Source organism: Miscanthus floridulus, chromosome 16 (assembly GCF_019320115.1).
Source record: "Miscanthus floridulus cultivar M001 chromosome 16, ASM1932011v1, whole genome shotgun sequence".
Lineage (NCBI taxonomy): Eukaryota > Viridiplantae > Streptophyta > Magnoliopsida > Poales > Poaceae > Miscanthus > Miscanthus floridulus.
This window is the reverse complement of record NC_089595.1, coordinates 94,483,314-94,555,402: the sequence shown is the minus strand read 5'-3', so window position 1 is coordinate 94,555,402 and position 72,089 is coordinate 94,483,314. Positions and strand designations below refer to the sequence as shown.

At 49.5% G+C, this 72,089-nt stretch overlaps 1 protein-coding gene and 3 pseudogenes across 1 annotated transcript; 2 read left to right on the top strand and 2 right to left on the bottom strand.

The window, feature by feature from the left end:
- The first annotated feature begins 13,448 nt into the window (after positions 1-13,448).
- LOC136511043 (uncharacterized) lies at positions 13,449-15,573 on the top strand (annotated as a pseudogene).
- A 4,995-nt stretch (positions 15,574-20,568) lies between these two features.
- LOC136511042 (tetraspanin-8-like) lies at positions 20,569-23,935 on the top strand (annotated as a pseudogene).
- Positions 23,936-27,818: 3,883 nt separating this feature from the next.
- On the bottom strand, positions 27,819-29,926 carry LOC136511961 (protein FAR1-RELATED SEQUENCE 5-like; annotated as a pseudogene).
- Positions 29,927-35,491: 5,565 nt separating this feature from the next.
- LOC136512025 (U-box domain-containing protein 16-like) lies at positions 35,492-37,989 on the bottom strand. Its single transcript, XM_066506034.1, has one exon. It carries the CDS (start codon positions 37,794-37,796, stop codon positions 35,751-35,753), a length of 2,046 nt encoding a protein of 681 aa, XP_066362131.1. The 5' UTR covers positions 37,797-37,989; the 3' UTR covers positions 35,492-35,750.
- Between the last annotated feature and the right edge of the window lie 34,100 nt (positions 37,990-72,089).

The window sequence follows — 72,089 nt, the reverse complement described above, 5'->3', positions numbered from 1 at the left end:
TCTCTCATGACCAAAGACCACACCACCGCACACGGCACGGAGCCAAAGGACAACCCTGCCAAATCGTTTCATGCTTCCAGACTACCTAGCTTGTCATGACCACCCACAACCAGTGCTATATATGGTTCTGCTCTGCTCCACGCAGGGCAAGCAATTGCTAAGCTCTCTAGTGTCTCTCATCTTGCATTGCCTCCGCACATCGATCACCGTAGGAGGCACTTCATTCAATTCCGAGGTAGTTAGCCTACAAGAATTCCTTCATCCTCCTTCTCTATTATTTTCTGGACCCGCGGTCTCATCTAGTATTTCTAGACCCACAGTCATGTGCAAGTCATCAAGTCCAATAGCATGAATATCCTTCTCCAATAATATCATTTTCTTCATCTCTAGAGCTCATTTGAATTTATTTATTGATTGTGAAATAAATTTTGTTAGATTCCTAAATTCATGATCTATCTGTTAGTGTAATTAGTTCATATAGTTCAGTGATACCTTTAGGGTTACTTTATTATGTTGAAATGCTTATTATGGTTATTTAGAGAATGAATTTTTATGATGCATGGTAGCTAGTGCACCTTGTTTTATTATTTATATAGTAAATTAATATTAACAATAAGGATGCCTTTAGTTGCTAAGATAAAACATGAAATGTTTCATACTTGTTTAGTGGGAAAAATAGGTAACTTTGCGTATTAGTCATTAGAGTTAGCTTAGTAGCTTGGTAGATGTATTCTTATTTTAAGAGTTGCGGTTGCCTATATATTAATTATTGCATCATCATCACTGCATGCATATAGAGGACGAGCCACTGGAGATCGTGACCTTTGGCGAGCAGGAGTATGATGAAGTCGTCGAAGAGTACGAGGAGATCCTCGTACAGGAGGACGTTCCGGAGCCACCCGTCACTGACTTTGCTGACACCGCGCCTGCCCAAGGCAAGCCTCGGTGCATAACCCCTATTTTTAAATGATCACTAAATATATTTATATGATATGCATTTACGTTACAGGCATTTTATGGAAGCTACATGCATAAATATATCCACCATGAGTCCTACTAGTACAGGTCGAGTACCTGTTATGCTCAGGATGTCGGTAGCGTGAGTAACCTGTCGTTACTCGCAAATAGGTGATTAAACTATGATATCATGATGAAATAATGGAAAATAAAATGGTGACCGGACAGGGATGTGGATTTGGTACTGGTGGGTGTGAGGGGTTGTGTCCTGCGGCCAACAGGGCATAGCCCGGTTACACTTTTTCCCTGTCTGTATCAATTAAGGACCGGTCGTTGCATATGACTCTAGGCAAGTCACAGATTATTGTCCTGAGCACATACTTGGGTATGGGCGTAGGGAAGGCTTGCTGCTCTCTTGTCACGGATCTAGCTCTTTCTGGACCGACTGATGGGAAGAGGAGGTGGTGGAGGTCCTTGCACCGCACTGAGTCCGGGACTCAGAGGCGGGGGCTTGGAGTCCAAGTTTGGACAGGGACCTAGATACCCGGGATAGGAGAGTGGTGGGTTAGTCCTGCTTGTGCCTAGGGTACAAGCGGGGCATGTGTCTTCGGGGCACCCAGCTGGGCACATTGATTCGTGAATCGCCGGGTTATCCGGTACGTCTTGTTTGCGGTTTAGCACCGTAGTAAGAACTGGAAGTGGAAAAAGAGAAGGAACAGTATCGATTGCTCAACTCTTGCTTGAAAGTAGAACATGTGCTTATATAGATTGACTAGATGAAAACTTAATATGGCTGATGATAATAATGTATCAATAAGGACTCACTATTAGTATTGCTTTTTGCTAAAAGAGAACCAGCAAACCATAAAGCCTAGCATATTCCTTGGAGTCGGGAAAGTATTCCCACTATCGGATAAGTCTTGCGAGTACATTGTGTACTCAGGGTTTATTTACCCCTGTTGCAGGTGACGCTTAAGGAGTTCCTTGTGTGGAGGATCCATCTGGTGGGCTCAGACGGAATCCTCATTATCTTATCGCTAGATGTTATCTTTTATTATTCCGCTGTTTATCATTCCGCACTCTGTATTTGGTATTGTAATAATGTACTTTTCAAGAAACTCTAATGTATGAGATAGACTTGTGTTGTACCTCGTTTTCATTATTAGATCCTTGGGGAAAATGTGGATCTTTCGGGTTCTCCCTTGGGGTGTGCCCGACAGACACCGCTCACTGTAGTTACTTTCGGGGTGCTTAGTGTCTGATGGAAGATGAGCGCCTTCGTAAGTACGCTATTTCGGGTGGTTCTGCCACATTAGTGCTCGTGAATGGAAGCAGAAGATATCCGCTCCTAATGTTAGTTTTGTATCTGATCGTGACAAGAACCTAACTTGGAGAGATATCACTCAGCATTTCACATTACAAGCAGATGATGCTTTGAAGGAGCTAGTGAGGGATTGGACAATGAAGAAGATGGCAACATTGTTCCAGAGTTGGAAGAAGACATTGTATAAAAAGTTTATCTTGAAGAATGAAACGCCAGATTTCAATGCTAAGGCGTTTGTCAAGTTGGAGTCCCATTGGGATGACTTCGTACAATACAAGACATCTCAAGAGAGTGAGGAACATGTGATGAGGAATCAGCAGAATGCCCGATAGAAGCAATACCATCATCGCATGGGATCAGGTGGTTATAGGAGTGCTATTCCCAAGTGGCAGAACCTAGAAGTAGATATTACTGCCAAGGGAATCATACCTGAAACAATAGAGAAGAACTGGCCTCAATGCACGAAGAATTGGTTCTACGCTCATGGGGGAAGCCTAGACCCAGACACTGGGAAGCTAATTTTTGGCCAAAAAATTGAGAGAGCAACATAGAGACTAGCTCGTGCTAGGGAAGAAGCTGATAGTGGTGTTTTCAAGCCCAACAGAGAAAATGATGAATTGACATATGCCCTTGAGAATCCCGAACAAGGTGGTCGAATAAGAGGCTATGGGGCGGTTCCGTGGCTACAAGCATTGCCAGTAGACAATGATACATACAGAAGCCGTCAGAGAAAGAAGGATGAGGAGGCAGACCGAATCCGTGTATTGGAGCAATTTGTTAATGAGTCACGACAAGCATTGCTTGAATCACGTGAACGAGAAAAATCTCTTGAGGCAAGAATGCAGGAGGAGATCAAGAGGCAAGTGCAGCTAGTAATGAGTCAAATGCAATCGCAATCAACGCCGAGAGTCACCATTAGCCCCGTTGGTCAGATGAAAAGCAGTTGTGCTTCCACGGAGCTGCCAGTTATTCAAGGTGACGCTGGGTTGCGCTTCCCTGTTGATGACATTACTGAGACTCTAACAACATGTGAGCTGCACATTCCAGATGGTAATAATGCATCATTCATGGTGGCTGTCGGGGTTGTATCTCTAATAGACCGAACAAAGACACCAAGAATCCATGGGTTAGTTATTCAACCTAGATATGCTAGCGTCTCGATCGATAGAGTGCTCAAAGGTTACAGCAATGTTCCTCTTGACATTGAAGGCGGTGATGGGGAGAAGACACTAGGAGAAGCAGAGAAGACATTTATTCAATGGCGCAAACGCTTCATCATCATTCCTAGGGCGCCACCGCTTCCCCTACCTCACCCTAGGTACGAATAAAAGTGAATGAAATATTATTTTCCATTAATTTTATATTGGCTTCAAAAATAATTGACCCACAACTTGTTTTTGTAGCAGGGTCTCCCCCCAACCTAGCCCAATCATTCATTCCCCATCTCATCACAGCGTCGCGGGGGGCGAGACGACTTCATCCCCACGGCGATCTCCAACTCCTACACCGGCCCCATCGCCTCCACAACGATCTCCAACTCCTACACCGGCCCCACCGCCTCCACAACGATCTCCAACGCCTCCACGCCGGACTCCAACACCGGCCTCATCGCCTCCACGTTGGTCTCCAACACCGCTCCCACCCCCTCCACAGCGACGCACTACAAAGACGTCTAAGGTCACGGCGGCAAAGAAGACCCCAAAAAAAGAGTTATTTCTCAAGACATACTTCCTGAAAAGACTGATGAGCAAATAGCAGCTGAAGAAGACAAAAAAGTGAAAGATTTTTTTATAGATATCCAAAAGTAGAGACAAGCGAAGCTTAAGGAGAAGTCGTACTTTTACATACCACGAGATCAGCTGAGGCAGAAGGTCAAAGCTCACAAGAAAAAGATGCTTGAAGTTCATAAGCCTCCGCCACTATCAGACTATGACCGCTCCCTTGTGAAGTCACATGATGCACATAAGAAAAGGAAAAGAGCATCAGGGAAGGATGTCCCACAGCTCAGACAACAGAAGCAACCAATGCAAAATCTTGTTGTTGCTAATGAATATAGTTCCAACATAGAAGTCTATCGACCAGACAACTCTGGAGAAGTATCGGTTCAAGACCTTAATGCTTTTATTGAACTAACTGGTTTAACCTTGGATCAATTGACGGGCAAAGCTCCAATCCAGAACCTAGAAGTTGATACCTGGAAGACTTATAAATTTGGCAAAAGTCTGTACAACCCTGCGGCTCTAAATGAATTAGGTACGCAAATGTACTTGCTCGACAAGTGGTACATACAGGCATATGGTAAGGGTGAGCAGTGGATCTTTGTCAGATTTAGAGACCATCATTACTTCCATGGCAATGACATCTTACATATTAGTTTAGAAGAATTGCATTAACTATACCACTTGGACGCTCTGGACAAATCAATCATTAGCTCCTTTTGTTTGTAAGTGATTCTTACTTTTATTTAATAAACTCACTTTCATGCGTACGTGTATATAATTATCCTCACATATAACTTATATTTATATACAGATTCCAGATATCAGAGCTCCAAAGAATACAAGACACCAGTGTTGGCTTCATTGATCCTTATATCGTATTCAAAACTGATATTATTGTCAAGGAGCACTAGGTATCTGAAGCATAGATGAATATCATGAAGTTCTTCGTGAAGCAGCACGACAAGACAACAATACTTTTTCCGTACAACTTTGAGTAAGTGTTAATAATAATGTAGTCTACACATTTTATATAATATCAATACAACTTATATGCATGTACGTGTGTGTATAAACCAATGTAGGTTTCACTAGATACTCATTGTCATTGAGTTAAACTCAAGTCGGTTAGTAATCTTGGACTCATTGAGAAAAAAGCGGGCACTATACCAAGATATGATAGACATTATCCAGTGGTAATTTCGATCTCTCGCGTACAACTATTATTGAATAGACTTTGCCATAATTTATTAACGATCGTACATTATTGGTCGCACAGGGTTTAGAAAGAGTTTATTCGGCAACATCGTAAGGATTGCAAGGCACCACTTAATGTAGTTGAAATACCAGTAAGTTGTACTATATATACTTCCCCACGCGTTTAATTACTATATCGTACTTTAATTTACGTGTGAGATGATGAGAATAATCTTCTTCTCGTATAGTGGTGTTTGCGGCAGCAACCAGGTAATAACTTGTGTGGATACTACATTTGTGAATTTATCACTACACACATAAGAAGAACTCCTGAAGATGTCCTCAGAGTACGTATATATTAATTTTTATTTATTTTTAAATGAATATATATATATATATATATATATATATATATATATATATATATATATATATATATATATTAATATATTTCCTTTTATTTCAAATGCAAGACTGAATGGTTGAAACGAAGGGTCATGCAAAAAGACCATCTGAAAGCAGTTCAAGAGTCAATAGCATGATATCTTCTAGAAAAAATGCTAAATCCCAACGACGAATTCTACTTTGATCCTAAGGAACTAATGATGTAAATTAAATGTTTATTGATGTCGTTATTTTCGAGAACAAGATTATAAAAGTGTTGTATATATACATATATCTATAATATATATATAGGAAAAAGTCTACTTAACTCCCCCACCTTTCATACTTGGTCTACTTCACCCCCAACTATAAAACCGTCTGTTTTACCCTCTGAACTTTCTAAAACCGTCTATTTTACCCCCTGGGCGGTTTTCAGCGGCGGTTTTGCTACAGTAACAACGGGACTGCTACAGCAACGGTGGGTTTGCTACAGTGTTGGTGGCTTTGAATTTTCTTTTTTTATATTTGTTTTCGGTGAATTTTTGAAAAATCATAGTAAATCATAGAAAAATCATAAAATGAAAAATCTAATTTTATTGGACTCCATATGAGTAGATCTACACAGTGAATATATAATACGGTATGCTTTAGTACAAATTTTTTTTGTAGCTTTAGATTAATTGGAAAATCCAATTTTGTCTGTAATTAATTAGAATTTATCTATAACTAAGTTATACATAGTCCAATGAGTATGAAATTTTTACTATAGTTCAAGCATACAATAATTAGCGTACCATAAAAATTTCACCACAATTGGACCATAGAAGCTACAGCTATGAATTATTCCAATTAATTACAGACAAAATTAGATTTTCCAATTAATCTAAGGCTACAGTAAAAATTTTGTACTAAAACATACCGTATTATATATTCACTATGTAGATCTACTTATGTGGAGTCCAACAAAATTAGATTTTTTATTGTATGATTTTTCTATGATTTACTGTGATTTTTCAAAGATTCACCGAAAACTAAAAAGGAAATCAAAACACACTACTGTAGCAAAACCGCTGTCAAAACCGCCCCGGGGGTAAAATAGACGGCTTTGAAAAATTCAGGGGGTAAAACAGACGGTTTCATAGTTAGGGGGGTGAAATAGACCATGTATGAAAGGTGGGTGGTTAAGTAGACTTTTTTCAATATATATAGTTTCATACTTTATTCGAATATAATAATGCTCGAGATGAGAATTAGATGTAATTATATGCGTGCGTGTATTTATATTAGTAGCGTAGAATACATACATAAAAACATATTATATATTAAACAAATATGTGTAACTGAACTAAAAACAAATTAAACAAAAAAAAAGAAAAAGAAAATGAACCTTTAGTCCCGGTTGGGGTTACCAATCAGGACTAAAGAGTGCGGCCACGTTTACTCGGCTGGAGGGCCTTTAGTCCCGGTTGGTAACACCAACCGGGATTAAAGGTCCCTCTTTAGTTCGGACTTAATCACCCGGGACTGAAGATTCCACCTTTAATCCCGGAATCGTTGTCCCGGTACGATAACCAGGACTAAAGACCCTACCACCCGGGACTACAGTAGTGGTACGTGCCGCCGTGCGTGAGTGAGTGAGGACGAAGGCTGGACCTGGACGTCAGGCGTCAGGTTTGGTCAAAGGTTTGGCAGCTAGCATTTGCTCCTTTTTTCTAACTCTAATTCTAATGATCTTTTCTTTTTTTAATGACCAAGAGCTCTACACAGGGATAATGGGTGACGAAAACTGATAAACGATGTGATGTCATACTGAACGTGTATTTGTGGTGTGCCCCGTAGGCCGCCGGATGAGGATGAAAATGACGAGGCTGGGACAAAGACGGACGACTTTACTGGACGCTGGCCAACGAACTGTGCGTGACTGCGTGCGTAAGGACTAAGGAAGTTGTAGGCTGTAGTTTTAATGGAAACACGCGTATATGTACATCCCCTACGGCGCCGTGCCTGGAAACTCCATACGTACTGATGCCATCCTCAGCCATTGTTGGTTACACGTGCAGAACAGGACGACTTTGTCTCTGACCAGTTTCGTACTTGCTCGATCCTGAGTCAGGAAACCATAGATGCGTGAAGTTTTTTCGTACAGTTGGCCCCTCTTTTCGTTTCTGCTGCATATATCGCACATATATAACCCTAATTGATGAATCTGCCTATCCGAACTGTTCCACTACCCAACAGCCACCGCTTATATCTATATCGATATTTATATCTATATATCTATAACGGATATATCTCTATCTCACTACCTGGTGATACTAAATCTCGATCTCTACTCATGTCCGTATTCGATATGAATCATCCTCCACACGGAGCTCAACGTTAGTGTTCTACCTGGTTCCGATATAAAGACTGGATCCACGCGTGTCTACGACGAAGTCCTCAGAGTTCACATGTCCGCGTCCAATTACTGAGGTTCAGTAAAAAAAAATCATGGCACCGATGCAACGCACGGACATATATATAGTATTAATAAAAGAGCAAAAAAAAAAAGTCTTCTTGTCCTTTTTACTTCTCAAAGTACCATATAGATAACCCTACTTCGTATAAGTTAGAACAACTCACGTCGAGCCAGATTCTAAGACCTACGAGCTTCTGTTGCAACATTCGAGCACATCAGGAATCAGCCAGCTCGAACGGCTCTCGTTCTCTGCCGAGATTATTGACGTGGCCAATCGATTGAATCCAGAGCAATAGCTGAAGCCCTGTGGGAATGGGATGCTGAAGAAGTGTACTCCGCGTGCATATGCATTGGCATCACGTTTTCCTAGTTGCTCCTCTACCGTACCGATCACGATCAGGGTTTAACTGTGCTGGTCTGATCGGGTACCAGCTGCTGCAGTGCTGCGTCCATTCATCAACTAACCATGCATGCTGAGAGTCCCTGGCGTGTTATGCATGTATCCATCCGCTGTAGTACTACTCTATCTGAACGCACAAAACTCTTATTAGCTATTTGATCGTACTAAGCTGCAGGTAGACGTAGCCATGGCATTTGTTGTGCAAATTCATTTTATCATGCATGTATCGAGAGTATCGACTTAGCTTCGACTTACATGCATGATGCATCGCAATCACTCAACTAATCGTCCGGCCGGAGGAATTGAGTAACATGTTATACGAACATGGGTGATCCTACGCATATCACAACGACAAGCGACACACTATTCCAACATATACTAGTACATCATATAGTACTGCCAGTGGTGAAACTAGAATGAATTTAAGTAGGGTGCACTTAGTTTGTATGTGCAAAGATTTATATCATAGTGGCACATTTATAGTGAAATTTTAGTTAAAATCATTGCTTTTATATTTTTGGGAAGCTGCATTTGCACTCCTAAAATATACAATAATATACTGAAATGCTAGGGTGAGGATGTCCGATCGTCCGGACGCTCTCATTCGTGGGCCGCAATACCAGCCCAACGACCCAATAGTCGTAGCCTCTCGTCCACTCACCCCTAATCGTAGCCTGTTGTCTCCATTCTCCAGAAAAAAAAACCACCGTAGCTCGAGCGAACACGCTCCATTGCGACCGCGCTCCGTCGCGCCGCCACGGCGTTCTGCGCGGTGCCCGGGGGCTCGACGGCCAGCATCTCTAGCGTGCCCGAGCACGACCGCCCCCTTGCTCCCTCTCCATCGCGCCTCCCCAGCTGCCCGCCTTCCTCCCTCTCCACCGCGCCTCCGGCCCGACGCGGCCTTCTCCAGCCCGCGTCTGCCTTCTCCACCGGAGCAGCGACAGCTCGCGCTAGATCCGCCACGGCCTTCTCCACCGAAGTAGCAATGGCTCACGCCAGCACGAGATCAGGAGCGCCACCATCCAGCGACGCACCACCATCCACATCGCCCGTCGCGGAAGGGGAGGCCTACGCCTATGCCTGGGAAGGCTCGTGCTTGCACATGCGCTTGCGCCCTCATCCACCTCGCGCCGTTGGCAGGAAGGGGAGGCCTGCACCATCGCAGTTCCCCACCAGGTAGGCCATGGCCGTCGGTGACCCTGTGTTTCAAATGTTTCATACGGGTGTTGCAAAAGTAGATTGTGATGTTGCATATGTTAAAATGGTTGTACACGTATGTTACATGCTTTTGTTCCCAATGTTTCATCTGTTTTTTTAGACGTATTTGCAAGAGTGTTTATCTGGATGTTGTATATGTTTCCGCACATATGTTCCAACTGTTTTATCTGGATGCTGAGTAATTTTTCAATGGTTTTCAAGTGTTTTTCAGGTGTTTTTGCAATTGTTTTAGAGGCATGTTTCATTTGTCTTCTTTTTGTATATTATAAGTGTCACATCTGAATGTTTCAAAAATAGATCGGGGTATTGCACATGGGAAGCGGGAGGGGGCGCGAGCGGTCCCCCGCGCGCGGTCTGATGGTGCGGGCGACGTTCGGGGCGGCGCGGGCCCGTTGCTGAGGCGCTCGCTCGCAAGTCTTACGCTGCTGGAGGCGCTCGCTTGCTTGCTGTGCGGGCACCGTCCGACGCTAGCGCCCCACATGTCCGGACGCTAGTAAGTCTGAATAATATATCTTCACGCCTGAGTAGTACCAATAATAATGACAGATGTCACAGTAAGGCCATGATAAACCAGACACAAAGAACTGGGGGGAAGAAGAATAGGTCCAGTCCATCACGCGTGCATGCCCTGTTGTATATGTGAATTATCCAGCTATCCAAGCTTGCACCCGCACACTTGCGAGGCCTAACCGCCTAAGGAAAGGGCTGATTAGGCTACACCTCGATGGATGACAAGGACTTCTCTCAGCTTCGGCAATCGGCACCGATCTCTTCCGATGAGTGGCCGGTCCGTTTCCAGGTTTTGGCCACAACAGTTTGTAGCTCTAGCTAGCGCGTAGGTTAGGCAACAACTACTAAAAGATTCTTGACCTGCATGTTCTTCTGCATCACAGTCGTAGGTTGGTGTGTAGCTGATGTGCGTTGGTGCGTGCTTTCGGTATTCGCCGGTGCATGCTAATTAACGAACGCCCAGCTGTGACACTAGCGCTAGAAATGGACCAAACATGCACGTGGACTCCTCGGTGCCGATTCGATTCCGTGAGAGGGCATCGGCAGCGTGCAGACGTCATAATGGAATATAGTGAAATCAGTCTGTGATTGTATTGATATCAGGTCATCGCTGATACCGCGGCCTGCTAAAATGGCAATATGTATATTCGTTTAACATTACAGTTTACTTTAGATTTATTCTGAATAAAACCTAACTAACTTAAAATATATTGCATGAAAAAAATAACTAATGAAATAAATTTGATGTTTTAGATGTTTGTGCGTATTTCTATAAATTTGGTGAAAGTTAAAAACTGTCGACTTATGATAGATCAATAAAATTATAATTTAGAATGGAGGGAGTATATTGTTGTTGCTTTTTTTTTTTTTTTTTTGCTAGGATGGTTGTTGCCTCGTTGGTTACCCTATATTCGTTTTTTCCTCATTTGAGACCGCTAGTTTAACTACTTTTTGTTAGGCCGGCCTCTAAGCTCAAGTTTATAGGCAAACCATGGAAGCTAGGGAGTACTAGAAAATTCGCGTGCACTGCGTAGTGAGACCAGCAGTATTGCACTCTGTAAGTTTGCTCTAATTCACTCTGCTGGGTACCAGAGTTCCACCGTGCCTTTTTTTTTTAAAGATTTGCACCGTGCTTTCGCAAGGTCAGATAGTTTTCTTTGCGAGAGGACCCAAGCCCATAAAATACGACAGGTCGAAAGAATTGGGCCAAAAGTTCACCAGCTAAATTGGTGTTATGGGCTCAGGGTCATGGGTGGTTTGGGTTTCCAAGTCCCTGTCTACACGGGCCTCAAGCACAGTTTTCTAAAAAGGGCCAAAAGTTCACCCTGCTTTGCGCATCTCTTCTCTGACCAGGCCGTTGTTTAGTTTCCACCCCCAAATTTTACAACCTGGACATATGCATAGTATATTAAATATAGACTAAAAAATAACTAATTGCACAGTATGTGACTAATTTACGAGACGAATCTTTTAAGCTTAATTAGTTCATAATTTGACAATAAAGTGCTAAATAACACATGTGCTGATGACGGATTAATTAGGTTTAATAAATTCGTCTTGTGGTTTACTGACAGATTCTGTAATTTATTTTTTTATTAGTATCCGAACACCTTACGCAACACTCCACATACGATGTGACGTACCAAAACTTTACGGATTTAAACAGGCCAAGTACCTTTTGGGTTACGTTAATACAGTCTGCAGTTGGCTGTATACGTCTTTACAGGCTTACAGCCTACCTCCTCTGCCATGACAACCACGTACGGATCCTGCCAAAGCCAGCGTCGATGGAGACGGCCGGTAGCCCAGCACGATGCTTAGGATTGAGAATGCCAGCACGACAGCACTGGGCACTCTGAACGAGCGAATGGAATTGTCCAGGAACCTTGCTTGCTTCTGTAGCGCTTATAAACACCAAACGACTCTTCGGTCATAGACTGCTGCACGATTCCGTGATGCAACACGTTAGTGGCCGTTTATTAATTTCTTGTGAAGTCACAACGTTTGGAGCATGTTGTATTGCTGTAGCTGTTTTGGAGTGGTTCTTAATCAGTCTGTTCGTATATGAGGTGAAGTGCTCATGTTTACATAAGAGAAGCGGGCAAGGAGATGATGTGGCTTCATGAGTCCTATTTAGATATAGTAGAGAGTAGATTGGTTCTGTTCGTTTATTTTATGATGATCCGTACTTTTTGGCTTTTTTATATCATAACAATGTTTTTCTCTCACAATAAATCAGCCGGAATAGTGTTTTAGCTTGTTTTTTCAGTGAAACGAACGGGATATGTTCACAAGTGTTCTGCTGTCCAGCCAACTTGTAGTTGCTTTTGTCCTGGATGTTGTACTCTTTAAAGTTTAAACTGTGTTTGTTGCAAGGGCTATAGTTGTAGCGCTAGGCTAGTTGCTTAAATCAAGTAGGTTAGTCCTCTGTTTTCTCCCTTCTGTTTTTGGTTATCAGACTGTTTGTCTTTCCGTTATTACAGTAATGGAAATGGAGAATTCAAAGAAAAAAAAGATAGGTACAAGTGAGAACATGGAAAGCATGGGGATGGTTGAGGTGATAATGGATTTTGGCTTGTAAATCTATGTCTCCGACAATATTTTGTGTTCATAAGATAGTATAAACACGGCATCTTCTGCAGTGTTCAGGGTGAGTTACAATTGAAAATGCATTTTCCTGTTACATATTGCTGAAGATGATGATGTTACCCGTGCAACGCAAGATGATTGAGAGCTCTTTCTATGAGGAGTAGATTTGGTATGTGTATCAACCGCAATGTGTGTAGATGGACCGGAAGACAAAAAGATCCATGTAAATAGAACTTATGGTGATTTTTTTTCTCTCGGTAATTTTATAGGCCCCAATAATATATTTTCCAGTGTTATGAAATGATTTTTGAAATTTGACAACCATGTCTATTTAGTGCTTGAATTGCCAAAATTTGTTCTAACTCCATTTATGTCTAGTGCCGTGCTTGAGCCGCGGCCTCAGCCCGTAGTGCCGGCACGAGCTCGGCCCGTTTATTTGGTGTCTCGTTAAGAGCCTATAAAATAGAAACCCTAGGTAATAAGGATAGCTCTCCATCTCAGCCATCCCATCTCCTTTCTTCCCATTCCCATTCACCCAGCAACCACCGTCCAGGAAAGCACACAGGCTCACACGGCGGCCTCTTCGCGCAGCGGCCAGCCCCGGATGCAAGCGCAACTGCAATGGCAACCTGCCGCACCACCGTCTCCACCTCTTCTCCCCAAGCACCGGCACCAGCACATCCTACTCACACCATGGGCGCCATATCGGCTTTGCCGGAGAACCTCCTCCGCGAGGTCTTCTCCCGCGTGGGCAGCGTCATGTCCCTCTTCATGTTGGCCGTGACATGCCGCGGGTGGCTCCGCCGCTTCACCAACCCGGCCTTCCTCCGCGAGATGCTGTGCCCGAGCCAGCTCCAGGAGGGCGACCACCGCGCGCGCCTCCTCGGCATCATCCTGCAGGACACTGGATTCGATCGCATGGACAGGGCGATGGTGCAGGCGCAGATGGCGCAGCGCGCGTCGGCCTTCGCGCCCACCTTCCTGCCGACGCCAGGGTCGCCGCTCAGCCCCGCTGGCCCGCTCGCCTCCTTGGTCGCCGACGACGACGGCACCTTCAACTACGGCGAGCCCCTAGCGGCGCGCCGCGGCATCGTCCTGATGCACCTCGTCCCTCGCACGGCTGCGGAGATGGACTGGCACCTGTTTGGCATCTGCAACCCGATCACCGGCGGCGACCGCCACGTTCTCCCACCTCTGGAGTGGAGCTCTGCTGATTATTGCCGCGTGCGCGGCTACGCCATCGTCACAGCCGCCGACAGCGACCTCGACGGGACAACGTCAGCAGAGGGGCGCTTCACCTTCTCGCAGCTGCTCGTCATTACCAAATCTGATAGGGATCATCATTATCTCCACTCCTACTCCGCCGCCACGCGTAGCTGGAGCGCGCACACCAGGTGTCTGGACGCTGACCGCCACTCCCTGGTGGGCGAGAGATCCGCCGTCGTTCACCAGAGCGCGGCGCACTGGCTGTGCATCGACGATCATGGCCATGTACGGCGCGGGAACGCAGCCACATGTGAAAATCGCCTGTACAAGCTCAACGTGGAGGTGGCCACGGGAGACATCTCCTTGACAAAGCTCCCCGTCCGTGGTGGAGGCAAACCGCTCCTCTGCGTCACCAAAGACGGCAAGCTTGCGGTCGCTTCCGTGTATCATGCACACGTGACTGTATGGACTCAGCCAGCCGGAGCCGAAGATGGAGGCGCCGCGGCGGCGGCGGCGTGGCCCCGCACTTCCTTTAGGATACCACCAGCGGTGCCTGACCCAGACGTACCCTGGCAGTCCAAGGAGTAGTGGTGTAACTTCGGCCGGGGATCCATTCTCGTGCTCTACAGGAGCGGCGGCGTCTTCATCCTCGATCTCCACAAGGAGGTGATGGAAAAGGCAGGAAAGGTCATGGACTGTTCCCCGTCACCTTGGGTTGGGGTCATGATAAACGGAAGCTCAAGAGGGTGGCGTACATCGCGTATGAGATGGACTTGGTGGAGTTCTTCACGCACCAGCTTGGTGGCCTAGAACGAGATGGACTTGGACCGGAGTAGTAATCTAGCTCTAAGATTGAATTTCTCAAGATAAACCTTGGATTTATGAAGACGAGCTTGTTGGTTTTAATTTGTTCTAGTGCCGGTGTCGTGAACATGAATGTAAATTATGGGGGCTTTTGCAGATGCCTACTGTTTTGTTTTACTCTGGCACTTTGAGATGTGTTTTCATACGGTTGAGCTAATATGGTTTCTGAACTTTTAATTCACACGCATTTAGACGGCCACTCCCCTAATGATGATGTGTTTAAAGTTGTTTAATGACTTGTAGGTATGTAACCAAGATGGTCAACCATGCCGGTATGGGCTGCAGGGATGTTAATGAAGTTGCCGTGTGATTGGTTAAAGATTTTGAGTGCAATTTACCTGAAAACATATGCTCTATTGGTGAATGTCGGCTCCAGGAGCAAAACATAAGGATTGAGAAAGGGAGGGAAAGACACATCCCTGTATGTCTATGTTCCAACATTTAATTTAAATCTGTGCAGTTCAGGCTATTACTAACAGCAAAGGATTTTGCTGCCACATCTATAGCCCGGATAACTGATTCTCGAGTTTGCTTGCAGGTCTTGGTTCTACGGTCAGATTTCTGCAATGTTGCTTCTTCAAAGTTCAAACAATCTAAACATTCATGGTTCTTTTCTCTTTATTTACAGGTCAGATTAAGTTGTTTTCCCAACGTGAGTAGTTATATAAGAAAGGGCAACAATAGCGGGGAAAGTAAGCAACAGGTCATACCAAAGGCAATGTCAACTGCTTATGATCCTAAGCTCTGAGAAGAGAAGACATGGGAAACTTCTTATTTTTCACATCAAGATATATATTCAAACTATTTTCATTCCTTCAGAGCTCTAGTTTTCTACTTGGTAGTTGTTACACCAGATTTATTGTTGGGGCTTAGGGATCGGAGGAAGTAGGAGTGGGATGCGAGAGGCCGGGGCTTGAACCCCCGACGACGAACTGGCGGCGCCGTGCTCGGCGCCTGGCCTGAAGCTGGACGACAACGGGAGATCGTGAACAGTAACGCCCGAGGGCCCAAGGTGAGATAAACTCAATCTCAGACTATCCTTATTGATCCATAGAGTTTGATACATATAGGACTCAACTTAACCAACTACCCCTATCTTTTAGGACTCTGTAATCTAATCTCAACTAACCCAACTCTAATGACTCTCAATCCAAACTAACCCAAACTCTGAATAACAGCTTGGCACACGGTTGAGCCTAGCCATCCTAGCCACTACGGCGTGTATAGACTTTGCCGAACATAACATCACTCCCCCCTCGGCAAACAGCTTGTCCTAGCTAAAAGGTTAGGAATTCGGCGTGGAAATCCTCGAGCGGCTCCCACGTTGCATCCGCTGGTGGAAGACCGGCCCACTTGATGAACACATGCCAGACCCCGCGACGCAGCTGTGCACGCAAGGCTTGATCCGGTTGGAGCAGGCGACGTCCCTGGTGAAGCGGAGGCAGAGCTGGCGGTGTAGACGGTGGCGGACCTCGGAACGGCTTCAATACCCCGGCGTGGAATACGTCGTGAATCCTGGCTCCGGCTGGCAGCGACAAGCGGTACGCCACCTCGCCGATGCGTTCGACGATCTGGTATGGCCCGACGAAACAGGGGCTGAGCTTGCCGCGACGCCCAGGCAGCAGTGACTGTGTAGGACGATGAAGAATGCGGAGCCAAACCCAGTCACCCACCCAAAACTCCAAAGCACGATGAGTGCGATCATAGTGGCGCTTGGCATACTCCTGAGCCTAGAGCAGCCTGGCGCGCACATCAGCTAGGAAGTCGTCTCGGTTCTGCAGGAGGGCGTCAATAGCATCTGTGCGGGAGGACCCTGCAGTATAAGGCAGCAAGGTCGGTAGTGGTCGACCATACACCACCACGAACGGCGACGTGCGGAGGGCTGAATGATAGGACGTATTGTAGCAATACTCCGCCCAAGGAAGCCACTCAAGCCAAGCGCGCGGTCGGTCCCCTGTGATGCACCGAAGGTACATAGCTATAGTCTTGTTCACCGCCTCCGACTGACCGTTCGTCTGCGGATGAAATGTTGTACTGAGTCTGAGCGTGACACCGGCAAGCTTGAAGAGATCTCGCCAAATGTGGCCTGTGAATACTGGGTCCCGGTCACTGACAATTGAATTGGGGAACCCATGGAGATGAACGATGCCCTCAAAGAACGCCTTGGCCACTGACATAGCTGTATACGGGTGGCTGAGGGATATAAAATGAGCATGCTTGGAAAATCTATCCACCACAGTCAGGATGACACTCTTTCCATGCACCCGCGGAAGCCCCTCAATGAAGTCCAGAGCTATGTCTGCCCACACCTGCGAAGGTACCTCCAGGGGTTGCAAGAGGCCGGCTGGTCTGAGGGATTCCACCTTGTTCTGCTGGCATATGGCGCAAGAGCGGACAAAATCACGTACCAGCCCGCTGTCATGCTCGATGAAGAACTCAGATCGGAGGCGCTGCAAAGTCTTCTGGAATCCCTCATGGCCTGCTGAATGAGCAAGGTCCAGCACCTGGGGCACAAGCGCCGACTCAGCTGGAATGAAGACCCTGTTGCCGTAAAGTATAAGCCCGTCGACCACGCGCCACGGCGCGCCGCGCTGAGCGACACCCATGTCCCGGAGGGCGCGCAAGTCCGGGTTCTCCTGCACCTCTCTTCGAAGGTCATCAAATAACTCAAACGACGGACCAGAAATAGCATGAGCAGCTGCTGCTTCGTCGTCGTGACGGCGGAAGAGAGCATCCGCCACCGTGTTCAAGGTACCCGGCCGAAACTCCACTGTGAAATCATATCCGAAGAGCTTTGTTACCCAGTGATGTTGCGGCGGTGTCGACAAGCGCTGGTCCAGCAGAAACTTGAGTGCGTAATGGTCGGTACGCACCACAAAACTGCGCCCCCACAAGTATGGCCGCCAGTGTCGCACGGCCTGCACGAGGCCGATAAGCTCACGCTCATATGCCGCCAATTTCATGTGGCGTTGCGCAAAGGGCCTGCTGAAGAAGGCAATCGCACCGATGCCTTGGTGAAGAACAGCGCCGAATCCCAACCCCGACGCATCATAGTCCACTGTAAAGGGCCGGTCAAAAGCCGGCAGCTGCAGCACCGGTGCTGTAGACAGTGCCCGTTTGAGGGCGTCAAACGCCAAAGTGGCCTCATCCGACCATCTGAACGCGTCGCGCCGCAGAAGCCAGGTCAAGGGCACCGCGATGGCGCCGTAGTCCTTGATAAACCGGCGGTAATAGCCGGCCAACCCGAGGAAGCCGCGTAGGCCACGCGCCGATCGCGGTTGCGGCCATGTCTTGACGGCGTCCACCTTGCTGACGTCCATGGCCACACCTTCACCCGAGATCACATGCTCGAGGTACGCCACTGAGGACTCGGCGAACGAGCACTTGCTGTGCTTGAGCCGCAGGTGGTTTGCCCGGAGTGCTAAGAGGACCGCCTTGCCATGATGGGCTGTAGATCAAGATGTCATCGAAGAAAACCAAGACAAACTTACGCAGGTAGGGCTAGAGCACGGCGTTCATTAGGCTCCGGAACGTTGCCGGTGCATTGGTGAGGCCAAATGGCATGACCAGAAACTCAAAGTGGCCATGGTGTGTTCGGAACGCCGTCTTCTCGATGTCCTCTTGATGCATCTAGACCTGGTGGTAACCGGAACGAAGATCCAGCTTTGTAAAGAACCATGCGCCGCCAAGTTCGTCGAGCAGCTCCTCCACAACTGGGATGGGAAATTTGTCCTTAACCGTGCGCTCGTTCAGAGCCCGGTAGTCAACACAGAAGCGCCATGATGCATCCGGCTTCTGGACCAACAGCACTGGAGCCAAGAACGCCGAAGTGGACGGCCGGATAAGCCCCTGATCTAGCATGGCAGCACACTAGGCCTCAAGCTCATCCTTCTGAAGCTGCGGATATCTGTACGGTCGGACTGCTACGGGTGCTGTGTTTGGCAACAAGTGGATGCGATGATCACAACGTCGCACCGGTGGCAGTCCTTTCGGCTCCACAAAGAGGTCATCGAACTCCTGCAGTAAGTTCTGTAATAGAGCCGGCCCGTCCGGTTGTACAGCATGGAGCCGCATTGACTGAACGTCATACCGTGTGGAGCCGATCCCCCTCCAGAAGACCCGGTGACCTGCCCTTGTGAAAGCCAGGCATAGGTCATTGAAATCCCACAAGATAGGCCCCAATGTGCGAAGGAACTTGATGTCGAGGACCATGTCGTAGCCATCCAGCGGAATAGAATAGCAGTCCACCGTGAATACTTCATCTGCAATCCTGACAACGCGGTCTCCATTCGCGACGAGGACGCCCGCCCCCGGGCATGGCTGGAAGTGGAGGCCAATGCGGCGACTGATGTCCTCGCGCACGAAGTTATGCGTAGACCCAGAATCCAGGAGAGCGACAAGCTGTGTATTCCCGACCTAAATGTAGAGCTGCATCGTTGTTGTTGTTCGAATGTCGGTGATGGCATTAAGCGAGATCCGCGGGCCATCGGTGTCGAGCGGGGACGGTTCTGCTGCAGCTGTTGTGGATTGTACTGAATCATCGCTATCCTCCGGCTCCTCCACAATGTAATCCGAGGCCTCCAAATAGAACAGGCAGGCACACTTGTGGCCACGGACATACTGCTCGTCGCAATTGTAACAGAGGCCTTGCTTGCGATGCTCCGCCATGTCCTCCGGCGATAACTTCTTGAACGGCCGCGTGGATGTCCCTGACGTGGCCGGTACCACGGCTGATGCTGAGGACGACGCCGTGGCGGCGGTGAAGACACGGCGGCCAGGGCACGCCGGTGGTGCCGGTAGAGCCAGCTGTTGTGGCCCATTCTGGCGTTCATACGCGCGCGCTAAGTGCATCGCCTGCTGCAAGTTGCGTGGATCGTGTAGCTCAACATCCACACGGATATGCTCAGGAAGGCCGCCGGTGAAGAGCTGGGCTTGCTGGTCCAGTGAGAGGCGGCCTGCATGCGCCAGTCTTGCCTGGAACACGTCCAGATAAGCTTCGACATTCGACGAGAACGGCAGCCGTGCCAAGTCGGCGAGATGGTTGGTGCTGAGGGGAGGCCCGAACCGCTGCTGACAAAGCCGTCGGAAATCATCCCTTGTCGGCCGCCCGACGTCCCGCTCGAGGACGGTATACCACATCTGGGCCTTGCCGGTCATGTGGAAGGAGGCGAGCCACACCCAATCGACGGCCTTGGTCTGCTGTCCTCGAAAGAACTGCTCGCACTTGAGCAACCATCCCAACGGATCGTCCGCCCCATCATAGCACGGGAACGTCAGCTTGTGGTAGCGCGGCACCACTGATTGTTCAGGGTCTGAAGGCCGGTGATGCACTGATGTTGGCGACTGCATCAGGGCATGTGATCCAGAACCTTGCATGATCTGTGGCAACGAAGGTACTGGCGACGGGGACGGCAGGAAGGAGATCTCTGTGATCGGCACGCCTTGTGACGGTGGCGGCGCCGAGAACCCCCCCGGACTAGCAGTGGTCGCCATCGGTGATGTCAGCGTGATCTGAGGAGCCGGTGAGGAGAACTACAGTTCCCGCACCGGTCTCGACATTGGCGGTGGAGGGAGACCACCATAGCCCGGCAGCCCGTACTGGAACGTCGAGGAGGAGGGCGGGCTTTCAATCGTGGACACGCGCAGCGACAATTCCGCGACCTGGTGCTGCAACGCGGCCATGGCCGCTGTCATCCCGTTGAACGCCTAGACAAGGTCTGCCGGGGAGAAAGCCGGCTGTAGCATGGGCACCGTCGCCGAGACAATGGGCGCTGTCGTGGTGATGACGGCGGCGGAGCTAACGGGCGCGGTGACTGACGGGGTGGCAGCGGAGGTGGGGGCGGTATGGAAGCGGAAGCCGCAGGAGCAGACATGGCTGATACCAGGTTGTTGGGGCTTAGGGATCGGAGGAAGTAGGAGTGGGATGCGAGAGGCCGGGGCTTGAACCCCCGACGACGAACTGGCGGCGCCGTGCTCGGCGCCTGGCCTGAAGCTGGACGACAACGGGAGATCGTGAACAGTAACGCCCGAGGGCCCAAGGTGAGATAAACTCAATCTCAGGCTATCCTTATTGATCCATAGAGTTTGATACATATAGGACTCAACTTAACCAACCACCCCTATCTTTTAGGACTCTGTAATCTAATCTCAACTAACCCAACTCTAATGACTCTCAATCCAAACTAACACAAACTCTGAATAACAGCTTGGCACACGGTTGAGCCTAGCCATCCTAGCCACTACGGCGTGTATAGACTTTGCCGAACATAACATCTATAATCCACCTAAATTAATCCATTCCACTTTATGCTGTACATTCAATAGTAGCAAGTACAAAACGTGCCCGTAAGCTTAATAGACAGTTGATTGCTTTAAGCAAAAGAATTCAGAATGTATTTTAACCAAGAAAAAAACTCATGTGGTTTGCATAATTACTTGGCAATACTACTTAATTACACAAATGTTTTGATTGAAAGAAAAATTTTAGGGTTCAGTCAGAGCCACTAATCTTAATTACCTCCGGTGGGTTGATATGCAACTTGGACTAGCAAATGATAAACCAAAGGTAACATTAGCAGTAAAATTATGCTTAGCTTGCGTGATGATCAAATGCTGGAAACATGTGTCTTTCTGAGTCTTATTATCACTCATCTTGCTCCAACGATTCATAAATTGATTATTTCATGTCACAATTTTCATTTTACTTTCATTATCACAATTTCTGTTCCATATCATCATTCATCTGTGCATAATTATCCTTCCATCTGTGTACATTTTAATAGTGTCATTTTGTTGTTCCCCCTTGGCCAGCTAGGCTGTTGCATACTATTTCCACGGATTGATTCTTGATGAGGGAGAGATTGAGGAATCCCGAAAGATGGCCATAGCTGCTCTGCAAGCATTAGAAGAATTTATCAATCAGAGGAAAAGGACTTCTGATGCTTACCACACAGCTCCACCAGCATCAAGGTGATTTTGTACTTCAGAACCTTTTCATCCCCTTTCTATGTTTGACGATCTAATTTACCTGCCTACAAGTTTGATACAGTGCGTAACAGAGATATTAAACTCAATGACCTCTTTACTTTGCAGAAGCCCCGCTTCCTTTCTAATACAAAAGGCAAGTTCCAGAGCTACCCGACCTATACATAAAAAAGGGTAACAATTGGACTCGAATATTGAGGTGAAAAAGTAGCTGATACCGGCACACCTTATATGTTAGTTTTTACTTATATATATGCAATTTCAGAGCGTTGAACATAGGAGTCAATACGATGATTGTGACACTGCCTTCATTGCCATATTTTCCATTGGCTCTAAGCTCCAAGATTACGAGCTTCATCCAATACAGTGTTACCCCTGATATACCAAACGAATGACAACATCCATAATGCCATATTTTCGCAAGCATTTGGTGTGTTTATTATGATTTACACACATTATAACTGGTTGCACTTCTACGTTATGCGTCTGAAATATCCTTCATTTTGTGTTTAGTCAAATTATAGACTGGAATATTTGTTTTTCAGGGAAAAATGTGCTGGGTAAAACTTTCCAAAAACTTGAAGATCCCTGGATCTTCACAAGATAGAAAGACTTTTGATCAAAAGAAAATCAGAGAATAATTTCCCTTGATCTTCACAAGACATAAATGCTGCACTTCTACTAAGAGGCAACATGCAAAAAAAATTCCTGGTTTATAATTACCATTTTCGATCGGTATAATGCAACTCGTACTACTATGACCTGTAAATTTGTCCTTATAAAGTAACATTGTTGCGATACAAAATTAAGGTACACTGGCCCAACAAAACGTGATTCATTCATCAACTGGCACACTCCAAACTGGGCGTGGCAAAGCCGCGCTGGTTTTTCTAGTGTTTAGCTAGACAAGCAAGTTCTTATAAAAAAATAGGTACTATTAGATATATTATGAAATATATATTTATGGAATATTTATTTAACGTTATAAACATTAATATTTTATGAGAATTTTACAATGGTTGTCGAAAAATGGACGGCTCACGTGGGCCGACCCGATAGCTAAAAAGACAGAGGAACCAAGAGGAACCAATTAGATAGGCACGGAGTGCATACTAAATGGTGGGACCATACGCACCAAGTGCATACTAAAATTGGTGGGACGGGCCCTTAAAAAAAGATGAGATAATTATATTTTGAAATTGTTTTATGTAATTAAGGGTAGAATAGTAAATTTATAATAGTAAAATAATGTTTGAGTAGTATAGGAATGATTGAAGTAGTATAGTTTGTCACACGTTTATTTCTCAAATTCAACCAAAGCCACTCTCTCGTCTGTCTGTTCTTCCTTCTCACCGAGTGTGTGTGCTGCGGCGGCGCCCGCTACCAGGGCGAGGGCAAGGCGGGGCTGCGGCGGCGCCGACTACCAGGGCTAGGGCGAGGGCGGCAAGAGCAAACGATAGCTTCTCACCAGTCCCGGCGAACGGCGGCACCGCGTAGATCCAGCGAAGGCGGTGGAGGAGGCAAGATCCGGGCCCGGCGGCGGTGGCCGTCCTAGTTGCCGGGAGGGTGCGGGCGGCGTGGTGGGCGCGTCCGCGGCGGCCAGAGGTCGGTCAAATTGGCCGCCACAAAGACGGTGGAGGAGGCGAGATCCGGGACCGGTGGCGTCCGCGCTCCCGTTCGTCGCGCTGGGGGGCGGGCCCTGGCTCAGCCACCGCGCGTCAAGCACCGACTGCGAGCGGTTCCTGGAGCGGCCCGTGATCGCGCTGGGGGTGCTCCTCCTCGTGCACTCCCTCACGGGCCTCGCGGGGGCGCTCTGCCGCGCCTCGTGCCTCCTCTGGCTCTTCCTCCTGATCCTGCTCCTCTTCGCCTTCACCGTCTTCACGTTCGTCGTCACCAACCGCGGCGCCGGGTGGGTCGTCTCTAGCAGGGGGTACAAGGAGTACCGCCTCGGGGACTACTCCACCTGGCTACAGAGGAGGGTCGAGGACTCATAGAACTGGGCCAAGATCCGCAGCTGCCTCCAGGACGGCGAGGTCTGCCAGAAGCTCACAGCCAAGAAGGAGACGGTCGCCCCGTTCGTCAATAGCAACCTCTCCCCGATCCAGGCACATACACCGATTCCCTAGTTCTTAAGTTCTCCACGTTCTAAGTATTTCTGGATTGTTGAATTTATATAGAATTGCTAATTTTGTTCTGCATTTCACTTCATGAGCCAAATGTTCACTAAATATAGGAGTTCTGTCAGTTTTGTCTAGTAATCACTACATTAACTTGCAATTTCTTATTGATCTGAACCTGCAATTTCTTATTGATCTGAGCTTGATTGGCTTGGTCATCTCGAAGTGATGTTAGCCTGTGACGAGTCGAGCCCACTTAGTACTTTGAACATAGAATGCGTATCGGCAGAGCCTACCCTGCTTATGTGCTCCTTTCTTGGCATTGCGTGCTAGGCAAACTGAAAAAACGATGTGCAAGTTCATTTCATTTCCAAGCTGTGTTATGTGAAGGTTCAGAGCAGATGTCTAGGCGAAAGACTTGTGGTTACAATGAAGTCTCAGAGCAAACGCCTAAAGTTCATGATAGAGAATATGCTGTCCTAATTATCTACACTGACAAATGGCCACCTTAGCAACAGTTGACTTGTGGTTCTAGAAGTTTAAATGTCAAAAAGGTTATGCCGAAACGTATCCAAAGTTGCACCTTCTTCCAATCTTATTCCATCACCTTCAGATATTCAGATTCGACCCCTTTTAATCATTATAGTCAGCCGTATGACTAAACTGTTGAATTTTCAGCATGAAAATATTAGGCTCTAGAAACAGTTGAAATTTCAACACAAGAAAAATGCATATATGATTCAACAACTTTTCATTTCTCGTGTATTCAGACGAACAGAACAGAAGTACAGAACTACAAGCAGTATATCGAGAAAAAATTTAGAGTGTGTATACTGGCGCTAAATTTGGCTTGTAGAAGCTTTTCCTCCTGAACAAATCACCAAACTTGCGGAATATCGGCCTCTTCTTCTTGTGCTTCATGGAATCCTCCATGTCAACTGTAGTGGCTCTCGTCGACTGCTATCAATACGACTGCCATATCAAATACGACTGCCATTTCACTGGGCTACTGTATATGTCTGATAAGCACTATAAGTCTGCTATCATGTCCGGTTTTGTAATTATTAGCCTTGTCGATTATCAAATAGCCTAATTAGTAATGGTACGTACCCATATTTATAGTGAACTTACCCTATACTGCATTATCAACTTGTGTACTTTTAGTTATGTCCAATATTACTGATAATGATTTGGTGGATCATCAGTAAAAATAAAGTGATTGCACTATTTTTTCAGGCTATTGAATTAGAGGCTGAAGCTTACCCATTACAAGATGCGTGTGTTAGAACTCTGCGTGTGTTACAATCTTGAGGAAGCCTTCAATACCAGAAGTTTAAATGGTGTGCTTCTAACAGGGAGGCTGCTTGTGATGACTTTCTTTCACATCTGCTGTGTTGTTGCTGTGCACTTGTTCAAGAATGGCGGGAAGTTGAGATCCATGGAGCATATAGTGAGTTTCCTACTTGAATGCTTCTTGTAAACCATGGCTAAATTAGGCCTGGGTTATTCAGGTTCAGGAAACAGAAGGGCCAGCTGCCCTCCTGATAATAAAATGAAAACATTGTAGTAAAACTCCTTGTATCTACCACTAGTACTTTGTAAGCACTGTTTTCCAACATTCGATTCAGCAATATTAATCTCCGTGTGCCTCATTTCGTGCAGGCGAAAAGACGAAGGTTACCCCACCGCCATGTCAATATATGGAGCATTAAACAGCCTTACAAAGTCTGCTAAATGAGAACATTTGATTCCATACAGATTCTTCAGCTACGAGTCCTATGATCTTCACATAATAAGATTGATCTGTTCTATTATTATGAGTTCTATGGTTGTTATTCAAAGTACATTTTGTGTTTAGATCTAGCGCAAAACCTGAATCTCAGCCTTCTGGTGTTGGATTACAGACGTGCTCCTCTAATCAGAATGTTCAGTGTAATAAGAAATTTCCATGTGATTGGTTTGGTGTGCGTGCCTCTAAAAAGGAGGAGCAAATTTGTGTTTAACTGGTATGTCTGGACCAAGTCATGGGTGAATAATGTCCACAATTCAATTATACAGTGTCGAAAACTTCCTACACATTTTGGGCTGCTTGGTTGGGTTCCAAAATTTTGGCTTTCCATGATTTTAGCATGCCATGGTTTTTGCTAAGCAGGTTTTTGAACCCGAACCCAACCAAACAAGCTCTTCATTTAGTCAGTCTCTGTCAGTCCTAGATTACACACCAATAGAGAGGCACATACACATTGGGTACTCAAATTGCAGAAACACTTTTTGAGAGTAATGAACCAAGTGCACCCCCAATGTCAGAGCCAGATCTGAAAACTGATGGCAAAGCACAAACATCAACAATGCTATAGAATTTTAATAGATACTCATTAATGTACACATCATAATCCATAGAACAAAGATAAACTTGTGTAGGCTCATAAGTTGCAACAAGAAGCATTGCCACCACACTAAACCACGCAAGCAAGCTCTAGTTCACCATATGATACACAAAGACACAACATAGTAATACTTGCTACACCACATCTCAGTTTATACTAGATATAATTGATTATGTAGTTTCCATTCCATTTCATCTTCTACTAGGAGGGGAATAGGCTGCATCTCTGGTGCTGGGGCAACAGTCAGCCATGGGTTACGAGAACACCCGGGCGAGCCACTCAGTGGGCACAAGCGGGAGATAGGTGGCCACGGTGTTCCCACGCTTGGCACCAGTCACGCACCGCTGAATTGTACCTGGCTGAGAGCTGCGCGGCCAGTGGGGAGGACAGCCCTGGTGACTGAAGGCACGGGCAATGGCTGACTTGGCGAGGCCAGTAGCCAGTGCCCACCAGGCCGGCCTGACAGACCTCCTTTGCAGCCGAGCGGGCAAGGGTTGGGGCTTCCTTGACCACTGGAGGGACACGGTGGTCAATCTCCACAATAGACTCGCCAACCTGCAAGTGGGGGACAGAACATGCAAATCATGAATCCATCAGTGACACACAAATCGGATGTCAAAATAGTGTAAGAAATTGACAAACACAGTGACTTCAATATGCAATGTGTATTAGTACAATATAAGGGGTAATGACTATTGAAACGTCCACACTTGCAAGAAGTGCATGAAAATCCTGGGCACAAGTGACAACTTTACATAGGTAGGCAAATTCAAGGCGCTGATGAATGTCCCTAAAACATCAGCTAAAAGTGGACCAGTGCTGATTAATCAACTACATCAACAAACTTGTCCAGAGGTTATGTGTGTTAGTAGTGTTTACACCAATTTAGTATACTTCCTAATAAAACTGACCAGAAAAGAGTGCATGTAATCTACAAGCAATAAGCCTCAAATCTTGGCTAAACAAATTTTGTTTGGTTCATCAATCATGCTTGATGCTTCTGCCTTGCAAAATCCCAATTTGCTACTCTAGTTGTCAAACTAATCGTACCATGATACCAATGTCTTGAGACTTACAGTATATGTAACATCAAGAACATGTTTCTAGCAACAGAGTCAATTAATATCATCCAGAATAACCTATCCAAACCCTTAACCACAAGGCCAAATTGACAAGATTTCAACTAAAAATGATACCAATGCCTTAGCAATTAAAGCTTTTGAGACTGACAGTATACGTGACAACAAGAACATATTTCTAGCAATAGGTCAATTGATAGCATGTCAATTTACAAAGATGATGGAAAATCATAAGTTGTTCACCAGCGTACCTATAAACAATAGGCAACAACAAACTCATCATTGGCAAATCATATATCAAGCACATCTTCAGAGAGCTTTGATTCCTACAAATGAAGAGGACAAACATCAGATCATAACTACACATGCCTCGCAGATGGCCTGTTTTCAACTTAGATGAACTACCTCTTTTCTCATGGAGCATGTTCACCGATTGTGACCCTTATCCTTACACAGGCTACATTTGACCTTTGATTTCTTCGTATTTGAAATTGACTTCAAATTTTTCTTCGAGGCCCCTCTTCCAGGCACATGCAAGGGATCCAGCACATTACTGAACGCTACAGAATCAACATCCGGGGCTTGTGGCAGCACCGGACCATACCTCTTGCCTATGTTATCTCCTTCATTTGGCAGGTTCATAGCAACTTCATCCTAGCAGAATGTGTTTCAGCCGCTCATATGATTCAAGTGAATGAGATGCTGCGAAGGCTGCTGTGTGACTGATATTGCGTAGCTCACGGTACCTCTGTAGGCTTTCGGAATAGTCATACATGGTGCTCTTCCTTTTCGGAGGAAATGCACTCTTCGCCCCCATTGTCCACCTTTTCAAAACACAATAGTCTAGAAGCTTGTCTTCATCCAGATCGCCCAATACAAAGAAGATGTGTGAGCAGGGGGTTCCAATCGATTGTAACTTACCACAAGAACAAGAAATTCCCTTCAGATTGTCTTCATCACAAAATTGACATTTGACATAGTACATCATGTCTCCTTTATCCTTCCTGCCAACAATATACTCACTCATATTATCGCCATCTAGAATGTCAATCGAAAAACACTTCTTGGTTGCCTTTATGCTGAACTGCACCGTGGCGAAAACTGTTGGAGTGAACGATTTCACGGCTTCTATCTCAATAATTGAAGCATCTGGTTCTGTGCATGCCTCAGATTGCAATGCATCAGTGTCCAACTTTGCCTCATTTGTGCGTAGCCCTGAAAGGCAGTGCTCCACGTGCTTTACCATGTCAAGCAGTGTCATTTTACGATCTAGACGCATATGAAGCCTAGAGTTTAGACTCTCACTCCGTTGGTTGCTCCTCAGTCCTAAGTAGCACTTACCAGCATGATACGAAGCACACCAGATTTCCCTCATATCATACATCTAATACAACCATGACTCCTTATTTGTAACCTTATGCTTATCCAAAAATTCTTGCCATTTTCTCTCGGTCTCTTCTATGGACCAACAGATCATAAAGGAAACTCCTAAATTCATCCTTGACAACATCATCCTTAAGATTACGCACAATGTTCTGCTCAATATGCCATATGCAGAGCCTATGCGATGAATTCGGCCACACCAGCCTGATTGCTCTCTGCATAGCAAGGTCTCCATCAGTGATCACGAAGATCGGATGCTTCTGAATCATGGCCTCGGAAAATGTACTCAACAACCACACATATGACTCAATATTCTCATGAGAAATAATTACACATCCAAAAATAACTGTGCTTCGATGGTGATTCACCCCAACAAAAGGAACAAGGGGTAGGTTGTACCGATTAGTTTTGTAGGTGCTATCAAATACAATGACATCACCAAATGCTTCATAATCAAGCAGACATTGACTATCACACCAGAATAGTCCCTTCAGGTGTCCTTCCCCATCAACCATGTACTTGAAAAAGAAATCAGGATCTCTGCGCTGAAGTTCCGTCAGGTAACTGATGACTGTTTGAGCGTCACCGACAACAATTGTCTCCGCCTTATAGCGATGGCAGAAATTATACAAATCCCTTGTTGTACACCCAACCTTATCATACCCACTATACTACCTTTCCAAAATATCCATTATCTTGTGTTTGCGGATCCTAAAACTCTCCATCTCCATAATCTCAGCTTTCTGCTCATCGCTGATTCTTCTATGTGAACGTAGCAGACAAGTAAGCTCTGCTAGGCGCCATCAGATGGTTGTGTTCATCGATGAAATCCTTCACATACCACTGCCCTGTGATCTGATCTCGTGCAATCACAAATTTAGCAAGGCATCCAACACGGGTAATATTCCGTGACTTCCGCTTCTTAATCGCCCTCTTCAGCTGCTTCTCTTCACTGAAAACCTTGACGACTACAAACGAACTTCCGAAGAGTCATCTCATTGTGGCCATTGTCCCACTCACAATAGCTTCTCCTCACACTAAATCCATTTCTCAAAACCGTAGTTGTTATAGAACTGAAATCCTTCTTCTTCATTAGCAAACATCTTTTTGACAATTTCATTGTACTCCAGCAAAGACTCAAGATCTGACATTTTCCTCCTGTATCCATCAACAACATTAAACAAATTAAAATTCCACATAACAAAATTAAGAGTTCAGAAACCTAAATAGCACCACACAAGGACAAGTTTAAGGACTGCCCTTGTAAAACAGTGGATTGAGCTCAAAGAAAGTAAAGAGGAAGGCTAAGCAGGTTGATGAATGGGGCTGGGCTACAAGGTTTCATGAACCTTCATCAAATTTAGTAAAACAAGACAGTCTGAGAAAACCCCGAATCCTGCCACTACCCCAGGTAGGACCTCACCAATACAACAGGATGGTGCCCAGCTATTTTTTGTGGGGAGGCAGAGCAAGTTTTTTTGAGTGCAAGCCAGGATTTGAACCCTGTCTAGCTGATACCACTACTTGGTGACCAACCACAACAGAGAAATTTAACAATACATCAAACTTGAAATATACACAGTTTTTAGTTATTTACAGAGGCTTCTAGACTATTTGGACCAGCATTGACATGTAAAAGGACCATCTGCAAATTTAGCAGAATCATCCTAGCAACGTCCATCCAATAAAATCATTTTCACCATCATTTCCCTTCCTCAGAAAATCCCATTTGTCTAGGAGTCCACTACTGGAAGACAACAAAGTAAATTAAAATTCAGAAAATAAAATAGCAGCTCATTAGATAACTATTAACATAGATTTGTAGTGCTTAGAGATGTTGAACATTATCAACACAATGTGTTTATACAGAAAAGATATCCATATATCAAGTCTAGTCAATGCTGACTAACAAATAATTGGTCCTGTTTGATGTAACTTTTCTATATGAAGTGGCAATCTAAGGCTCTAAGCATACACATCAGATATAATAGACACTTAAGTTGTTAACACATGTCTGACTAGCAGGGGAAGATAACTTGTGTCATCGATTCCCATCAAAAGCAATATGTGATCGTACTTAAAATATATTAGAGAGAAGTATAACACATTTTAACTCAATGGCATGAGCTGCTACAGCAAGATAAAATGATTTGATTGTCTACGATTAAATAAGGAGAAAAATGACATACACTAGAAATGACATGATATGAATCTATAAGAGTCAGTCCCATTCATTAAACAGTAAATTCAAGTTTCAGACCAGAGTCTAATCTCCAAAACAAATTCATGGCAATGGGCAATGGGCAATGGCATGAACCATGAAGATGAATTCGTGCGTGTTTGTTGAACCTTGGCCTTGGGGCAGCTCGCGTCAGGCGAGCGCGCCGGGGAGGAGGGAGAGCGACGGCTGGCCAGCAACGGCGGCACCGTGCGACGGCGAGGGCGATGTGGCGAGGGCTGGTAAAATCTAATAGGGGGATGTCGTCATTAACTATACAAGATCTTAGTGCATCTCCAAGTAGATAAGACCTATATCTTCTTATTGGCAAACATGTTCGACACTTTGACTCATGCTAAAAATTGTAGACTACAAAATAGGATGCGGCCTCAATGGTTTTTTATTAAAAAAATTCTTACTCCCACAAAATCAGAACATTTGAGAAGAGACAACAAAAAAAGACATACGAAAGGCATGGCATGGTATCCTTAGTCTAATCTTATGTACTATTTTAGTACCGCTGCATCATCGAATTCAATTTCTCATCAGCTGTTTACATTTAATCGTGGATAGTACATTAAAACTTAAGAAATTAAACACCGTTCTAAATAAATAACTAAAGTGGTGGATAATAAACACTAAACATCCCACGCACAACAGCATGTTGTTCTCCTCCTCTAAACCGCTACGAACATACACTACTCACTCCGTAAAAAAAATCTCAATTTATGCTATGAATCTAAACAAAACATACGGAAGTGTGGAGCATGGATCGAGCGAAGGTCTAAGTCGAAGTTATTAAAATTCGAAACGGTTGCCATAAATCTAAACAAACAGTAGGAAAGCATAGACCACGGATCGATTCAAGTCGAGTTATTAAAATTGAAAACGGAATTGAGGAGCACGGCGTGGTATGTATGATACGGAAGCGAAGAGCAGTACGTAGGCACGTACCAGATCCTGGTGAGGAGTCGACTCGGGAGAGAAGACGGAAGCCGGGACCGGGACGGAATTCCTTCCCTTCCCTTGCTGCTGACACCACCGGAAGAAGATGTCGATGAAGACGAAGACGGTGGTAGGAGTCGATGCTGCAGGCCGGCGGACGGGTGGGCGCGCATGACGGCGATGAGGCAGAGTCGGTGCTGCAGGCCGGCAGACGGTGGGCGCGCACGACGGCGATGAGGCCGAGATGCAGATGCCGAGCTGTTGCGATGGGTGTCGCAGAGGATGAGATATTCTGTCGCCGTGATGGGGTTTCTGGTGTGCGTGGGCGAGGGGTGCCGGGGGAAGGAGGGAGGAGCGACCGGTGGTGGCGAGGGCAGGCCGGTGGCGGCGGCACCGCGTGATGGCGAGGTCGAGGGCGAGGCGGACGTGGCTAAGGCCGAGGGCAGGGAAGCCTTGCGTCCACGGACCTGCTCGCGTCCTTCGGGTGCGCGTGGGCGAGGCGTGCGGGTTCGGGTGCGCGTGGGGGAGGGGTAGCGGGGGAGGGGGAGCCGCAATTACCATATTAACCTTCCACTCATAAAATTAATTAGTGTTAATTAATTGTTTAGGAACTAAGAGGAACATGAAGTACCCCAACTACTATAAAAGAGCTCTTTAGATTTAATCAAACTTTGGTCCGGAAAAAGAATGATCGGAAGCTGGCCAATGGTCACTTTCATCAACTTTTGGTTCGATTTTATTTGTATCTGTTGGTCTTGACATCCGGTCCACGTGGATGAGGAATGAGGAATCGAGGATGGCCGGCAATCTTGTTGACAGATAAATATAAGATGAAATATATAAAGTACTAGCAAGTAGTATCCGATCGATCTGACAGCGAAAGTCCCTCTCTACTCTCTCTAGATGGAAAGAAACCGTTTCTTTGGGAATGTTTGAATTTCATAGGGTTTAAAAAAAATAGTCCATCTTATAACATTAGTTGGATATAGACTAATAAAAATAATAGAATTAGCGCATTAATTAGTTCTTATTAATCCATGTTCAGACCAACTGAAAAAAAAAAACAGAGCGAGGGTGAAGACTGAAGAGCGCTAGTAGTGGAGTAGTGGTAAGAAAAGGCTAAATGACACGTTTTATTTACATGTATGCAAGTGTGCAGTCCGGTCAATGAAATTGATGCGCATCCGTTTCTGTTGCGAGAACCATCCAATTGTCATTTCTGCGGCGATCTACCACCACCAACCGTGCAAAAGTGTTCTGCCCTCCTTCCTCATTTGGGCAACAGCAGCGGCAGCGGCAGCCAGCAGCAATTGATCATCATTCACCTGTCGCAGTCTTTTTCTCCATAAATTGCTCGAGTCATTTACCTGACCTTTACCTAACTTCGTAAAAGATGAGAGATTACACGTGCCAGAGTGCGGCAATCCCAGTTGTCCTTGTCGCCGTCAGGTCAGTATCTTCTACAGCCACGTGTTGGACTGACTCCAACGGTCTGACCCAAATCGAATACCTATTTCACCGTTTAGGTAACGCACGGTAACATATCCGACGCACCCCATTCTTGACCTCTCCAACGATGAGCCCCAAATCCCCACGCTCCCTCACTCTCTTCTCTCCCCAGGCGGCAGCAACACCTCGCCAGCGGCGGCAGCGGGCCACGACGCCGGTCGGCGCGGCCCTCGGAGCAAGCGGCGCCCGCCGCGGACGCGGCCTGCCTTCTTCCCTCCCTCTCCTGGTTGGATCCGGCCCCCCTCCCTCCCCTTCTTCTCCCCCGACCCTCCCTCTCCCGGATCCGGCCGGTGGCGCCCGCGCCGGCGGAGCTCGCGCCCGCGCTCGATCCCGTGCGGAGGAGGGAGATGGCGGAGGTGAGGAGGATGGCGTGGCCGAGGTGGAGGCGGGCCGTGCGCCGGGGCAGGGCTTGTCGCGCCGGAGCAAGCTTGCCACACGCGCCGGCGGGGAGGTGGGCCGCAGCGCAGGAGAGGGCGCTGCGCCACTGCGGCTCCGACGGGGGCCCCACTGGATGTTTGCGTCGTCTCTCTTCGGAGAGGCAGAAATGCCTTCCGACTCGCCGAGCACCCAAAATGCGTATCCGGTTTCGGTCGTCCGTTGGAGGATGATTTTGGCTACAAAAAACACTGTGCAGTGCGCATTTTGCGTTTGCGTTCCGCCGTTGGAGACAGTCTTAAACATGGTAATCCCTGCGGCCCTACTCCCTCAAGTACTAATTACTATACTTCAGAACAGAAAAACACTGTGCTGTAGGGCAGTTCGCTTGCCAAACTGCCTCTAAACGTCGCATGGCCAAGCCAATATTTGTGCTGAAAAAGATCGACACCGGGGGTTGTGGTACTAGCCTTCGTACCGATTGACTGTCTTGGGTTCTCTCCTTAAATAGCCAATTTTGTCGAAGCAGCAAAACTTGCCACGGACAATGTACCAGGCCTCGTTCACTTTGCAAATTTTTTGAACCCGATAAATAGTACTACTTTCGTCTTATTTGACAAATATTATCCAATCGTGGACCAACTAGGCTCAAAAGATTCATCTCGTGATTTCCAACTAAACTGTGTAATTAGTTATTTTTTTACCTACATTTAATACTCCATACAAGCGGCTAAAAATTGATGTGATGGAGAGAAAGTGAAAAAACTTGGAATTTGGATGGCATCTAAACAAGGCCTGGTCTAAAGAACTTGACAAGTCCAGGAGCAGCATGTGAACATCAGGTCAGAGCTTGCGTGCAGAAGATGCAAGCCACCGTCGTCAGTTCAACGCGTACGCACCACCGGTTACGTGGTAAGCCATCGAAGCATGTTCTAGCTTGTGGCCTCTGAATGCGTAAGCACACGGGAAGCGCTTCCGTCGAAGGAAACTCAGACGCAGAGGCGGCCTGCGGCCACCGCAACACCAACACACACAGCATCGCCCCCAATCAACAGTCAATCACGCATCAGCCAGCGGACGGAGGCGCGCCTGCATCTCGGTTGTTCAGGCCACACACGTCGTCGCTCGTCGGTCGACCAGAATTCAGCAGAGCCATGGATAGCCACACCTTAGAAAACGATACGGTACTCCGTACAGGAGTATCTTTTTCGTTCAGAAAAGGAGGGGTATCTTTGCGTTTCTCAAAGGGAACGGCAAGGATGGCGTACTTGAAGCAACGCGACGCGTCGCCAAAGATACATCATTGGCATCAAGATGCACACTGGCTGGCAGCAAGGCAAAGCGGCGGCCTTTCTGCTCAAAAGCCGGCGAGTGCAAGCTGGGTCTGCGCCCGTTGCCTCCCTCGCCAAGCGTTTCCAGCTGAGCCGCACATTCGTCGGCCTTCTTTTTTATCAACCGACCGGAAGGCTGGAATTTCTGTCCCCGGCACCGCCAGCAACGAGCCCGCGAGGACATGCCAGCCTGGCTGCACTCATCGACTGTGCACAATCATTGGAGGAGTTGTCTTGCGTTCGTACGAAATTTGAGAACGGACGACAACGTTAATTGCGCTTGTTAGGAATGCGAACATCAGAACAAATAATAGAGCTGAAGTCACTACATGGAGCCATTTTGTTGCTTTCCTTTGTATTTTCTTGAGACAGGACAATGCGTGACAATTTTTGGTGAAAAAGAAAAATGTACGTACTACCGTACTATCTTGTATTCACAGTTGATCAATTACTCATCACGGCCCGAAGCACGGACCAAAGAATCGTGAAGGCCTTAACGGCCAAGAACAATTTTTGTACAAGAATCGTGGTAAAAAAAATGGTTTGACTTCTTCTTGGAGCTTTTTCTACTACTGATCGATCGTGCAGTAGTGGATTTCACGACGCCATCGTGAGCGCCGTCGCGTCGCCGGAGGTGGGGCACTCTGTGCCCTGCTCCGCGTTGGCGGCCGCAGCCCACCGCCGGCACGCCCTGCCGAGCGACGCGGCCTTGCGGCGCGCGCGGTCCGTGCCGGTGCCGAGCAGCTCCCAGATGGCCCATTCCACGCCCGGGACCGCCATCACCTGAGACGCCGCTGCGGCGCCCGCGCGCCGGCACAGCAGCACCAGCGCGGCCGCCGCGCACTCCCGCGACCACTCCGTGCCGCGCCGCATCTCGGCCACCAGCCGCGCCACGGCGCCGTCCAGCGCCACGATCGCCTCCGCACCGCCGCGCTTCGCCAGCGACGCCAGCACCGCGGCCGCGGCCTCCGCGTCGCCGATCGCGGACAGCGCGGCCTCCGCGGCGCCGGCGTCGACGATCCTCGCGACGTTCTCCCGCTCGGCGGAGAGGCACAGGAGCGCCGCCAGCGCGTCCTTCTTGGTGCTGGAGGGCCCCGTACGCGCGAGCCGCACGACGCTGTCGATGACGCGCGGGTTCCGGCCGAGCCGGCGGCGGTACGCGTGGACGGCCGCCAGGCTGAGGACCGTGGCCGCGGCGTTCTCTTTGGCGCGCCACGTGGCGCCCGAGCACATCACGTGGCAGAGCGCGTCCACGGTGCCCTCCGCGTGCATGATGCGCTTCTTGTTGGCCTCCAGGATGGAGAGGTTGAGCAGCGCCGTGACGGCGTTGAGCTGGAGAGCTGAGTCCTCGGACAGGAGCAGCGGCACGAGGAGCCCTGCGGCGCCGGCCTCCCCGATGAACGCGCGGTTGTCGGACCCGGACTTGGCCAGCTGCCGGATCTCCTGCACCACGCGCTTGGTCGCCTCGGGGGAGAACGAGGCCGACAGCTTCTTCACGAGGAACGACGCCGTCATGCGCGCCGCCTTCAGCGCGGCCTTGTTCGCGCCTACCACCACCGGCGCCGGCTCGGCTTTCCCAGACTCGCTGCTCTCCATGGGGATGCCGTTCTCCCGGCACCACCGCGATATCAAGTTCTTGAGCGCCTTGTTGGGCACGAGCTCCAGATTGGGCAGCACCTGCCCGGTCTTGGGGCACGTGGATTTGCCGGAGCCGAACCACCGCGTGATGGAGTCGCGGTCGTACGTCTGACCGCTAGAAGCCACGACGGGGTCGCCCATCAGCTCGAGGGAGATGGGGCACCTGAAGTCCAGCGGCGGCGACGGTGTCTCCGCGTCGTCGTCTCCGTCGCCGTCGTCGAGATCCACCTTGGAGTCCACGTGCCGCGGCGTGGCGGCACTGAAGAGGACGCACTTGGCGTAGCGGAGGAGGCCGACGAGGGCGATCATCGACGACGTCCACCTCTCGGCGACGCGGTCGCCGATCTCCCGCTCCAGGGTCTCGATCTCGTCGCTGCAGCTGGCGGGATCATTGATGCCCACGTCCTCCAGGACGCCCTCCAGCCTCTCCCGCTCCGGCACGATCTCCCGCTCCACCTCCTGGATCAGCGCGAGCACGCCCGCCTTGAGCTCCAGCTCCGGTGCCGCCGCGCGGCGGCACTGCCGCGACGTGAGCGCCAGGAGGTCCGACACGTCGTCGGCGAGGCCGAGGTCCGCGACGGGGAGCAGGTCAAGGAGCGTGGCCAGGTCGTGCTGGAGCTCCCGCGCGCGCGCTGCCACCTCGTCCGACTGGAGCAGCAGGCGCGTGCGGCTGCGCGCGGCGCAGTCGGCCACGAGCGCCTTGAACCGCTGCAGCACCAGCAGGAGCTCCCGGAGGCACAGCGACGCGGAGCGCGGCAGCAGCAGCAGCAGCAGCGGGCTCGGGCCCGCGCCCGCGCCACAGAGCAGCAGGTCGTCGAACACGGCCGCGAGCAGGCGCGCCCGCCTGGCCACCGCCGCGAAGACCGCCCGCAGGAACGGCGCCGGCGCCTCGGCCGCCGACAGGTCCCGCGCCAGGCGGTGCAGGGAGCGCAGCACCTCCCCGTCGGGCGCCGACGAGGAGTAGGGGGAGGATGGCCACGCGTCGTTCGTCGCGCCGCTAGCCATTGATGCTGCTGCTGTATGTACCTTGAGTCTGTAACGATGCAATCCGATTCCAATCCCAATCCGAAGAGAAGGCGGTGAAGCAACACGAACACGGATGGATGGATGGATGGATGGGTGAGACGAGTTCGAGATGGGATGATGAGATGAGAGAAGAAGACACGGAAGCGGAAGGCGGGCAGGGGTGGCATATATACGTGGTGGCCGGCGTGGGGGGCGGTAGGCGCGTTGAGTTGTGCAGCTGGAAGAAACCGGCCGGAATCCTCCTGACTTTTTGTGGCTGCTGATGTGATGGATACCCATGTCAATATGTCATGGCATGTGCATTTTCCTTTTCTTTATTGCCCGTTCTCCCCTCAACACTAGTAATATTATCTTTTTGTTCTAAATAAAAAAAAAACCTAGTAGTAGTATCTTTGAGGCGAAATGGTTTGAAGCCGAGATCTTGTCAACTGCTGACGCGGTGAGCGCTCGATCTTGGTGCACGGACGGCCGGATTGGCCGGGGTCCTGGCCTTCTGGTCCCTGGGTGGCTCGGCTTGGGTCCGGCAGTTAAGAGGGTTGGTAAGCAACAACGGGTTTGAGCGGATCTCGTCCATGGTCTTGTTCTTGTTGCAGGCCGGGATAAGAAATGGAAAGCTTGAATTTTCAACAAAAAGGAACAAACGAAATGGAAAGCTTCCAAGCTTGTGCTGCAGTTGCAGGCCGCGGGACAAATTCCAATTCCATGCAGGCTCAAAAAAAAATTCCAATTCCATGCTATCATAGATCGGGTGAGGAGGACAGTTTCCTGCAGGTTGTCTGTCAGCAACCACACCCAGTCCTTGCGCAGTTGCTCATTCCCCCATGTGGAAATCGAAGATACGCCACTGGATCACAGGACCCGACGCTCCTGGAAGGAGAGGCTGATGCCTGATGGCTTTCTACTTGACGATGCACGTGTCGCAACCCAAGCGGATCGTGAGTGATATAAAGCTACATTTTGCATGTACTGGCAAAGCTAGTTTGCGCATGACGCCCACGTTGCACCGAATTGCCAAATACGGTGCGTGCCACTACCCTCCACAGTCGGACCGCAGTGACCAGTGACGACGGAGCATAATGAACGGCCAACAACAACTGTGGCAGGACAGAAACAAATGCCTAATCAAGTACTCCTACGTAGTAGTAGGCACGCACTTGCAGTCGTCTCGTGGTGCTTTTGCCAAGAGAGGCAAGAGAACGGCGGCATATGGCGACCAGGCGTCCAGGCCCACGTACGGGGTTGCATTCACGTCGTCAGAGACGGGCGGCCAGAATTGACAAGTGCCCGTTGACGTACGGGATGCCGCGTGGCAGCAGCGGGAAATCTTTGACGAGCCGTTGCCGGCCGGCGAGCGTCGTGTTATTAGTGACTGAGTGGTGGCCGGCAAATCTCCAGCTAGCACGGACGTGTTCGCGTGGACGGCCGGGGAAAGACAGCCGGGCGGAGCGCCCGTGCCGTTCGCACGACAGGCCGGCTGACGTGGAGCCAACGCCGTCCATAGCCTTCCTTCGCGCCCGCCACTCCGGGGATGAGGTAAAAGCGACGGCCGCGTCTCCCTCCCCCCGCGTGCGGTGCGGGCGACCTGTGCCTGCCTGCCGCGGCAAAGCAAGGCCCCGTGCGCGGTGCGTGACCGAGGCCGTGACGGCGCGGCGCCGCAATCGTGACAGTGTCAGCCGAGGAAGGAAAAAGAAAATCCCGTGCCGCTGCCCGCTGGCGCGCGCGCGCACGTTGCGTGACGCCCAGGCTAGCTTTCCCGCTGGTCCGTTTTCTTCTAGAGAGGCGGCGCGGCCCGCGGTTGGTTTTGTGGATTTGCTTGCAGCTGCAGCTGTAGTCACTGCAGGACGAGAGCGACATCACGTCGCGGGCGCGGCGCGCGGGGCCGACGGCGAAGCCGTTGGCCGGTGCGGCCGTGCGGGTGGAGCAAGCCGTTGACAAACGCCTGTCGGGAGAGGAGCTTCGCGTCCACGCGCCCTGCGGTGCGGGGGATGGATGATAACACGGACACGGAGAGGCCCTGTTGTGCCGGTGGTATTTCGCTGATTTAATAGTATTTCTGTGAGCGAGAATAAACCGAGTACTAATAAATGCGGAGTTATGGACCCACGTTGTTTTTTAAAAAAGATATCTTTTTTTTTTCCTATTTGGAAATAGCCGTGTGGGGTTGGGCTTCTACGTGTGACTTGCGAGCGTGACATCCACTGGCTGGACCGTCCGAGCTTAGCGACAACCAGAGTAGTAATAGTAACACTCACAATACTAGACCTAGAGCTGTCCCACCAGCGGGCTGATGTGTGAGTGTGACACTGACATCTACGTATGCGTGGTCCATTTTGAGTTCGCATTGTGTTTTGTGGTCCAATAAAATTACGTAGTGCATTAGCGATGCAAGTGTCGTTGTGGCGCTTGCATATACTGCCTCCAACTCGACAAAATCGACCATGTATTTCTTTGTTACCAGCTAGTTCATGTTTATGTTTTTGTGGTGTAGATAGAACGCCAAGTGAGAATCTGGCAAAGGAAGGAGAAGGACACGACTAGAGGTCCATTATACACTGAATCTTCTGTTCTCCATCTGTCATGGTATCTCCCTAAGAATACATCCCAACACAAACAAGGGAACCGAGTCATGTCTCACACTCTAGCCTAATCCGTCACTAACTAGTCTCATCACTTGAGCGGGTGGTCCGGCCAAGTTCATCACACGCCGGCATCATATTATTGACCCTCCGGCATCATTCAGGTCACCATCGTCGTCACAAGATTCCGGACTCTCAAGGGGCAGTTGCACTAAACTAATGCTCAATTCCAGATCAAAGGAGCTTGGTTCCTAAAGCTGACGCCGCAGCAAACGCAAGCAGATCTGCAGATGCGAGTGTCCACCACGGCGCTGAATCAAAGCCATGGCTGCTTTCGAAACGAACAAAGATCACCAGATGCTCTACGGTGGCAATTAATCCTAAGCGTTAAGATTTAGAGCGAGCAGTATTTCGACCAAGTTTGAGTAGAGGACGGTGCTGCGCAAGCACCGCACCGCCACCGGAGTCCGCAAGGCTGCAACGCGCAACATCTTGGCACTATGCATGATTGCAAGTTGGGTTGGGCAACCTGCGGCTGGCCTATACAATGCAGCCCATGCGACTGGCTGGACTCGCGCTGGGTTCGGCACGGTGTGCCGCCGCTCGTTCCCATCCCAACGCAATTGACGTTACGTTACACGGAGCGCAGTTGCAGCACCACAACCATTCGCCAATTTCTTTGGAAGGTTTCATTTCTCAGTTACCAAGACCATCACGTCAGCTTTATAGATCTAATTTATAAAATGAAACTAGATCTCTTAGGGTAGTCTAAATACTAAAAACTACATATAGCTTCTGTACCTATTAATTTCTATGTACATTACATATAGAAACTATGGTCACATTGGATAATTTGTACAGAACAATTTTTTTTATCTAATCATATATATTCTTTCTCCGTTCTCTACAAATCACATCCCTTCATGTCTTGTTTCTCGTGTAGACATGGTTTATAATTTAGACTCGGTTTCTATAATTTTTGCTCTCTCTCTTCAATAACTACATTGTCAAAACGCTTAGGTGACAATACAATTAATATTGATAGGAACTATGGTGATTTCTGTATTAGGAGTGTCCTCGATGCATGGTTTCATTTCACCATTTCATAGGCCACGTGGCATTTAATTCTTGTATGGTGACCTGTGTAGCCATCTGAAACCTATCTAAAATAAGTATTAACATACTGGAACATGACCATGTTTGTAAATAAATCATGCGTAATATATCGTAAAAAAAGAAGCAAAAACGTCCCTCAATCATAGATTTGTTAAGTAAAAAAAGGACGGAGCCCTTATGCTTCGTTCTCTCGTGAACACCCTCGAAGAGCTACGAGTCGGTGACTTCCTCTTCCCTTCCTGAACTTCTCCCCTGCGCGTGCATGGTTGGAGGCACGGCAGAATACGCCGGTCTAGAGGTGCCAAGATGGCAGGCTGGCAGCATCCGTGGTCACTGACAGCGTGGGCGTCGCGCCGCACTACATCTCAGCGTCCCTTGCGCGGCCCTAAAAGACGACGGACTGACCTCGCCACCACCGTCGCAAGGTCTGTTACGGCAATATGGGCCGTGTCTATGTCAGGTGGGCCGTGAAAGTCCTAATTTTGGATAATTGATGAAACCTATACTAACATTTGCCATGTGCTATGATATGAGATAGATTGACGCAATCCAAGTGTTTGAGCAAGATGAGATCCATGGTGATGAAGATGGACATAAAATGATGATGATCAAGCTCAACTTGGAAAAGAAGAAATGGAGAAACAAAAATCGAGATGATCAAGATAAAGGTATAAGATAGGTTTTTGTTTGGTTTTTGCTTTGCACTCAAGACAACATAAAGGGTGTGAGTGACTTAGGATCGATAGCCGTATTATAAAGAGGAAAAATATTTGGCTAAACGGTTTATCAACTGCCACTGGGTGACATGATTCTTACACATGCATTTAGGAACATAGTGTACTAATCTTGACCCTTATAAAATGTTTTGAAAAATGCTAATACACGTGCACATAAGTTCTCAACTTTGTGGTTAGCAAGTTGAAAGCAAGGGTGAAGCGGTTGTGGACTTAAAAAAAGAAAAAGAGGAAAAATCCATGACCGGACGCTGGCCATGAGGTGACCGGACTCACCCCGGACGCATCCGATCATTTATAGGTGCGGCGCGCTGTCTGGCCGAGAATGAGCTGAAGCGATCGGACGCTGGGGCTCGGTGCACCGGCGCGTACGGTCAACCTTTGGCGGGCAGCGCGGTGGCGCGATCGGACGCGCGTCATGTGGTTAGTGACGTACAGTGACGTCGGCCTCGCGGGCTCACGCAGAGAAGAAGAGAGAGAGAGAGGATCAGACACTGGGGTGCGTCAGGTCGGCGTTGACCTGACGCATCCGGTCAGTTATTTCCCGCTTCGGATCGTCTCCGTAAATGACCTGACACCGGGACGCCCTGAGTCCGGTCTTCGCAGAGGCGAGTCCGGTCATCACTTAGTGCATGAGGGATCAAAGTTTTGACCATTGGAGATCAACGAACGACTTTCAAAAGTGAGACACGTGGCGGTAATCCGTTGACAGGACGCTAGAGGCACGCGTCCGGTCACTCCAGACCGGCGCGTCCGGTCGTCTTGTGGAAGGCAGCAGTGAGAGCCTAACGGCTCTATTCGTTTGAGGAGATCTATAAATAGTATTTGGCCGGCTCCAAGGTATCTCTCTTGGCACTTTGACATACTTGACATCCTTATGAGCCTAAGCAAACACCTTCCACTCATCTCCATCGTTGATTCATCATCATAGTGAGATTGAGAGTGATTTCTAGTGTATTTGCTTGAGGGATTGCATCTAGTGGCACTTGGGGATCGTTGTGACTATGGATTTCTTGTTTCTCTTGGTGGTTGCCGCCACCTAGACCGCTTGGAGCAGCGGAGGAGCTTTGGTACTAGTTGGTGATTGTTTGTGGTCAGCTCCGGTGATTGTGAGGGTCTTGCACCTTCCCCGGCGAAGAGCCTCAAGGTAGCTCTAGTAAATTGCTCGTGTTATTGAGTTAACTCACTTGTGGGTAGGTTCTTGCGGCGCCTCTCGTGGTGGGTTAGGTGTGTGATACCTATTAGCCACCGAACCATCAAGTATTGGTCGACATAACGGGGACTAGCATGTCGGCAAGCACGTGAACCTCAAGAAAAAATTGGTTGTCTCTTGCCCTTTGGTATTCTCCTGGTGATTGAATTGGTGTTCATCGTATGATTGGTTCACTCCTCTACGCGGCAGTATAATCATCCTACTTACTCATTTATATTCCCGCAAACTAGTTGTCAAGCTCTTTAGTGTAGTTAGTCTTTGAGAGCTTGTTAGTTTGGTTAGTGTGGCTCTTTAGTTAGTCATTGAGAGCACACTTGCTTAGTGAGTAGTGATGTAGCTTGTTGTGTGTGATAGTGATCATAGTAACTAGAATTATTGGGATAGGTGGCTTGCAACCCTTATAGAGCTAGAGCAAAATTATATTGCGCCATTTGTGTTACTAACCAATTTGCTCTAGTGCTTTATAGAAGTTTTAAATAGGCTATTCACCCCCTCTAGCCATATTAGGACCTTTTAGGTCGCCAGACAGGTTACTATTTGCCATCTGACAACATCTATAAGCGTTGGATATATAAAGCGCAGAGGAGAGGAGAGGAAGGGCAAGTTGTAACTAAATATTTTGAATCCAATAGAATAACAAACTCGTCTTCCTCGGAATAGCCGAGTTCACCTACTTGTTCTTCCATTTTTAGTTAGAAATCCATTTCTCCATAGTTAGTTCATAACATATGGTATCGAGAGCCCATTCAACCGAGGGAGGAATTTTTTTCTCCGCTATCGATTATGTTCTGGCACCAAAGAAGAAGCTTGAAAGGTCCTAATGGCTAGAGGGGGGGGGTGAATAGCCTAATAAAAAATTTCTACAACAACACTTAACAAAATGGTTAGACAATTATGAGGCGAAGCAAGTGTTGCGCTAGCCTACTCAAAAAGCAAGCCACCTACCACAATTCTAGTTTAGATAGAATCTATTCACACAATAGCTAAGATACTCTATGTTAGTGTGCTCTCAAAGGCTAACTAAAGAGCCACACCAACCAAGCAAGTAAGCTCTCACAACTAGGTACACTAAAGAGCTTGACAACTAGTTTGCGGTAATGTAATGAGAGTGATCAAGAAGGTTATACCGCCGTGTAGATGAATGAACCAATCAATCACAATGATGAATAACAATGAAGACCAATCACCTCGGAATCAATGATGAACACAATGATTTTTACCGAGGCTCACTTGCTTGCCGGCAAGCTAGTCCTCGTTGTGGTGATTCACTCACTTGGAGGTTCACGCGCTAATTGGCTTCACACGCCAAACCCTCAATAGGGTGCCGCACAATCAACATAAGATGAGGATCACACAAGCCACGAGCAATCCACTAGAGTACCTTTTGGCTCTCCGCTGGGGAAAGGTCAAGAATCCCTCACAATCACCACGATCGGAGTCGGAGACGATCACCAACCTCCGCTCGACGATCCTCGCTGCTCCAAGCCATCTAGGTGGCGGCAACCACCAAGAGTAACAAGCGAAATCCACAGCGAAACACGAACACTAAGTGCCTCTAGATGCAATCACTCAAGCAATGCACTTGGATTATCTCCCAATCTCACAAAGATGATGAATCAATGATGGAGATGAGTGGGAGGGCTTTGGCTAAGCTCACAAGGTTGCTATGTCAATGAAAATTGCCAAAGGTAAGAGCTTCAACCGGCCATGGGGCTTAAATAGATGCCCCCACGAAATAGAGCCGTTGTACCCCTTCACTGGGCACAACGCGGGCTGACCGAACGCTCCGGTCAGTTGACCATTCGCTGAGCCCCCAGCGTCCGGTCGCTCGTAGTCAGCCATGTGTCCTGACTTCAACGGTCATCAGTCTTGACCCGACACTGCGCCTAAGTTGATCGGACGCTGAACACCCAGCGTCCGGTCGTTTACAGTAAGGTTCCAAAACCGACTTTTGCCGACCGGACATGTCCGGTCATGCTCGACCGGACCCTGCCAGTGTCCGGTCACACTATGACTTCTTACTGTGCTGACCGACAACACGACCGGACGCAGCCCTTCAGCGTCCGATCGCTGAGTGACCCAGCGTCCGGTCAGTTGACCGACGCCAGCATCTTTACGACCAACTCCATTTCACGTCTAACTTCTTCACCCTTGCTCAAATGTGCCAACCACCAAGTGTATCACCTTGTGCACATGTGTTAGCATATTTTCACAAACATTTTCAAGGGTGTTAGTTCTCCACTAGATCCTAAATGCATATGCAATGAGTTAGAGCATCTAGTGGCACTTTGATAACCGCATTCCGATACGAGTTTCACCACTCTTAATAGTACGGCTATCAAACCTAAATGTGATCACACTCTCTAAGTGTCTTGATCACTAAAACAAAATAGCTCCCATGGTTTATACTTTGCTTAAGCTTTTTATTTTTCTCTTTCTTCTTTCCAAGTCCAAGCACTTGATCATCACCATGGTATCATCTTCATCATGCTATGATCTTTGTTTGCTTCGCAACTTGGAGTGTGCTACCTATCTCATGATCACTTGATAAACTAGGTTAGCACTTAGGGTTTCATCAATTCACCAAAACCAAACTAGAGCTTTCAATCTCCCCCTTTTTGGTAATTGATGACAACCCTTATACAAAGATATGAATTAAAATTCAATTGAATCCATGTTGCTTGTCCAAGCATATTTACCATGTGTAAAAGGATATGGACAAGTTTCATGAACTCCATATGGTAGCAATTGCTCCCCCTACATATGTGCTAAGAGTTTGGATTGTAGCTTGCACATATGATTAGATAGGAAATATTGGAGTCAATGTCTACCAAATGATGCTAAGGTATAAAAGATGGACCTTTGAAGCGTGATACCAATCGGAGTGCATCATTATACCTTCCTTAGCACCATGATTAGCTTGATACCATTTGAAAATATACCACATGGAAATATTTGGAATAGATACCACTTGATAATACTATAGAATGAAATCACTAGATAATCTATTCATGCTAGTTTTTCATATTATCATTCAAACTTACAACTAGCATACATCACACAAGCATGGATGTTTAAATTTAATACTTGTGCCATGGAAGCAAACATATGAAATGCACATTCAAATGCATCATCCAAGTTCATGAGCTTGCTCCCCCTACTTGTGTGCTCAAAATTTAAATTGATCCAATTTATCCCTTTCCTTTTTCACTTCTCTCCCCATATATCAAGTATATCTATATCTTTATGTTTCTCTCCTTTTATGATATTTCTCCCCCTTTTTCACTATTTTTACTACTATCTTTGTTTCTCTCCCCCTTTGTCATTAATGACCACAAAGGTTCAAAATATAGATAGTATTACTTGTAGGATCGAGATAATCAATGTCAATCAATGGGGTGAGGATCAAAGTTCCAAATTTGGTTCAAACTAGAATATATGCCAAAGATATTTAACTCGGTTTGATCCAAGGACAAGCTTCTTCACACCTCCAAATAAGGGTTATCTTGTACCATGTTGAGTTAAACACTTAGAGTTCATTTTCTAGATTAAACACTAGGTTTACAAGCCCACAAACATGTCATATGCCATCACTAGATCAAGTCAAGCATAGAAGCAATAGTGATACCATATAAACATCAAATTCATTTGATTTTCATGAATGAGCCTAATAAAATAGAACCACTTAAAAGGTCCAAATGAGATTGAAAATGTGACTAGATGCACTAACCATGTCCTTAGCAAAGATGTATGTCGTGCCAATCAACTTTTTACCTTGGATTGCTCGAAGGAGAGGCATGTCATATGAGTGGGGGATGCATCAACACATATTTGAGAAATCCAATATGTTCAACTCATTCCTTAGCTTGCAAAACCTTTTCTCATCCAATGGCTTGGTGAATATGTCAGCAAGTTGATCTTCAGTGCCTACACTCTCAATGCAAATGTCCCCTTTTTGTTGGTGATCTCTTATGAAATGGTGGCGGACATCAATGTGCTTTGTTCTTGCATGTTGAACCGGATTGTTGGTCAACTTGATTGCACTCTCATTGTCACATAGCAATGGCACTTTCTTGAACTTGATTCCAAAGTCACTCAAAGTGGCCTTCATCCAAAGTACTTGTACACAACAACTACCGGCGGATATGTATTCGGCTTCGGCGGTTGATAATGCAACACTATTTTGCTTCTTTGATGACCATGAAACAAGTGATCTTCCTAATAATTGACATGTGCCCGAGGTGCTCTTCCTTTCAACCTTGCATCCTGCATAATCCGAGTCGGAGTAACCAACTAGCTCAAACTTTGCTCCTTTGGGATACCACAAACCAACATTTTGTGTATGCTTCAAGTACCTCAATATTCTCTTTGTAGCCTTCAAATGACTTTCTCTTGGTGAGGCTTAAAATCTTGCACACATGCATACACTAAACATGACATCCGACCTTGATGCGGTCACATAGAGTAGGCTTCCAATCATAGACCGATACAACTTTTGATCCACCATGTTTCCACTTGCATCACTATCCAAGTTGCCATTTGTTCCCATTGGTGTGCTAATAGCTTTGCTATCACTCATGCCAAACTTCTTGATCATGTCCTTGATATACTTGCCTTGACTCACAAATGTGCCATTCTTTAATTGCTTGATTTGAAGACCAAGGAAGTAACTCAACTCTCCAATCATGTACATCTCAAACTCATTAGCCATCATCTTTCCAAACTCATCACAAAAGTCTTGATTTGTTGATCCAAATATGATGTCATCAACATAGATTTGCAACACAAACAAGTCTTTTCCAATCTTCTTGATGAAAAGAGTGGTGTCAAACTTGCCCATTGTGAACCCTTTAGAGAGTAGGAAGTCCCTCAATCTCTCATACCATGCTCTAGGTGCTTGCTTCAAGCCATACAATGCCTTCTTCAACTTGTACACATGGTTGGGTTTCTTGTCATCTTCAAAACCGGGAGGTTGCTCAACATAGACTTCTTCATTGATGTAACCATTGAGAAATGCACTCTTGACATCTATTTGATAGAGCTTGATATTGTGGGCACAAGCATAGGCTAGCAAGATTCTAATTGCTTCCAATCTAGCAACTGGGGCATATGTTTCTCCAAAGTCAAGACCTTCAACTTGTGTATAGCCTTGTGCTACCAATCTTGCTTTATTCCTTACAACTATCCCATCTTGATCTTGATTGTTTCTAAAGACCCTTTTGGTTCCGATCACATTATGTCCCTTTGGTCTTTCTACCAACTCCCATACTTGATTTCTTGTGAAATTATTCAACTCTTCATGCATAGCATTCACCCAATCAACATCTTTCAATGCTTTATCTATCTTCTTTGGTTCAATGGATGATACAAATGAGAAGTGTTCACAAAATGATGCCAATCTTGATCTTGTTTGTACACCTCTAGAAATATCACCAATGATAGTGTCCAATAGATGATCCCTTGCAACATTAGTTGGTTGAAGTATTAGAACTTGATTGCTTGCACTTGCTTGATCATTGGATTGAGATGATGTACTAACCACTTGATCTTGTTCATTATCATGAGATCCACTTGTACTAGCTTGATTTGTATCATCTTGCACATTTGAGTTAGAGAGCACTTGCATTTGATCATCTTCATCATCATTCACTTGCCTAGGCCTCAAATCACCAATATCCATGTTCTTCATGGTATTTGAAAGTTGAATGCCTCTAACATCTTCCAAGTTCTCATTCTCTACTTGTGAACCCTTGGTTTCATCAAATTCAACATCATGAACCTCCTCAAGAGTACCACTATCCAAATTCCAAACTCTATATGCTTTGCTTATAGTGGAATAACCAAGTAGGAATCCTTCATCACATTTCTTGTCAAACTTGCCCAATCTAGTGCCTTTCTTGAAGATATAGCATTTGCAACCAAAGACCAAAAAATATGCAATGTTGGGCTTTCTACCATTCAAGAGCTCATATGGCGTCTTCTCTTTCAATCGGTGACAATAGAGGCGGTTGCTACAATAGCAAGCCGTGTTGATAGCTTCGGCCCAAAAAGATTGACTCACATTGTACTCACTAAGCATAGACCTTGCCACATCAATGAGTGTTCTTTTCTTCCTCTCAACAAGGCCATTTGATCGTGGAGTGTACTTGGCCGAGAATTGATGTCTAATTCCAAATTCATCACACAACTCATCAATTCTAGTGTTCTTGAACTCACTACCATTATCACTTCTAACTCTCTTGATGGTTGTTTCAAACTCATTGTGAATGCCCTTGACAAATGATTTGAATGTTGCAAACATATCACTTTTGTCCACTAGAAAGAATACCCATGTGTATCTAGTGTAATCATCCACTATCACAAAACCATATTTGTTTCCACTGATACTAGTGTATTGTGTTGGCCCAAACAAATCCATGTGCAATAACTCAAATGCTTTGCTAGTGCTCATCATGCTTTTCTTAGGATGGGTGTTTTCAACTTGTTTGCCGGCTTGACAAGAGCTACAAAGCTTATCCTTTTCAAACACAACATCTTTCAAGCCTCTAACCAAGTCATGCTTAACCAATCTATTCAATTGTTTCGTTCCAATATGACCAAGCCTTCTATGCCATAACCAACCCATGCTAGACTTAGTGAACAAGCATGTAGATAATCTAGCTTCATTGTTTTGGAGAAGCACTTCTTTGCCCACAGTGGGATTCTCCGGATCACCAATCTCAATTTTGGTTTCTACCACCTTCCATACCTTTCTATTGATTGACTTGATGTGTGTGGTCATCTTTGACTTCCAATAAGGATAATTTGTGCCATCAAATTGGGGTGGCTTCTTGGTGTTGTTGATTTGCGCCATTTTTACACCGAAGGTTGTTAAGCCTCAAATCACGGTGACCTCGGCTCCGATACCAATTGAAAGGTCCTAATGGCTAGAGGGGGGGGGTGAATAGCTTAATAAAATTTCTACAACAACACTTAACAAAGTAGTTAGATAATTTATGAGGCAAAGCTAGTGTTGCGCTAGCCTACTCAAAAAGCAAGCCACCTACCACAATTCTAGGTTAGATAGTATCTATTCACACAATAGCTATGATGCTACTCTATGTTAGTGTGCTCTCAAAGGGTAACTAAAGAGCCACACCAACCAAGCAAGCAAGCTCTCACAACTAGGTACACTAAAGAGCTTGACAACTAGTTTATGGTAATGTAATGAGAGTGATCAAGAAGGTTATACCGCCATGTAGATGAATGAACCAATCAATCACGAGGATGAATAACAATGAAGACCAATCACCTTGGAATCAATGATGAACATAATGATTTTTACCGAGGTTCACTTGCTTGTCGGCAAGCTAGTCCTCGTTGTGGCAATTCACTCACTTGGAAGTTCACGCGCTAATTGGCTTCACACGCCAAACCCTCAATAGGGTGCCACACAACCAATACAAGATGAGGATCACACAAGCCACGAGCAATCCACTAGAGTACCTTTTGGCTCTCCACTAGGGAAAGGTCAAGAACCCCTCACAATCACCATGATCGGAGTCAGAGACAATCACCAACCTCCGCTCGACGATCCTCGCTGCTCCAAGCCATCTAGGTGGCGGCAACCACCAAGAGTAACAAGCGAAATCCACAGCGAAACACGAACACTAAGTGCCTCTAGATGCAATCACTCAAGCAATGCACTTGGATTCTCTCACAATCTCACAAAGATGATGAATCAATAATGGAGATGAGTGGGAGGGCTTTGGCTAAGCTCACAAGATTTCTATGTCAATGAAAATTGCCAAAGGTATGAGCTTAAACTGGCCATGGGGCTTAAATAGATGCCCCCATGAAATAGAGTCGTTGTACCCCTTCACTGGGCACAACGCGGGCTGACCGGACGCTCCGGTCAGTTGACCGAACGCTGAGCTCCCAGCGTCCAGTTGCTCATAGTCAGCCACGTGTCCTGACTTCAACGGTCATCAGTCTTGACTAGACACTGCGCCTGAGTTGACCGGACGCTGAACACCCAGCGTCCGGTCGTTTACAGTAAGGTTTCAAAACTGACTTTTGCCGACCGGACCCTGTCAGCGTCCGGTCACACTATGACTTCTTACTGTGCTGACCGACAACATGACCGGATGCAGCCCTTCAGCGTCCAGTCGCTGAGCGACCCAGCGTCCGATCAGTTGACCGACGCCAGCATCTTTGCGACCAACTCCATTTCACCTCTAACTTCTTCACCCTTGCTCAAATGTGCCAACCACCAAGTGTATCACCTTGTGCACATGTGTTAGCATATTTTCATAAACATTTTCAAGGGTGTTAGTTCTTCACTAGATCCTAAATGCATATGCAATGAGTTAGAGCATCTAGTGGCACTTTGATAACCGCATTCTGATACGAGTTTCACCCCTCTTAATAGTACGGCTATCAAACCTAAATGTGATCAGACTCTCTAAGTGTCTTGATCACTAAAACAGAATAGCTCCCATGGTTTATACCTTTGCCTTGAGCTTTTTATTTTTCTCTTTCTTCTTTCCAAGTCCAAGCACTTGATCATCACCATGGCATCATCTTCATCATGCTATGATCTTTGTTTGCTTCACAACTTGGAGTGTGCTACCTATCTCATGATCACTTGATAAACTAGGTTAGCACTTAGGGTTTCATCAATTCACCAAAACCAAACTAGAGCTTTCAAAGCTCACCAAGTTTTAGGCGGAGATGACGACCTCGATGGATGACCTCAAGGCGAGCATGGAGGCCATGGTGGCGCAGTTCACCGGAGTGCAGGACATGGTGAAGCAATTCACCGGGTTTTAGAAGATGATGACGACGACGTTCGATAAACTCAACGATCTAGTGGCGTGGCGTTCCATCGTGGAAACATCAATGGGGGTGATGATGCAACAGTCGAAGGAGACATCGATGAGGGTCCAGCAGTTGGAGGAGCGTCCACCACCACCACCACCGCCTCCACCGCTGCCTCAACCTTCGGCTCCACGTGCTCCGCCTATGTAGCCTCCACCACCGCTCCCAATGATGCTGAACCCGCTAGCGATTCTAGCACAAGCACCTGGATGGTTTGATCTAAACACCCTTCCCGTGGCTTCGCATCAATCGGTGTCGAGCTCATAGTTGCCCCATGGGCATGGCCTGCGTCTTGATCATCGGGTTGTGGGCGCTGGGGGTCCTCATCGCTCACTATCACACCCAGTCATGGTTATGCACCATGACCCTCCCGCCCCTATTCTTACATCTCCTGATTTGGAGCCGATACAATTTACCCGTTCGATGCCAGTTCCCAAAATGCATTTCCCAAAATTTGATTGGGAAAACCCAAGGCTATGGCGTGATCAATGTGTCATGTTCTTTGAGGTTTATGGCATTCATCCGATAAGGAAGACCCGGTATGCAACCCTCAACTTCCAGGGTTCCGCTGTAACCTGGCTGTAGATGATTGAGTGATGAGGGAAGGTGATGGATTGGGATCAGTTATGCAGATTGGTCTTCGCCCAATATGATAAAGATCAGTATCCAAATCAGTTGAAGCAATTGGAGCATTTGAAGCAAACTGGATTGGTGGTAGATGTGGGGGTATTAACCCCTATACCCTTACGGCTAAGCTTGGGCCAGCCCGGATCGATGGGTCCGGTCCACATGAAAGACGACGTGCGGCCCAGCCAACCTGATCGGAGTCCTGCACAAGGAGTCAAGGTGGATTTGGCGATCAAGTAGGATCCTGGTCGGTTAGAATAGGAATCCTTATCCGGCCACATATGGCAATTGTAACTGACTAGGATTGGTTTCCAGATCTGTAACCCTGCCCCTGGACTATATAAGGCGGGCAGGGGATCCCTCAAAAAAATCATCTCTCATTGATATACAGCAATACAAATCAGACGCAGGACGTAGGTATTACGCCTTCTTGGCGGCCGAACCTGGATAAAACTTCATGTTTGTCTTGCGTCAACATCTTGTTTGTGGCTTACGCATCTGTCTACCGACAATCTACTACCTTGGGCATACCCCTAGGTAGACTGCCGACCATATTTCGTCGACAGTGGTGCGCCAGGTAGGGGGTGTGCGTACTGCTCTCCAAGCAAACAAGATGGTCATCGTCTCCGCCTCCATGGCAATGCCGAATGGCCTCAAGTTCATAGTCGGCCAGATCACCTGGACCACTGGCTCCAACGACTTCATCGCCATGACCACGAAGGAGGCGTGGATTCAGTCTGCGCCGACCACTGCTTCATCCACATCGGCTACGGCTCCGACCACGATGGATCCAGCTCCGACCATGGTACATCTGGCTCCGACCACGCCTGCATCATCTTCAGCCATGCCGATGACTCGTCGTCCGCTTCCCCGCTACAAAGGGAAGCAGATCGACAACACCGACCTGCTCAACTCCATCGATCGGGTCGGCACCAAACTCGCTGAAACCCTTGCTCTGGTAAGTATGATTCAAAGTCAACCTAATGAGCAGGTAACCGCTCTCCATAACAGATCTACCCGACCAGCTCAGTCCAGTCGTCCTGCACGACTTGGTACAGATCTCGTGGTCATATCTACTCCTGAAGGGCGCTCCGCTCGTCGCCGGCCAGCCTCCGCGACGGGTCTCCGGCTCTCCGAGTACGAAGCCTCGATGGAGAACCACCAGGTCCAGCCTTACGGCCTGCGGAACGCTGCCTCTAGCTACGCGTATAACCTACAACGCCGCTTGGATCTGTGTTTTATGCATCGACCTCGGCTGAAGCCGCGCGACTTCGTCAACATGATCCGGACTGAAGATTATCAAGAAGGATCCGTCCACACAGTCCAAGAGGGTGACTCCAGCTCCTCGTCTGGCATCGCATCTAAAGCACTGTACACACCGAGCTTTAGCATCACGAAGACGACGGCACCAAGTACGATCTGGATCTGCCAGATCACGCCCCGGGGTTTTCACAATTCCCGTCTTTCCCGCCAAGACGAGGGGATTTGATCCATGTTGTCAGCAATGACGAACCACCGGTGGTTGGCGAAACGGAACAAGAAAGGACCGCGCGCGAAGCACGCAATATTGACCAGTTTAATCATCGACAAATCGAAGCCGAAGCAGACCAGGAGGCGCGACGCGTAAGGGTCCAGCCACGCGACCTCAACAATGCTTTCGATAGGGTGGGGGACAAACAGGTCTTCAGGACTCCAAGTGCCAATGTAGCCGTCGCCATGGCAACAATGCAACGGCTACCCAACACCCCGGAAACCCAAGCAGTTCGCGAGGAAATACAAGCCTATCTGACGGCTGCCATGGCCCAGACCGCAGAGATTGTAAATCAAGTCCGGGCTCCATCCGTCTCAGTCGAGTCAAGCCACAGCCGCCAGCTTCCAAGTCGCTCACAGCCACTTAACCCACATGGCTCGCACAACAATGACCCATCAAACAACCGTCGAGGCGGAAATAGTGGCCATGACGGTGGTCAGGATGACAACCGCCGTTGGGAGGACAACCGTCACGACGTCCAGGACGATAATCACCGAGACAACCACGACAATCGCCGTGATAACCGCGGTCATAGGGCTAATCCAGATGGCAATCGAGATCACCGCGATGGCAATAACGATCTCCGCCATTACCTTGGTGGACGCGATCTGCGCGCCCGCATCAACCAGAGAGCCGACGATCGAGCATCCCATGAAAGCTATCGTCGTATGGAGTATGACACTGCCCACGGTCCGCCGGGTTTGAAGCAGTTTACTCCACACCTTCACCAAGTCATATGGCCCAAGAATTAAGCTCAAGAAACTTTAGAAGTATGATGGCAAAGAAAACCCCGAATTATGGGTCATGCTCTACGAAACCGCGTGCAGATCAGCCATGGCTGACGAGCACGTCATGTCTAACTACTTCCCAGTCGCTGTTGGCCATGCAGGTCACCAATGGCTGGTCAGCTTGCCGGCAAACTACTTTGATTCTTGGCAGGAGCTTAAGCAGGCCTTCATCGACAACTTCATTGCTACTTGTGAACAACCGGGCAACAAGTACGATCTGCAATGGATCCGAGATCAGAAAGATGAGCCACTGCGCGAGTACGTCCGGCGTTTCTCAGAGATGCGCATCAAGGTCCCGTCAATCTCTGACAACGAGGCAATCGAGGCTTTCATCACTGGCCTCTGCTTCCACGACGCCTTAAGAGACAAGCTCCTCTGGAAGAGACCTGAATCGGTCACAGCGCTCCTATCCACCGCTAAGAAATATGCAGACGCCGACGACGCCAAGAAGATAATTATTGAAGAAGCAGCAAGGGTTCCACGCTCCGACCACCCCTCACACCGCGACGACTACCGCGGCAACCGTGGTCGGAATGACAGTTTTGACCGCCGCAACCAGCGCAATGACTCCCGCGACCACCGCGACCAACGTAATCAGCGGCGTAATCGCCGTGACGATTACAGGAGCAAGCATGCTCGGGAAGACGACGGCGAGGTCAATACCGTTAAAAAGGGTGGCGGGCATCGTAACTACAAAGACGACTACGCCAAGGCATTGAAGGGGCCCTGCCAGCTCCATCCTAAGTCAAACCATACCATGGAGAATTGTCGTGTTCTCAAGTCTATCTATACGCGTCAACAGGCTCTGGATACATCCGACAAGCCTAACGATGCAGCGGAATAGCGCAACGAGGATAACGACGACGACGATGCAGACCCTCGTCACAAGTACATCAAGCCAACCGATCGCGTGCACACCATCATCGGAGGCAAAGTGTCCATCGAGACCAAGCGGGAAAGCAAGCTGCTCGCCCGTGCTTGCTTGAACGTGGCCAACCCTGATAACCTCCTTGCCGATCCCTGGCTCCCTCCGTGGTCTCACCGCGAAATATCTTTCAGCAGGAAGGACCAGTGGGCCGCAATACCGGAGCCAGGACATTTTCCCCTAGTCCTCGATCCTTGTATCAACAAGGTCCAGTTCGACAGAGTACTGATCGACGGCGGCAGCTCCATCGATATACTATTCAAGAACAGTCTGCCCGCCCTGAAGATAGCTCAGGCGGATCTTAAGCCATACGAGGCATAGTTCTGGGGTGTTCTCCCTGGATAGAGCTCTACACCTCTCGGGCAGATCACGCTACCTGTGCAGTTTGGGACCTCGGACCACTTCCGCACCAACTACGTCAACTTTGTGGTCGCTGACTTCGACGGCACCTATCATGCTATTCTTGGTCGACCGTCGCTCACCAAGTTCATGGCCATACCTCATTATAGGTATCTGGTGCTCAAGATGCCTACCGAGAAAGGAGTCCTAACCCTCCGAGGTAACGTGTACGCCGCTTACACTTGCGAAGACGACAGTTTCAAAATAGCAGAGGCCCACGACCTCTCTATTCGCATGGCCGAGACCATGCTCGACGCTAAGAAGACCTCAGCTGACCACCTGGAGATCCTAGAGCTCGAGGCTCCACGCAAGAACGTCAAGTCAAAGGAGCACAAGGTGATCCAGCTGGTCGACGGCGACCCCAGCAAAACGGCCCTTATCGGGGCCAACCTGGATCCCAAATAGGAAGACGCGCTCGTCGGGTTCTTGAGGAGCAACGTGGATGTGTTTGCATGGAAACCTGCCGACATGCCCGGTGTACCTCGGAACTTGATCGAGCACTCCTTGAATGTCAACAGCAAGGCCAAACCTATCAAGCAGAAGCTACGACGGTTCGCTCGCGACAAAAAGGAGGCGATTAGGGTAGAAGTTACATGGCTTTTGGCAGCCAGATTTATCAAAGAAGTGTATCATCCAGAGTGGTTAGCCAACCCGGTTCTTGCACGCAAAAAGAATAATGAATGGAGAATGTGTGTTGATTACACTGATCTCAACAAACACTGCCCTAAGGACCCCTTCGGCTTACCTCGCATAGACGAGGTCGTAGATTCAACTGCCGGTTGCGAGCTCCTTTCCTTTCTCGATTGCTACTCTAGTTATCACCAGATCGCTCTCAAAAAGGATGACCAGATCAAGACGTCTTTCATCACGCCTTTCGGCGCCTACTGCTACACGACTATGTCGTTCGGGCTCAAGAACGCCGGGGCTACATACCAACGCGCCATTCAGGCCTGCTTCGCGGACGAGATAAAAAACGACCTTGTAGAGGCCTATGTGGATGATGTAGTTGTCAAAACCAAGGAGGCACATACCCTTGTTGACAACCTAAAACGCACCTTTGCAGCCCTCAATACATTCCAATGGAAGTTAAACCCGAAGAAGTGCGTCTTCGGTGTTCCTTCTGGTATATTGCTAGGCAACGTCGTCAGTTACGATGGCATACGCCCTAATCCGGAGAAAGTCAAAGCTGTCTTAGACATGAAGCCCCCCAAAAAGGTAAAGGATGTCCAGAAGCTTACCGGATGCATGGCTGCTCTCAGCCGTTTCATATCAAGATTAGGAGAAAAAGGGCTACCGTTCTTCAAACTGCTCAAAGCATCCGAGAAGTTTGAGTGGTCGGAGGAAGCAGACGCTGCCTTCACGCAGCTAAAACAATACCTTACATCACCTCCGGTCCTCACTACTCCCAGAGAAGACGAAACTCTCCTACTTTACATTGCGGCAACCAATCGGGTGGTCTCCACAACCATGGTGGTCGAGCGCGACGAGCCGGGCCACGCCTATATGGTACAGCGACCAATTTATTTCATTAGTGAGGTACTCAATGAATCCAAGACTAGGTACCCACAGATTCAGAAACTGCTCTACGCAATACTGATAACATCCTGAAAGTTGAGACATTACTTCGATGGATATCGCGTGGTGGTCATGACCGAGTACCCTTTGGGGGACATCATCCGCAATAAGGATGCGAACGGGCGCATCGTCAAATGGGCAATGGAGCTATGCCCCTTCTCCTTGGAATTTGCAAGCCGTACTACAATCAAGTCTCAGGCACTCGTCGATTTCATCATTGAGTGGACAGACTTAAGCACGCCTGCCTCTCCGGGATCCGACGAATATTGGACGATGTACTTCGATGGCTCTCTAAACATTGACGGTGCGAGAGCAGGAGTTCTTTTCATGTCACCATCCAAGGAGCAGCTCCGGTACGTCCTCAGGATTTTATTTCCTGGCATCTAATAACGCTGCCGAATATGAAGCATGCCTACATGGTTTACGCATTGCGGTTGAGCTTGGTGTTAAACGTCTCTATGTCTATGGAGACTCAGCCCTGGTCATCAACCAACTCAACAAGGACTGGGACATGACCAACGAAAAGATGGACGCATACTGCAAATCGATAAGAAAGCTAGAAGGCAGGTTCTATGGCATCGAGTACATACACGTGGTCCGGGACAAGAACCAAGCAGCGGATGCGCTGTCAAAGTTAGGATCATCCCAAGCCAAAATCCCACATGGCGTATTCGTTCAAGACCTGCTCACGCCTTCCATCGAAGAGGAAGTTTCCACAGCAGTCAAGCCTCCAGACCAGCATTTGGTGGCTATGGTTCCGGCGTCGAGCACCATCGGGCCGCCTCCGACCACTCATGAGCCCGACTGGAGAGTACCTTTCATCAAGTACTTAACAGATGACAGCGGTTATACTGATCGGACAGAAAACGAGCACCTGATGCGTCGTAGTAAGCAGTATCTGCTCGTCGATGGCAAGTTATGGCGCAAAAATGCAAAGGAGGTGTCGGTGTTTCGTACCAGCACCGGCAAGTAAATTTATAGTAATGCGCGTTAGGCTCGGATGGTGCGCTAAAGGACACAGGATTTATACTGGTTCGGGCCGAACGTCCCTACGTCCAGTTTGTTGCTGCTTGTGTTATTAGCACCGTAACGATCTGTAGTAAGGGATACAAACTGCCGAGAGAGGGACTGGTCCCAAGTCTCTGATCGAAGGATTGAAAGGTGGTCAAGAGCTTCGTAGCTGCTTGAATGTGTGTGAGTGTGTTCTATTGTTCGGTCCTATTTTTTCCCCGTCCCTTTGATGGAGGATATGCCTCCCCTTTTATAGATGAAGGGGCTGGCTTTACAAGGGTGAGAGCTCCAGAATGCGTACTCTACTTACCTTGTGGCTCATGTCCACCTGGTCAGGTCCCCCATTCTGATGAGTGCGAAGGAAGATAAGTGCTTAAGATGTCGTCAATATCTCTGTAGGATGTCAGATCAGTCACAGCATGCTGCCCCCAGGGTATGGGCGGTAGTACAGTGGTTTTGACTTAGGGGCCTCCCCCCAGCCTTGCTCCACACGCCTTCTGGTTCCCATGATTCCTGTTGGGAGAATTCGGGGTCGGGGTCCGGTGTAGCGCCGTGGCCAAGGCTCTCTAACTTGGAGGACCTGAGGGGTCAGGAAGAGGCCCCCCCCCCGCTTCCTCGGGTTCACAGCGCGGTGACGGAGTATCCGTCGTTCGTGGAGATAGCAAATCCGTTCTTGGAGTGTAGCGGTTGTCGTATATCTTCGTTGGGTTCCGCGTCCCAGAGCTGAAGGCGGCGCCTACAACTCTACAGAGTGAGGTGCACGCGCCTGTAATACCTTTTGGGCTCTGCGGCGCCCGGAAGGGTCTAAAGCGTCAGTCCTGTCGTTCCCTGGCAGTTCTTTTCCTGTCAGGGCGCAGGGTATGGTCGTTGGAGCCATGGTTGACCCGAACGTCTTGTCTCGTCCTGTACCCATCGTTATTGAGGGATAGATATCGATCAGGGCGAGGCTCGTTCTGGGCCGTCGGATGAGACGGAGGCCAGTCCCTATCTCTTGGGCGAGACTAACCCTATCCCTCCGGGATCGGGCGAGGCGGAATCTATCCCTTAGCCCTCGGGCGAGACCGAGCCCGCCCTATAGGCGTCGGGCGAGACGGAGATTAGCCTTGAGCCTTTGGGGCGAGGCAGGGTTATCCCACAAAGGCGTCGGGTGAGGCTGACCCCACCCCTCCGGGATCGGGCGAGACGGAACTCATCCCTCTGCCCTCGGGCGAGACCGAGCCCGTCCTCAAGGCGTCGGGCGAGACGGAGTTTATCCCTCGGTCCTCGGGCGAGACCGGGCCCGTCCCAAGGGTGTCGGGCGAGGCGGAACCGAACTCCTGTCATTCGAACAAAGGATGACATGGCGCCCTTATGCGTCCAGAAGTTTTTTACGTTCGGTGGTTATCGGTTCCACCTTCTGGGGTACCCCGGTATTAGGTCCCCGACAGTAGCCCCCGAGACTCTAGGTGATTCGGGCAGAACCGCCTGGAGGGTGTTTTTTGATTTCGCCGAAGCTAAATTGCCGGAGGGTGCGCGCGAGCGCACCCGATGGGTGTAGCCCCCGAGCCCCCGGGCGACTCGAGTAGAGTCGCCCGGGGGGTTGTATCGGCCCCTTCGCGGGTAAGGCTGAAGGACTTAGTTTCTCATCAACTGGGTGTTTTTTCGAGTGGGTCGTGGCGTTCTGTTCGCTGGGGACTGACTCGGGGCTGTCCTAACTGGTGCTTCTGCCCCTGATGGCGGATCGTTCGTGGATTCCTTCTTAGTTGGGCTGGCCGGCGAGTTGCTGGGCCCTAGGTGGGCCAAAGAGAAAAAGAAACGGGCCTCTGTGGCTTGTGCTTCCCCGGTGGGCAGAGAGTCCGGATTCGCTTGGGGAAGGCGAACCGTCCGCCGAGATTTTTGGGATAAGGAGATAGGGACTGTGGGCGCGTGTCCCGCGACGCGACGCGGGGGCGCGCGTGGCAGGCCCGGAGATCGAGGCGGACGGTTGCCCTTCTCGTGTCCGTCGCCCCCTATAAAACTGCAGGGTTCGCCCCCAGGGTTCCGTATTTCACTCCCCTTCCTCTGCGTTCTGAGACATCCGCCGCCAATCTTCCCAGCTCCTCACGCTCGCATCGCCACCGTCGACTGGCTTGCGTTCGTGTTCCAGCCGCCGTTAAGCTCGCGCCTGCCCTTCCCCCCTGCTGCCTCAATGGAGTTGTGGGGCAGATCAAGCATCTCTTCCCGGCGTCTGGAGGGCCTCGTTCGCCGTGGCCTTCTCCGCCCACAATCCGCCGTCCAGGAGTGGTTGCTTCCTGGCGACGAGGGTGAGCCGGTGCCGCCTGAAGGGTATGTCGTCTCTTTTGCCCTCTTCCATGAGCGGGGATTCGGGGTACCCGCGCATAGATTCCTTCGGGGGCTATTAGATTACTATGAGGTAGAGCTGCAGCATCTAACTCCCAATGGGATACAGCATATGGCAGCGTTTATTGCCCTGTGCGAGGGTTTTCTGGGGATCGATCCCCATTTTGATCTGTGGCGGCATTTCTTTAGCGTTAGTCTGTCGAGGAGGAAGATTGGGGGGAAAGAAGTAGACGCACCGATGGGGTGTGCCAGCATTCACCTGCGCCATACCCGATCGAAGGGCTACCCGTACATGCGTCTGGCCACATCCAACAAGGGATGGCATTCGCAATGGTTTTATGTTAGGGATGATGCGAGTGCCCCCCTACCGAAGTACACCGGACGTCTTATTGTGGATGCTCCGGCGTCCTGGGGCTGGGGCGTCCAGACTAAAGACAAGAAGCACATCTCCGACCTTCTCTCCGCCCTCCATGCCCTGAAGGGTCGGGGTGTAAAGGGGTCGGGGATTATCGGTGCTTACCACGCGAGGAGGGTGGCGCCACTGATGGCGCGCGTGCTTCCCCTGCATCGGATGATGCCAGGGATATCGTTCGAGGGGACGGTGCTCGTTGACGAGGCGCTCCCTTATTCGGAAGTGGCGCAGCGTGTCAAGGAGGCGACGGAGCCGACGAAGGATTCTGCCGGCATGGTCCTCGACATCGTGTATCCGGTGCCCGGGCATCCTCCAATGCGGCCGGAGCCTGGGTTCTTCGAATTTGTAAGCCCTCTTCCCCTACACTCTTTTCTTTCTCCTGAATCTCCCTTTTTTAATACTGGCTTTTGTGATGTTGGGGCTAGCCGAGGGTGCTAGTCTTCAAGGATAGCCCGGCTCCACTGCCGAAGGACAGGGCTGTGGCGGCGGCGAATCGGCTCGCGGCCGAGCGGGACAAGAAGGCAAAGGAGGAGATGAAGAAGGCGAAACGACTGAAGCAGGAGGCATGGGATCGGGGAGAGGACGTGAGTAGTGAGGATGATGACGATGATGATGATGACGATGACGGCGACGAGGTAGCCGTCGATGTGGATTGGGACGTCCTGGAGGACGAGGACGCGCTGACGAGTGGCCACCCATCCGTGCAGGGGCCCTTCCCTTTCCACGCGGAGGGAAGCGGATCGATGAGGTTAGTGGAGGCCGGCGAGTCCGCTGCTTCGCACGGCGTGCCGGCCGAGGACCGGTGGATGGGGGACGGCTCCGGTGCCGCGCCCGACGAGACGATGTAGAGGAGCGACTCCGGTGCCGCGCCCGACGAGATGAACCCCCCTGCCCCGAAGCAGGGGGCAGGCATGAAACGGTCCCGCCCAGATGAGTCAGGGCAGGGGTCTGGGGATCCATCCCCAAAACGCTTCCGCCGGCCGAGGACGTCAACGTAAGCCGTTGATTCCTCTGTTTTCATCCTTTTTCCATTTTTATTTTGATTTAATGGTTATTACCTTTGTGCAGGTTCTTGCGGACGGGTCACCCCCTGGGGCTGGCGCCCAAGAAGAGTCTCGCCCTTCAAGTGGGACAGACGGTGTCGCCTGGAGCCACCCCTGTTTCGGGCAGGAGTGGTGCCGATGTCGGAGCTGCGTTGGCCGAACCGATGGCGTCCATGGTGGCTCCCACACCCGCGGAGGTTACTGAAAGAGCGGTCTCTTCCGTGGCGGGTGTGGAACAGCCGGCCGAGGACCGCATACCGCTGGTGACGGTGGTCGTGACTGCGCCAAGCCAGGATCAGCCGGACGCGGTCGTGGTGGCACCCGAGGGCGTGGTGCAATCCGCGTCGCCAGGCGCCCATGTGGATCCACCCGTGGTGCTCGAAGCGGCCCAGACGGAGGAGGGTCCAGCCGGAGGGTCCTCGAGTGCGGCGGTGGTGCCGCACAGGGTCAGGAGGGAGCCGCCACCGGCCCCTTTGTCGGGAGGAAGCCGCTCCCCTGCGCGGGGGGAGCCGCCGCTCCAGTGGATGGATGCTCAGGACCCGACGTCGGCTCTTTTCTCGCTCGATGATCATTCCGAGAGCATGGAGCGGGAGGGTCTTGACATCGGGATCTCGACCATGCTGAACGCCCTGGACCAGGCCAGAGGAGCCCTCCGTGAGATCGTTATCCCTACCACTCAGGTATTTTCTGGACTTTCTTCTTTCTTCATGTGTTTTTGTGTTCTCGTATTCCTGATATCAGTCTTCTTCCTCCTCAGATTCTTGTTGCTCGTAGCCGGGATAAATCCCAATTCCTCCGTGAACAGAAGGCGGAGAGGGATCGCCTTTCCGAGGAGGCCCGGCTGCGAGCAGACTTGGCTGCCCAGCTTGCTTCTGTCCAGGAGCGGGAGGCCCAGGCGCGTCAGGATGCGGAGGAGGCGCACGGGATGTTCGAGGACCTGTCGGCGAGGTCTAAGCTAGATGGAGAGGAGATTGCCAGACTCAAAAAAGAGCGAGACGAGCTGCTGCAGAGGAATGCCGCGGCCAATGAGAAGGCCGGCGAAGTCCTGAAGGAGCTGGAGATGGAGCGGGACCTCCGTCGGAAGGCCGAGAGTAGGGCCACAGCCCTCCAGCAGAAGGTGGACGAGGACGTTGAGGTGGTCCGCTCTCTCCGGGCGGAGCTTGATGACGCGGTGAAAGGAAAGTCGAGTGCTGAGAACGCCGCCACCAAGCTGGAGAAAGAGGCTGCCTATACGCGCAGAGCCCTTCAGGCTGAGAGCGATGAACACGATCTTCTACAAGCTGCGGTCGGGGTGGTCCTTAACGCCCTGAATGTGACGGAGCCGGTGGAGACCAGCCCGCTCGCGGCTCGTGTCGGAGGTATCACGGCTCGGGTGGGCCAGCTTGAGGAGAGTGCCTTTCACGCTGGGATTACCCAGGCCTTCACCGTCGCCCACGCCCACTATGAGAAGGAAATAAACCTGAAAGTGATGAGCGAAGGCTTTCCGTCCACCTACGAGGATGAAGAGCTGGAGGAAATGGAGCAGATGGTCGCTCCCCTTGCGAAGAACCTGGCAGACAGTCTGAAAGAAATGGTTCTCCCTTCGCGGGAGTAATTAATCGAACAATTTTGAGAACAGCTTATATGTAATATGTGGACAAGTGTCGGTATTTTTTCGAGTCTGGACGCCTTTCGTGCTTTTGCGTCTTAATTTCGTTTCGTTTGATTTTTTGCGATTTGATTTTTTACGGTCTTACCAATATGTTCCCCTGAATTATGCCGCTGATTATAATGTGAGGGGATTGAGGAGGTAGCCGTACCTTAACAGCCCCCGAGTAAGGTCCGACCCCCGCACCTGCCTGGGGTCGGGTGTTACTGGAGACCGGAATCGTGGTTTTGGTGACAATGGATGTCATCGCGATAATCCCCGCCCTGTCTTCCAACAGAAATCCCAACTGGGGACTCTATGGGCTCGGCAAGGTGGGGCCTTTGTCCCTGCATTGTTTGGCCCGAGCCCCCGAGCCTTATTAGGGTCTGATAGGGGTCGGCCGTTATTTGCGTGCTACCCCGTCCTCGGTTTTCGCAATCGGAGGGGCTGAGTGAACGACACTTGCCTCGACGGCTTGAGTACCGCGCTCAATGAGCTCGCTAACGGGTACGTTCGTGTGGAATCCGGGTCCATCATTTGCTGATGGGGTCGGCAGAGCCCTCTGGTGGCACTCCACAACTTCTTAACCCACCTCCCGGCAGATGCCTGAGTCGTTCGATAAGCTCAGGGGGCCCGATGGCCTCTCCTCGATGGAGATTCTGTGGGTTTGGCTCGAGGTTAGAATCGAACGAGAGAAGGTCGAGACGTCCCGGTTTGCTTCTGAGCGGGGTCGGGCAGGGCCGCTGGGGCTCGTCTCGGTTATCTCTCCCTGGCTCTGTTCGGCGTGAGGCGGCCTCGAGCCCTTTGCGGGCCGACCTTCGAACCTCAGCCTTTGGTTGCCTATATCGAAATGAGGCGACAGCCGTTTCGTGGTGCAACACGAATCGTTGGGATGCAATTTTTTGCATATGAAATATTTTGAATGCAAGATTTAATTGAAAGTAAAGGCGATGACGTTACCTTGGTGGTATAAGTGGCGGAAAAGCTCCTACCAGATGGGTTCGGGCCCTGACGTTTGTGACGAGGTTGGAATAACCTGCATAAGAATCGCTATTCTTTGTTTTCGTGTCTCGGTGACGATCCGAGCTGTTCGATTAACTTGGGCAACCTGACAGCTTCTCCTTTGGGGGAGATTCTGTTGGCGGACCCCTCCGATCCCCTCTTTGGGAAGGCAGACGTCGAAACTAGAGACGCGAGAGACGTTTGAGCATGATTTTTCTGGTGAATAGAAACGCCGTAGCAATCGGGGCGTAGGGTTTGCTAGTTCGTCCAGTTTTACTCAAAGCTTTGTGTCTGTATGTCGCGCCCTTAGTTTCAAGCGTACGGAGGGGTCGGGTGGAGAGGATGTCTAGATTGGTAGTCATCCTCGACAGCCCCCGAGTGATGCTCGCGTCCCTGCTATTTGACGGGGCCAGAATCTTGCGAACAAATTTTAACGCATGAAGTGAGAAAGCTGAGAGGCTTATCTTTCTTTGGTCGTTCGTTCGTCGTGTCTTCTGGGCCGAACGGCCGACCCAGGAGATCTGAAAGGTCCCGTCGCCGGGTCGTCCGTGGTCCTGCATGGGGAGGCGAAAAAGTTGTCTGCCTATGTGGGTGCCTTAATCGCCGCGTCCGGAGCGGGTCAGTGGCGGGCCATACCCAGGCAGTGTTCAGTTCGATCAAAGAGGGACGCCTCGTAGACCGGGGTTCGTCCCGTCACCTCTGGCGCGTCCCCTCAGATATCAATCAGCATTGATTGCGTATTAAAAAAGGGGAAGGGAGAGGGTTTTTCGTCCGACCTTTCACCTTTCCTTAGTTACTGCGCCTCCTCTTTAAATAGGGAGGGAGAGAGGAGCTCTCGTCCCACCTCCCCGTCTGCCTCCGAGCCGCTATCTCTCCTTCTTCTTCCTTTCCGCCAAACGCGTCCGTGCGTCGCGGTGGTTCCTGAGTGAGGAAGAGTAATGCCAGAGGGAGATAGAGAACTTACAACCTTGCTCGTGAGTCTGGTGCGTGATGTCGAGCCGGAGGTTATCCAACATAGATGAGATGGTGCGCGTGGCCCTTGGTGAGGAGTCGCTGCTGCTGAAGGAGAAATGGCATCGGTGGGCGTCGTACGTCGTTGACTGCGCCGTCGTTTGCTGCGCTCCTCCCTTGGCGGGAGGCGTTTCCTGCCCATACGCCGTTGTCAGGGTTATGGCTGGGGATGATGGCGTAGTCCCCAGACGCTCCGACGGAGGCGTCATAGATGGTGGCGCCTTCGAGGGTCCAGCGAAGATGTCGCCGATGGAGAGCGTGGCACGGCGCCCGCAGTAGACGAGCTGGCCCGTGTACATGCCCTCGACGTCGCCGATGGAGAGCGTGGCACGGCGGCCGCAGTGGACGAACTGGCCCGTGTACATGCCCTCGACGTCGCCGATGGAGAGCATGGCGCGGCGATCGTAGTAGTACTTGTGGTAGAGCTGAGCCGAGACTGTAACGAAATAACGCTGTGGGGAAGCCCCCGAGTAAACAGTCATCGGAGTATATTGTTCCTTTTTTTTTTTTTTTTGTAATGACATTGCTTTGTAAGTGGTGAATTCGTGCAAAAAATGAACGAAATTACATCCTTTGCTTGTGGCAAGTCATTTTAGCGCTTTCCAACTCTTTTCATGGTCTAAGTCATAGGAAGCTAGGAACGTGGGCGAACTAATTCTGATTGAACTGGTGAGCAAAGAGGTTGCAGCCGCTGGGGCGTGGGTGTCTCGCAGTCCTACCTGTTGTATTCAGAATTGGTTCCCAAGATCTTAGCCCTCGAGACTTATTTACGAGGCGAGTGGAAAACTTATAGAATGTTTGTAAGTATAACACAGGGATTTTTTTGTAAGCGCGATACTTGTACTACACATAACATATATTACGATCACATGCCAGCCCCCGAGTGAGGTCTGACCCCTCGCGATTTGCAGGGGTCGGAAATCACTAAGGATCGGGGTTCTGCTAAGACAAAAACTGATAAAGAAAAGCGTAAGCTTATTTTAAGGATAGAAACGACGTAGCTGCTCAATGTTCCAGGCGTTGGTGAAGACCTCGCCTTTGATGGTTTTCAACCGGTAGGCGCCTGGGCGAAGTATTTCTGCGATGATGTAGGGCCCTTCCCAGGGCGGGGAAAGTTTGTGGCGATCCTTGTTGCTCTGTACAAGGCGGAGGATGAGGTCTCCGACGTTGAAGGCTCGACCCCGCACCCGTCGGCTGTGGTACCGCCGTAGCGCTTGTTGGTACTTGGCTGAGCGGAGGAGGGCGATGTCGCGGGCCTCATCCAACTGGTCCATGGCGTCTTGGTGAGATGCCTCGGCTCCCTGTTCGTCATATGCTCTGATTCTTGGCGCTCCATAATCGAGGTCCGTCGGGAGAACGGCCTCGGAGCCGTAGATCATGAAAAAGGGTGTGTAGCCAGTGGCCCGGCTAGGAGTCGTTCTTAGGCTCCAGAGCACAGCCGGGAGCTCAGCGAGCCAACGCGCGCCGAATTTGTTCAACCGGTTGAAAATTCTAGGTTTGAGGCCTTGAAGGAGCATGCCGTTTGCGCGCTCGACCTGTCCGTTCATCCGGGGGTGCGCGACGGCTGCCCAGTCGATTCGGATGTGTTGTTCATCACAGAAACGAACAAATTTCCTACCGGTGAACTGCGTGCCGTTGTCTGTGATGATGGAGTTCGGTACTCCAAAGCGATGGATGATGTCGAGAAAGAACAGCACAGCTTGCTCGGATTTGATTGTGGATATTGGCCGAGCTTCAATCCATTTTGTGAACTTGTCTATGGTGACAAGCAGGTGGGTAAAGCCTCCGGGCGCTTTTTTAAGTGGCCCAACCAGGTCAAGCCCCCAGACCGCGAAGGGCCACGTGATGGGGATCATCTGGAGAGCCTGGGCGGGGAGGTGTGTTTGCCGAGCGTAGTATTGGCACCCTTCGCAGGTGCGTACAATTTGCTCGGCATTGGCTACTGCGGTGGGCCAATAGAAACCCTGTCGGAATGCTTTCCCAACCAAGGTTCTTGGTGCGGCATGGTGTCCGCATGCCCCTCCGTGGATGTCACTCAGTAGGAGTTTTCCCTGTTCGTCAGGGATGCAAAGTTGCAAAATTCCAATGTGACTTCGTTTGTAGAGTTCGCCCTCTACAAGAACGAAGGATTTGGCGCGTCGTGCGAGCCGTCGGGCTTCTGTTTTGTCGGTTGGTATAACATCGTGGAGGAGATAGTCGATGTAAAGCGTTCTCCAGTCAGTGGGAGGATCGGACTCCATTGCTGGGTTTTCTTCAAGCTCCATGACCTCGGGGTCGGGAGGAGGGTCAGCCTTGGGGGTCAGACTAGAAGGGCCATCGTCGGCCTGTTCCGACCCCGCGTAGCGTACCGAGGGCTTGTGTTGGTCACTGGCAAAGACGCCTGTTGGAACCGGCTCTCGGCTGGATGCCGCTTTTGCGAGTGTGTCGGCCGCCTCGTTGAGGCGCCTGGGGATATGATTGAGTTCGAGGCCATCGAATTTGTCTTCCAGACGTCGGACCTCCTGACAGTACGCCTCCATCTTGGTATCGTGGCAGCCCGACTCTTTCATGACCTGGTTGACGACCAGCTGAGAGTCGCCCCTGACGTCAAGGCGTCGGATGCCCAGCTCGATGGCGATTCGTAGGCCGTTGATGAGCGCTTCGTATTCTGCAGTATTGTTTGATGAGGGAAAATGAAGCCGAACCATGTACCTCATTTGAACCCTGAGGGGGGATACAAAGACTAGTCCTGCTCCGGCGCCCTTCTTCATCAGCGATCCGTCGAAGTACATTGTCCAGTACTCTTGATCGACGGCTGCTGGTGGCATCTGGACCTCGGTCCACTCTGCGATGAAGTCAGTCAGTGCCTGAGATTTGATCGCCGTTCGGGAGACATAAGAGATGCCCTGATCCATCAGCTCGAGCGCCCACTTTGCAGTTCTTCCCGTAGCGTCATGGCTACGAACGACCTCGCCGAGGGGGAACGACGTCACTACTGTCACAGGGTGCGACTCGAAGTAGTGGCGTAGCTTCCTTTTGGTGATGAGGACGGTGTAGAGGAGTTTCTGGATCTGGGAGTAGCGGGTTTTGGAGTCGGATAACACCTCGCTGATGAAATATATAGGGCGCTGCACCTTGAAGGCGTGCCCCTCTTCCTCCCGCTCTACTATTAAGGCGGAGCTCACCACTTGGGTGGTGGCTGATATATATAGTAGGAGAGATTCTCCATCGCATGGAGGAACTAGGACCGGTGGCTTAGTTAAAAATTGTTTAACCATGTCAAGTGCCTCCTGAGCCTCGGCTGTCCACTCGAAGCGGTCAGTTTTCTTCAGGAGTCGATAAAGGGGGAGCCCTCGTTCGCCGAGGCGTGAAATGAATCGACTGAGAGCGGCAAGGCACCCGGTGATCCGCTGAACCCCCTTTATGTTTTGGATCGGGCCCATCCTCGTGATGGCTGATATCTTCTCTGGGTTGGCTTCGATGCCACGCTCGGAGACGATAAAGCCGAGCAGCATGCCCCTTGGGACCCCGAAAACACATTTTTCGGGATTGAGCTTGATGCCGTTCGCTCGGAGTTTCGCAAAGGTGCGTTCAAGGTCGGCGACAAGGTGGTCAGCCCGCTTGGATTTGACTACGATGTCGTCGACATAGGCCTCAACGGTTCGCCCGATGAGATCTCCGAAGCAACTAAGCATACAGCGCTGGTACATTGCCCCAGCGTTCTTCAGACCAAACGGCATTGAAATGTAGCAAAATGATCCGAAGGGCGTGATAAAAGATGTCGCGAGCTGGTCGAACTCTTTCATCGCGATTTGATGGTAGCCTGAGTATGCGTCAAGGAAACAGAGGGTTTCGCACCCCGAGGTGGAATCGACTATTTGGTCTATTCGTGGCAAAGGAAATGGATCCTTTGGACACGATTTGTTAAGGCCAGTATAATCAACACACATCCTCCATTTCCCGCTCTTTTTCCGGACAAGAACAGGATTTGCTAACCACTCTAGGTGGTACACTTCCTTAATGAATCCTGCGGCTAGTAGTTTGGCTATCTCCTCGCCGATGGCCCTGCATTTCTCCTCGTCGAAGCGGCGTAGGCGTTGTTTCACCGGCTTGGAGCCCGGGAGGATTTGGAGAGTATGCTCGGCGACCTCCCTCAGGATGCCCGGCATATCCGAGGGTTTCCACGCAAAGATGTCCTTGTTGGCGCGGAGGAAGTCGACGAGCGCGCTTTCCTATGTGGAGGAGAGCGCGGTCCCGATTCGGACTTTTTTGCCCTCGGAGCTACTGGGATCCAAGAGGACGTCCCTGGAACCCTCTGCCGATTCGAACGATCCGGACGATTTCTTTGCGTCGGGTGTCCCTTCAATGACCTCCTCCCTGAGGGTGGTGAGCTCTTCGGATGCGATGACCGCGGATGCGTGTCCGCAGCATTCGACCTCGCACTCGTAAGCGCGCTGGAAAGAGGTGCCGATGGTGATGATCCCATGGGGGCCTGGCATCTTCAGCTTCAGGTATGTGTAATTAGGTACGGCCATGAACTTCGCGTAACATGGTCGCCCTAGAATGGCGTGGAAAGTCCCCGGGAACCCCACTACATCAAAGGTGAGGGTCTCGGTCCGGTAATTGGATCGATCCCCAAAAGTGACGGGCAGGTCAATCTGCCCTAGTGGCACGGCTTGCCTTCCGGGCACGACGCCATGGAAAGGTGCTCGGACGGGACGGAGGTGTGTTCGGTCGACGCCCATCTCGTCGAGCGTCTTGGCGTACATGATGTTGAGGCCGCTGCCCCCATCCATCAGTACCTTGGTGAGCCGCTTTGGACCGACGATCGGGTCGACGACAAGCGGATACCTTCCCGGGTGTGGGATAGCATCCGGATGGTCGGTCCGGTCGAAGGTTATGGCGGATTCCGACCACCGGAGATAAGCTGGCATAGCCGGTCCAGTGGTATAGACCTCTCGACGTGCGATCTTCTGGCGGCGCCTTGAGTCGTAGGCCGTCGACCCTCCGAAGATCATGAGGGCACCGGTCGGAGTTGGGAAGGTGTCGTCCTTCTCCTCAGTGTCGTTAGTGGTGGGAACAGGCTCCTTCCCCTGCTCCTCCTTGTTCAGGCCCCCGGCCAAGTATTTGCGCATAAGGCCGCATTCCTTGTATAGGTGCTTGGCCGGGAAGGCGTGGTTTGGGCATGGCCCCTCGAGCATTTTCTCGAAGTGGTTCGGAGTGCCCTCCGCGGGCTTCCGGCCACCTTTGCGGTCGGCAGCGGCCGCGAGTGAGTTATCGCGCCGTTGCTTCTTATTTTTCCCTTTGGCGGGACGGTTGGAGGCGCCTTCGCCGGCGTCCTCCTCCCGCCTTGTCTTTCCGTTGGAGCGATCAAAGATGGCTCCGACCGCCTCCTCTCCAGAGGCGTGACTGGTGGCGATGTCCAGGAGTTCCTTGGTAGTACGCGGGCCCCGGTGTCCTAGCTTGTGGACCAGGGATTCGCAGGTCATCCCGGACAGAAAGGCTCCTATTACGTCGGCGTCGGC

What these genes read in the sequence shown, in the direction of transcription:
- LOC136512025 (XM_066506034.1), bottom strand. Translation starts at nt 37,796, where the DNA reads ATGGCTAGCGGCGCGACGAACGACGCGTGGCCATCCTCCCCCTACTCC.